Below are 72,089 nucleotides of genomic sequence, written 5' to 3'. Positions count from 1 at the left end.
AATATTTTTCATTTGAATACCCATGAAAAGAGTTGTTTGATTGCACAGATAGATGAGAGTTGGTTGTGGCATAGAAGGATGTGTCATGTTAATTTTGACTATATAATTAAGATTAGTTCTACTAAAGTTGATAGAGATTTGCTTACAATTGTGAAGCCTTCTAATCTGGTATGTAAAGAATGTCAGTTGGGTAAGCAAAAAATGATTTCTTTCAAGAGTAAGAAATATACATCTAGCGAATTATTAGATATTGTACATACTGATATATGTGGTCCTACAAGAACAAGAAGTGTGCAAGGTGACATATATTTTATGTTATTAATTGATGATTGTTTCAGGATGATGTGGGTGACTTTTCTTAGGGAGAAATATGAAGCACTAGAGAAATTCAAGATATTCAAATCTAAGGTGGAAATTGAAACTGGACTTGAGCTAAAATGCCTAAGATTTGACAGAGGAGGAGAATTCACATCCGATGAGTTTAATTCATTTTGTGAGAAGCATGAGATTAAAAGACAATTATTTGCTCCTAGGACCCCTCAACGGAATGGATTTGTTGAGAGAAAGAACATAACACTATTGGATGTTGCTAGGACTATGCTAATTGAAGGAGAAGTGACACAAACCTTTTGGAGAGAATTTGTTAGCACTGCTATTTACACATTCAATCAGGTGCATATAAAAGGTGATTCCGATAAGACTCCTTTTGAGCTATGGTTTGGTCATGTTCCTACAGTTAGATATTTCAGAGTTTTTGGAAGCAAATGTTATTTTAAGAGAGATGAGGATATTGGAAAGTTTGATGCAAGATGTGATGAAAGAATTTTCTTGGATTATTCTACTAAGAGCAAGGCCTACTGATGTTTCAATAAGAAGGTACAGAAAATTGTGGAAAGTGTGAATGTAAAGGTTGATGAATGCCATGGGAAGTATATCAGAGCATGCAAATATGAGATTGATTACCAGGATATTGTTTCTAAGCCTGTACAGATAGAGATTCTGAAGCAGATTACTCTAGTGAAGACAATTAATCCGGATAATGCTATTTCTAGTGAAGAAGTTCAAAAACCTGAGAATAAGAAGAACCAGAAGACTCTGAGGTATGTGAAATTGAATCATTCTGAGAATCAAATTATTGGTGATAAGAATAAAGATCTGATGTTTAGGAGAAGACTTGTTGTTGATGTGATATTCCTGATTTCAAAGATTGAACCTAAAGATGTATTTGATAATAAAAGCAACCAAAAATGAGGGGGCTGACCCATAGGTACAATTAAGAGAATAGTGGCAAGACCGTTGTCCACATAAAATCAGCAAAGTAGCAGCCTTTTACCTCTATCAAAAACAAAAACCATACTACGAGAGTTTATCAGCGATAAAAAACTACCAGTTAGAGTATAATTCATATGCCACGCAGGGCTATAAACAACAAAATATAAACATAAGCCTAAACTGGGCTTATCCAGCCAACAACTACATAGCATAGACAAAAAACTCCTCCACATGTAGAAAGTTATTTCTTTTTCCCTTGGCTCTTCTTAGGGAGCAGCTTTCTAGCCCATTCCTTAGTGAGGAACTTGAACGAGCTTTTGTAGTCGTTGTCCTCCTTGCCTTTCCCTTTGGTCATGCTATCCTGCAAAAGGCACAACATAGTAGCCGAGCATCTCATGACATTCAGCGTGAACTTGGACACATCGTGCATCTTGGACTCCGTCGCCTCCAGTCTGCTGGTGATCACTTGCACATTGTCAGAGAGGGCCTCTATCTTTTTCTCAAGCTCTGCCAAGTTGGGATCCTCTTCCTCCACGCTATTGGCCTCTTTAACAACTAGCATTTTTTCAATCCTAAAGGTCAAGGATGGGAAATTGGCTGGCTTCGGACTCTTAGAGGAGACGGGGCTTTCACAAATCTAGGTGGAGCTCACAGAATGAGGGGTCTGTTTGTGCTAGTTCAGGGGCATTTTAACAGTCAGAATGGAGTTGCCCGTGTCGTGCGAGGAGGAGGGGTCTCTCAGGGATTTATCCGAGGGTTTAGAGGCTAGTCTGCTAGAGTGGTGGGGGGTGTTGGCTTCTTCAATAATGTCCAAATCAGAGTCAATATCTTGGATTTTGACTCTTTTAGGGGTTCTGACCTCCTCTGGGGAGTGATTCTTGGTTTTCTTGTTGGAGGAGCCAAATTTCAGGCACCGAGGGCTTGAATCATTAATGGTCAGAGGTTGGGTCGAGGGGCTGACATTCTGCACAAAAATGGAACAGGGCAGGCAAAGGGCAAGGTGAAAGTTATATAGGCAGAGAATAAGGCCCTGATGCAGGATGGGAAATTCTTTCCCTTTCTTCTTAGCTTCAGATATATCTTTAATATTAGCATCCATTGAATGCAGTAAAAATAACGGAATGGAAATGAGGTCTTTGTTCCTCAAATGGTTCAGGAACGGGAGATGATAGTAGTAGAAAATGCCATACCTGCCCTCTAGCATAAAATACTTCATCACGATATAGCAGACCTCATCCCACGGGTGAGGAAGCTCCTCCCTATTGAGTCCTCTAGCCCTCTTGATAGGGTTCTCACATTGGCGGAAAAACTGGTTAAGGCTAGTAGAATCCGCAATGTGGCTCTGCTTTTTCCATTTTCTGCCCTCCATTGAAAGGCCCATCGCCTGAGCAATAACCTCTTTGTTGATTTCAAAAGAGATTCTCCCCCATGGTCACCCTTCTGTCCTCCCAGGAAGTCACGAATTGTTTGGAGAGTCTCTCATCATTGCCCTTCATACTTTCCATGAATTTGTCAATGCCACCTTCAGTGCACACAAACTAGGGATAACTTTAAGAAACCACCCCCCAGGCAATTGTGTAAAATCCTGGTGAATCAGACATTATTTTCGAGGGGAAATTTTCATATCGATGGTGAAAAAAAAATTTATAATGAGGAAAGAATTATTTTTTATTGGCGATTTTTTTTCAAGGGTATGCAAATTCCATAAATTTCTAGCGAATAATACCTTGTTCTATGGGGAAAACATTTATTGTGGGAGGTGAATAATGTTTGTTAAAAGGAACAAATATATAATTGTATGAGCGAAAAATTTTGCTCTAAAGGAAAAATTATTTAAATGTATTGGCGATTTTTATCCACTGCTTGAAAATTATTTAAATGTATTGGTGATTTTTTTCCACTGCTTAAAAATTATTTAATTTGTTTTGGTGAATATTTTGTTATTTATGGTACAATATATAATTCATTGGCGATTTCATGAATTCATTGCCAATTGCCATTAATAGACAAAGTACATCACATCACATCAGTACATCACATCACATAATACATTGAGTCCGGACTGTGCATGATGTATCAATAAGCACGACCTCTTTGACACATAAAGGGTGACACATACTTAAAATCTATCAATGATTTTAAACCGTTCGATGATCGTAGATCAATGGCTGAAGTTTTATTTCGGCCCAATTTTCTGAAGAGAACATAGCTCATCAGAAAGTGCACAGAATGGAATTGGATTCAATAGACACGTATCAAATGTCATGAATCATGATCGATAATTTCATTCATTTAATATATATCTATTCACTTACGGCAATCCACTCTGTCCCTATGACTTCCAATGTGATACTTGCCAATTTGGTACTGGTTCATAGCTGTTTCCATTTTCGCACAATAGTGCATTTATGGGAAAGATTTGCAGAGATACGAAAGATTTAAAAAAAATTATAGCAATTAATACTGTTAAAGAAGTAATTATTACAATCAAGAGCTTTAACAATTTATATACGATCTCTGCTTCTTTCATCTTCAATTAGCCTTTGCTCACAGTATTTTAGGTTTATAGGCTCACTGCTCAAGTTGTTTAATTTGTTGATCTATTTTCTCAAGATGGACACTCCCATCCACTTGAGAAGCACTTCTGTAGAGGATTAGAGGGCCTTTCTAGGCTCCGTTAGAGACCCAACCCTCCAATCAGTCTGCAAGGAGGTTGGGTCGTTCACCAATGAGGTTGTGCGGATGGTACTGGGCAGAGAATTTCTGCAAAATGAAAATAGGTACCATGTTAACATGGACCTTACATCCCCCTTCTTAGCTTCTCTTCTGGACCTGGGAGGAGACAAGGTGGATATGTCGATGTTGTTGAGGAAGGTTTTTAAGGAAGACTTCCTAGGAGATGACATTACTCTTGTCGTTCTTGTAGAAGTAGGGGTGGGGATCCCTTGGGTGAGTGATTTATCCAAGCTTCTCCTTCCTGACCAAACACTACCAGTGGCTAGGCAACCATTTCTCCTAAACTTGAATGCAGAGCAGCTGGCGCGTCACAGAAAATGGGCGCGGATTGGCAGGGACTTCCTTCGAAAATGGTTCCTCCTGGACGACTTTCCAAACTACATGTGGATTGAAAAATTCTCTCAACTTATGCTGTCTGAAGAATTCTACATGGAAGGAGGGCCAGATTCTTAGGGAAAAATTGTAAACAATTCCACTACCTGTAGTTTTTTTTTCCTATGTCCTTGAACCCTAACAGGCTGAGTGCCAATGGCTCACTCATTTTGGCTTTTAAGTTTTTGGGGGAATCAAGTCTCTGATGGAAAAATTGTAAATTTCAAAAGCATAAATATTAATGATAATTTTTCACATTCCAATTTGTTTCACTTTGCCTCTTACAGTCTTATGGATATAAAAATGCTTTCTATAATTTTATTTCATTTTTATTAATTAATTTCTTTCAAATGCTTTTTGTATATGAGCTACGTTATTTCAATTATTTGTTAAACAATGGAAATAAATTTAATACCATGATCTTTTTATGTAATGCTATAAAAAAAAATCAATTCGTTCCATTAATTATTTGTACATTGATTATGGTTGATTATAATTTTATAAATATATACTATTACTATATAGTCATTCAAAATACAAAATTTCAAAAGTTGTCAGATACAAAAGTTTATCGGTCAAGGTTTTTTCATTCAATTAATTGAAAAGTTTCAAGATACAAAATTTGTCCACGGCTTATAGCAAGTAGACAAAAAAAATAGTTCATTATCGATAGGCCACTCACTCAGTCTCACTATCCCCCTGGGTCGCCTCCTCCCAGTCCCTTCCCTCCTCGGAGGTTGATGCTTTAGCTTTCCCTTTTGTCGCTTCAGCTTTCATTTTTGGAATGCAGTTTAGGAACCCGAAGTCGAGGTCGCCCTCCAAGCTTGCCAGTAGTTTTATGGCCCTTCCTTCTTCATCCCTATATCTCAATGCCCTACCAACCTCCATCCTTGCCACCACATGCAAAGCATTCAGGACTTCGTCCACCCTTGTTAATTTAACAAAGAGTTTCATCGCTTCCCACCCCACTCGGGCTCTTTCACGACACTGGTATTTGATTTCATCCTATGGGCCATGAATAAAAGGAAGCAATTCCTCCTGGTCGTCCCCTTCCATAATTCGATTGCCAACTCCCAGCACCACCCACTCCAAGATTGAATCCAGGTTAATCAAAAACTCCCCATCAATCAATTTGACCAATGTGAGTTTTACCTTTTCCACCTCCGATTCGAATTCATAGGCCCACGCCATAATCAGAGAGTAAACCTCCATGCTAGTTCAATTCCAATGACTGATATGTGCCACCTCCTTTGCAAGCATCAGTCGAGTTGCTACCCACAACTTCTCCTCCTTAAACCTGAACAGTCCTTGCATTCGTTTATCAGATAATTTGCCCAGAAAGGGTACCAACTTCTTGTCTGTTCGAAGTGTGAAATTGGCCTCCATTGTCACCTGCATTTTCAAAATCACTTCCTGCAAAAAATGTCTTACAGAAGGTATGATTCTATGAACTACAGATTTCTTCTATAGTTGCTTCAAAGCAAAAAGTGGTACACAGATCAAAAGGTAAAAAAATCTACCTTCGTCTTAACTCTTATAGGTCGGGTAATGAATGTGCACGATAAGACATTAATGCCATGAGATCAGGAAAAAAAATTCCTGCCATCCTCCCCTTCCTCCTTTCGTGCGGCATGCCACAGACAACTCCTTGTGCAACAATTAATCGCCACCTTGGTATTTGTACTTTCCAAATTTGCTCGCCTTGATAGGTTGAGGACTGTAGTTGCACATTTTTTAAAATTAATAGACTAAATTTATGTTGAAATTTTATATATATTTTGAAACTATTTTTGAAAATTATATATCGTAAACATATTTTCAAAGAATTTTGTTAAACTTTAAATTAATATTTTAGATTTAATATTGAATGTTTTCTTTTTAATATTAAACTTTTACCTTTCAAATTGCATATCAAAATTTATATTTTTATTTAGTTATTTGTTTTATTCTAGAAACTAAGTTTCATGTTTTATACTATTTTTGAATTTAAAATTTTTACAAATAATATTAACATTATATTTAATAGTTATCTCAAACTATTGCACATCTTTAATTACAAATAATATTAAGATTATATTTAGTAGTTATCTCAAACTATTGCCCGGAATTGAACATTTTAAATTTAATTAAATAGAATTAAGTGAAAGTCTATAGTCTATAGACTATAAATCTCTTTTTTGGGCGGAATTTTAAAATGATTAAGTAGACTTTAAAAATAGACCCAAAAAGTAACACGAGCATGGTGACATGCCAAAAAAAATGGCAAAAGTTGTGGGACCCACTTCATCTTAAAACAGGTACCATCGACCGTTGGATGAACAAAGATCAACGGCTAGGGTGGATTTTGGCTTGAATGTGGGAAGTGAACACCTTTCTGAGAACTTCGCCCAGAATTGGACATTTTAAATTTAATTAAATATAATTAAGTCTAAAAATCTCTTTTTCGGGTGGAATTTTAAAATGATTAAATAGACTAAAAATCAAACCGGAAAAGTGACACGAGTATGGTGACGCGCCAAAAAAATGGTAGAAGTCGTGGGACCCACTACATCTTAAAACAGGTACCATTGACCGTTGGATGAACAAAGATCAACAGCTAGGGTGGATTTCAGCCCGAATGTGGGAAGTGAACACCTTTCTGAGAGGTTTGCCCAGAACTGGACATTTTAAAAGTAATTAAATATAATTTAGTCTATAAAGTTTTTTTTCAAGTGGAGGACCGGAGGTTTAAAATGATTAAATAGACTAAAAATCAAACCCAAAAAGTGACACGATTATGGTGATGTGCCAGAAAAATGGCAAAAGTCGTGGGACCCACTACATCTTAAAACATGTACCATCGACCGTCGGATGAACAAAGATCAATGACTTAGGGTGGATTTCGGGGCGAATGTGGGAAGTGAACAGATTTCTAAGAACTTTGCCTAGAAAAGTGACACGAGTATGGTGATGTGCCTGAAAACTGGCAGAAGTCATGGGGCCCACAACAACTGACAATAGGTACTGTAATCACATAAATTTGTCCAATTTAATTAAATGAATATTTCCTATTTATTTGATTAAAAATCCACTAGCCATCAGTTAATTAAATTAATATTTAATTAATTCATCTTCAAAACATTCTCCTATTAATTAAATAAATTATTCAATTTATTTTAATTAATTCATTATACCAAATTCACAATCAGTTAAATGAATAAATCATATTTATTTCATTTAATCCCCTATTCCTCTTTTAAATAAATTAAATAAAACATTTATTTAAATCATTTATCTCCCCCACTTGCATTTTCCTACAAATGCCACTTGCACACATTTATTGAAATAAATTAATTTATTTTAAATAAAAATCCTATTTTCCCTCACCCACCAAACCCACTTGCAAATCTAATCCCCTTCTAGAGTCTTCTAACCCCTTCCTAATTAGCCTAATCCATCCCCTAATTATTGTCACATTCCTAAGCAACTTGGAGTCACTTCTCAAAGACTTCAAAGTCTTTGAAAAGCATTTAATGCTTTGTGTGTTCAACAATTTAACCTCCAAAGTCTTCCAAGACCACTAATGGCTCTTACATGACCATTTATGGTTATTTCAACTTGCACCCATGTGTCTCCTCAAGCATTTATTGCTTTGACCATGGTTATCCCTTTTGCCTTTGCACAAGAATTTATCCATTGGATAAAAGTTTTATTCTTTGAATAAATAATTTATTCACTCAACCTAACCTTGACCTTAACCCCCAACTTAACTCTCAGGTCATGTCAATCATTTAATGCTTATTCCCTCTCCTCTCAACCTATCTCACATTGACACTTGTCATCCTGGGATTGGGTTGAAAGCCCTCACATGGATCTCAAATCATTCAAATCATTCAGTCCTGACCCTTGTTGAGATTACTCAATCTCAACCATCCATTGCTCCATTTTTCCTATAAATAGAGCCCATTTCTTCATAATCCAGATCCTGAAAACTTGTATGCATTTAAGCTATAGTGAATTTTAGAGAGCATTTAGCATAAACTACTAATATCTTGTCATTTTGGTTAAAATAAATCATTTTAGTATCAATAGCATAGTATTAGCTTTTTATTTGCATTTAGAGCAAATACTTCAATCTCAAACCTCCATAAGCATCCATAGTGCAAAAAGCTTCTGAGAGCTACACTATTTTGGAACTTGGAGAGGAGAGGAACAAAGGAGAAGGAGCCAAGAGTATGGTAGAAGGCATTTGGAGATATCTTCTTGCATTTACATTCGTAGTTAAATGTTTTACTTTGTTCTTGGTGTATCTTTTGATATGCCTGCTTAGGTTGATCTTTGGTTGAATAACACTAACCTTAACACTTGTTTCTTATTGTTTGTGTGTTATACTACCACAGGTTTTTATCCTAACACTTCCCCTTTTTTGTAGAGCATCAGGTACCATCGTCTGTTGGATGAGCAAAGATCAACGACTTAGGGTGGAATTCGGCCCGAATGTGGGAAGTGAACACATTTGGTAGAACTTTGCCTAGAATTGAAACATTTTAAATTTAATTAAATATAAGTAAGTCTATAAAGCACTTTTTTGGACAAAAGTTTAAAATTATTAAACAGACTTAAAAAACAGACCCGTAAAGTCACAATAGGGACCTTGGTCCCTCGTCCGTTGGATGAGCAAAGATCAACGACTTAGGGTGGATTTCAGCTCGAATGTGGGAAGTGAACACATTTGTGAGAACTTCGCCCAGAATTGAACGTATTACATTTAATGTCCTCGGAATTTATACTGAAATAGTGAATGTTTTGTTCTTCGGCATCGAATAGTTATTAATAATAATTAATAAAATTACAACGTGATTCTTAATGTCCTCGGAATTTATACTGAAGTAATGAATGTTTTGTCCTTCAGCATTGAATAGTTATTAATAGTCATTAATAAAATTACAACATGATTCTTGATATTTTGCCATTTAGGTTTTACTTTTCTATTTTTTAGAGTTTTCAAAATAAGAGACTCATAAATCATAATCGTCTTTCATTTATTGGACAAACTTGTAAATCGAGGGACATTCAGAAACAACTACTAGATTGAGGAATGAAAGTTGCAACAGAGACTATCTGTGCCAATCTAGTGAAATAGAAATTCCAATTTCCAGGTAAAATCTAGAACACCTACATCCCGCCTTTTTTGCTTTTGGTAATCCCGTGGTCCAATTTGAGGGTTAGCATTTTCAGGTTTTTATCTAGCATTATTTTGAATTATTAACAATAATAGTGATGGGGAAAATGGGAAGCAGTAGTTCAACAAGAAGCCAAGCGAAAAACAAAATGTACCTAACCGAACTGGTTAAAACACTAGGTTTCACTAATGAATACCATGATATTTATGACCCTACTATCCATGGTGAAAAGTGTATCATAGATATTAGATATACATTATCTAGTAAGGCGGCAGATGCATCCAGGGCAAAATTTACTATTTTCAACCCAATGTTACAACAAAAAACAAATAAAATCACAACGTGGGATGTTGGATTGGGAAGCATGGTGTTACCTGAAATATTCCCTTGCCCTGATTTTGTCATGGTCTGCACTGAAAATTATGATGAAGATAAAAAAGCAATTGTTAATAAAAATACAAAAAAGGAAATTCTAACCATAAATGAGGGAGAATTTGCTCATTTATTGAACCTAGGATTTGAAGCCCAAAATTCAAACGTCCAAATTGACCTTGAAAAGCTGGCAGGGAATTATGAGAGTCTTGATCCAAGTCACAGAGATTCATTTATCAAAGCTCTAATAAAGATTGGTATTGTGATGGATTAGAATCATAAGCCTCCTTATGATTCTAAAATTTTTGTTCCATGGGTTGGGTATACTATTTCCTTGCTGTCGTTTTCCCTGGGATTGGAAAATGATAGGGAAGTGGGTGCAAGCCTTCTTGAAATGATTTATAATATCCATTGTGCAGGTCAGCCAGTAAGATATAATTTTATTGAGCACATTGTAAAATCCCTACAAAAATAATTACTAATGATCAAAAAAGGTTCCTGTAAGACATTTAGGTTCTCATCCTACTTGTGTTATCTCCTTCTATCCAAGTATCATGCAATATTTGAGACCAACAAGCTTCAAATTGTAAGATATAAGATTGATGAGAAGACTAGGAAGAGAACAGGGTGTCCAATATATGATTGGACCCCAAAGATAAGGACGCATGATAACAGAAAGAACTACAACCATTTTGTAGACTTCTTTTTGGCACCAATGTATAATGAAATTACAAGCACTCCAATGCCTAGGTTGCCTGTGTCTTGTAGAGATTGCATTCAACTCGGAAGTCAAATAGAATTGGCTGACTGGTTCTTCATGGAAGAATTCATTGTGTTAAGGTTTTACGGATCGGTAGTAAAACCATACAGACTTCCAATACATGTGACAGAGAGGGTATTTGCATTCGAGTATGTACGGTAATTGGAGAGCATAGATAGACACTTCCATGGTCAGCAAAAGAAGAGCATATTTCTTTCCTTGCCTTTCTCCTATGGAGGGTTCACATTTGAGAGAAAAGCATTCATTATGGCACATGATTTCTTGACAGTTTTTAACTTTGGTGATGAGGGTCTCTGGCAGTATGATCCAATTGGTGTAGTTCAAGCAAGGCTTAAGAAAAATGGGAACTCTTCAGCATTATGTCAACATGAAAGTAAACCATTGCTAGAAAAGCTTAGAAACAAGGACCCTTGGGATGAGGTTAAAAAAGAGATGGAGAAAATTGCAGCTGACAATAACATTTCAACAGAAGAAATTTCATCACAAATTATGGTATTGCAAATGCAAACAGAGAGGACAACAGAGGAGGGCCAGGGCATCCAAAATAGGAGGTCCTACAATTTCTACCTAAAATTTGCTAATCCATCTAAAAAATCTATTCCCAAATCAATTCTGCATGAATGTAAAGAGAATTATTTCACTCAAACCAAAATAAATGATTTTTGGACTATGAGGAGGAATCTCGGTGAACCAAAGACAAGTGTAGAATTTGAGAGCATTGATGAGGATGCAGAGTTTAGCAAATTGTGGGATATGGAGCATGGCGAGACTAAAGGTGATGATGATGAGCATGAGGTTGTCGTTGAGCCCCCTCCAACAACTACTACAGTCCCAAAAATATCAGGTGGAGTCAGTGAGTCCATGAAAGAAAAATATAGCAAAGGGGCAAACCTTGTGGAAAAAATGGGTTTTGAAGGTGGTGGTCTAGGTGCCAGAGGAGATAGCATTTGGTATCCACTTCAGGTACAACTTCCATCATAGTCAAAATCAAAAGGTCCTTATAAACCAGTCATTGGACTTGATTCTTCAGATTCATCATGGATAGGTACTACTCATTACCCTCAGAGTCCACCTTCATTTGTTTCAAGTTCAAATCCACAACCACCACCACATCATGGTATTCCCATTGGTGGTGAATCAAGTGCCACTGCCACTGGCAGGGAATCTAGGGATAGTATTCCTATTATTGTTCAGTCAAGTGTCGTTGTGATTGGTGGGGTTGGCGTGGGGTCTACAACTGATACTAGTTGTCTTGGTGTTGGACAAGGGAAACAACAAAATAGCTCTCGCAAGAGGCCACTAGAGGTAGATACTCAATCTCATACTATTGAGAATCCTATATCAAGTGCCACTGATACTATAAATCAATCATTTGTAGCTTCAGATCACACACCTCAAAAGACTATGAAAACTACACATGAAAGTGTTAGTGGGAGTGGGATAGCATCAGGAACTGTTGTTGGTAATCCTGGTCAAGCATTAGTTAAAACCATAGGAATAAGTGGAACTGGAGCCTATGGTATTCCTATGTCACCTTTCAAACATTCAATTGCTTCAGCAAACCCACATTTTCAATTTCGTGGTTACTATGAAAAATATGAACACACAACAAAAGAAAATAAAGAAAAAAAGAAAGCATTTCATAGGGATTTTGTGTCTGAAGTTGTAAACGAACAGCCTGCAAGGAACAGGGTATTTCCAACATATGACCCACAGAAAGATATGATGGAGTTCATGGTTGTTATGCCCCCAGACACATCTAAAGATAAAAATCCACCACACAGTCAGATAGATCCCTCTCAATTTCAAGTTAGCACCCTCGAAATGGATTTTTCCAAAGTACATAATGTGGACAAAATTAGTGTGTCAAAAAGGACTAACGAAGTGGTCTACACTTCACTACTAAAGGTGGAGAGAGAAAAAAATGAACTGGAGAAACAAATAGAAAAGTTACAGGCAAACCTAGAAAACAAAAAATCAAGGAGGAAAGCAACAGATAGCAAGTGCAATGATTTACAGAAAAAGATTAAAAATTCAGGCTCTACAGTAGAAATTGCAGAGTAGGAGAAGAAGGACGCAGAATTGAAGGACCTGACTGAAAAACTGGCTAAAAGCAGTAAAAAAATTGTTAAGGAAAAAGCTAGTTTTCAAAAATTATACAAAAGTTATGAGTCTGCTGCTGCAGAAATGAGAAAGTTATAGGACCTATTGGGTCATGGGAAGGAAAAAGAAAAACATTTGCAAGAGGAAGTAGAGGATGAAAGAAAAAAATGTGCACAAATGAAAGAAGACCTGCACAATGCAAATGATAAAATAAAAACTTTGGAGGATAGATTGAAAGATAATATGAAAAATACAACAAAGTATATACAAGAAAACATTTGGTGGCGAATAATGCAGAGTAGTGAGAAGTTGTGTGAATGGTTTCAATTGACTGAAAGTATAGACAAATTTTTATAAAAATCAAAGGGCACTATGAGAAGAGCACACATGTTTATTCAAAAGAGGAAATGGCAAAAAAGATTCTAAAAGTAGTCTACAGTTCCAGTGACAGCTACTTGGCATCCAAGGGAATTAAGAGCCGCATTGATGCCACAGTTAAGACATCGTTTGTCATTCAAAAATGCCAGAAGCTAAGGGAAACATCAGAAGTTATGGACAGTTGTGGAAAAAAGATAATGAAGCTGCAAGAAATGAAAAATAATTTGATTAAACTTGGTTTTCCTAAGCCTATTGACACATCAAATAAATTCATTGGAGAAGAAACTTACAAAAAAATCATGGAGATAAAAATGAAGTCTGATTTAGACTTTCTTCCAAAGGACACAACTCCCAAAAGCTTTCTAGAATTCATCCAACCATTTACAACTCTAAATATGGTATTGGATGAAACAGTGATGTCAAGTAAATCTTATAAATATGAAATGTTGACGAAGTTGGAGTTGACTTTCCATACTTTACAGAATATTGGCCTTCCATCAGACAAAGAGTGGAGCACCCTACAAAAACTGGCACATAATTCTTAAGAATCATAGTATGTATTGCACAATTTTCTTCTTTTATTCTTAATTTCAAGTTTTTTATGTTTGCTATTTTGCTAATCTAGCCTATGAATCTATGATGCACTGGCTAATGCTATTTTGCTAATCCAGCCTATGAATCTATTTTATGAATAGGAAAAAAACAGCACTCGCTATTGCTATTTTGCTAATCCAGCCTATGAATCTATGATGCACAGTGCAAAACTTCAGCCAGTAAATTTGTATTCTCAAATTCTCCCTTGCTTTAACATTTATACATTTCTCTATTTCTGAATAGTAGGTTTTAGGCACTGCTATTATCTATGTTTAATTTGTCATGGCATGAATTAATATTTAATTTTGAACTCTGTTTTTTGAACAAGAGACATCAAACATGTAGCAGATGTTAAATTGCTAATACGGTCTGTGATGACCATATAAATATGTGTTGAGTTTGTGATTTTGATGTTCAGTCTTCACATGTTGCAAACTTGCAATTCGACCTGAAGTTGTTGCTCCCTTGTTTCTATAAAAGGGAATTCAAGGTCATTTACAATTTTGCAAAGGGTTCTACTTCTGAAACTTTGTATTCACTTTTGCATGGACATTGGAGAATCACACAGGAGTTGTTGTTGCTCTCTTGTTTTTATAAAAGGGAATTCAGGGTCATTTACAAAGGGTTCTGAAACTTTGTATTCACTTTTGCAATTGGTATGGAGAATCACACAGATTGGAATTTGGTGTATTACTATTGAATGAATTGTATCATATGGCTATATTTTGAAAGAATTAATGAAAATCTAAGTTCTCGACATGTGTATTACTATTGAACGAATTGTATCATATGGTTCTGAAATGTATCACATAGATTTGAGACTCAAACATGTATAAATAAATAATAAACATCTCTGTATCAATAAACACATTATGGTTTTTTTTTATTATGCTATTTTGAATCTGGAAATAGAAAGTTGAAAAATATAATTACAAATCAATATTAAATTCTAATTGCAAAAAGTAATATGCTTTTGTAATATGAATGATGAGATACAGTAATAAGATTAATAAATACCAATCTCTTACAGTTGACATTCATCAACATCAAATTCAGTGCTTTCTTGATTCCTGTCTATGGTTTCTTCACTCTGAGTCTGAGTCTGCATATCTTTGTCGAACTACATCTCAATGCTACCAGTAGCTCTAGTAGTCCCACTGACACTTTGGTTTGAAGTGTTGATCAAACCTCTTCTTTCACATTTGGACCTCCACATTTGCAGTGCCCTATCGTAAGGAAAAGTGTGGACATCATACCTAGATGTATAGAGCCTCAAGCAATTTTCCAAATTTTTGTCTATTTTGTTTCTTAGCTTTGATTTTAGGAACCCCAAAGCACTGAAAACTCTCTCATCTTCCACCGAACCCAATATCATGGTAAGACATAAATCAGCAAGCTTCACATATTCTGACATTGAATCACACAAGGATTTGTTCTGAGCTATATATTTCCAAACCCTTGTTACTGATCCCTCTTCGCAAGGGTTATCCATTTTGGCATATTGTTCTTTCATAGTGTATGCAAAATGAGTTGATTGCTCTCGAAGATGAGTTTCGTCTAATATTCCATTTATAGTTACTCCATTAAATTCTCTAGATATGCAAAATTGTTTTACCAAAGTCAATAGCTTACTTCGAAAATCAGATGCACTGTTGAGGCTCCAATAATGAGGAAACACAATAGACATGGCTTAGGTTGTCAGGAGGGAATCCACCTCTAATTTGTGAGGAAAGATCATATGCAATTTTCTTCATAGAAGTAGTTATAGTCTCAACAATCTTGTCGAAATATTCCTTTGTAACTCTTGCTAGTTTCTTCCTGGGGCACTTTCCTGGTTCCTCGGGGTCGACCATGGCATAGAAGTGCATTGGTATCTCAACTCCCCGTACATTGGCACATACCTCCCCGTCTGCACTGATTTGTAAAAAGTTATTAGGATTGTTCAAATCTGTGAGAGTCCACCACTTAACAAATTTTTCATCAGATAGTGTTGGTTGATTTCGATAGAGATTATCGAGGGTCAGGCATGTCATCTTACGCAGCGTAGCATATTCTACAATAAACAGAGCTCTTTTTTGGGCAGCCTTCATAATATTCCTCATTTCCTCTAGCATGGGCAGAAGAGTTGCTAAAGTTAAGAGTGTCTCTAAATTACTTAACCTACCAAGAAGTTCAGGAAATTTCGATTGATCTGATTTGTCGCGAGTTGTGTGAAATAGTCCAATCAAGGATGGATATTTTGAAAACACTTGATGCGTTGGACCATCCAAAGAGATCCATTTGGTATCATTATCCTTGAGAAGCTTGTTCCCATCAGTTAATCCATCAGCAAAGTTTTGAAATTCCATAAATCGCTTGGGACTTCGACAGAAGTGTGAGTAGAGCTCTCTGATTAAAATTTTGATTTTTTTAACCGAAGCAAACTTGCTCACAATTCCAAAAGATAGATTCATTATGTGAGCCATGCAGTGAATTGCAGTAATGTATGGAGCAAATGAAGTTTCAATCTTTGTACAAAGTCTGTTCGTGTGACCTTGCATTACTGAAGCTCCATCTGCTCCAACACAAACCAATTTTTTGGCTATTGTCATGTCATCCATACCTCCATATTCAATTAAACTTCTCTTTACTAGTTGAAATAAATTTTCCATTGTCGCACTCTCCTTCATTTTAGCAACAGATAGTAGATGAGGTTGGCGGGTATGATTCTCTACAGTATAAACATGCATGCATACCCATGAAGTATTGTCTACTGCGGTAACTTCGTCTAAAGAAAATGCAATGAAGTTTGACTCTCTTATTTTTTCCTATGCATCTTCTTTTTCAACCTCAGCAAGACAACTTGCCCATTCCCATCCACTGTTTACTGAACAGTGTCTATTAGGATAGTTAGGAACTTTCAAAAAGTGTAATAAACCACTAATTGATGGGAAATCTATCATAGCACGCCCTCTACTCAAAATATGAAAAACAACGCTTAACTGAACAACTTTTCCCAGTTGTTCTATTTGCATTGCTTTTCCAAAAACATCTTCAATAGAACCTTTAACTTTAGTAGGCTTCGTCTATAATTTCTCATGAAAATAATACTCTTCGGCATTCCTCACATGCTTACATCATCCTTTGTTTTCCATCTTATCATTGATTTTTTGACCCCGTCTATCATTTGTTTTTCATAAACTTTACCCATATGTTTTTCTATGGTGTCAAATTTTAGCTGCAACCTAATTTCCTTGTTATGTTTCCAAGTGCAAATCTTACACCTGCATTCTATTGGAGGCTCGCCTTCAATTGGATTATTGATTGGTTCAATGAATGGATACTTTGATGCCCAATTAATTTGAAAATTCCTCACTGACATATCTCACTCCCGATCCTTTTTTGATTGTGGTTCACCCTTTTTTGATATGGATTTTCTTTTCCCCTTCCGTCTATTATCATCAATGGCATTATCACCCAGGTCGATTATATCATTCTGGCTAACTTGGGTATCTACCAGATAATCTTCTTCAAGATCATCCTGATCTGAAATATCAGGTTCACTGTCATCTTCAACATGCGATGCAGGTGGTGAATTTTGTACTTGTACTTGTGATGATGTACCTTCCTGATTTTCACATCCAATGCCAAAGTACGAAGACAACGTTCTTCTTTTTGTTGGCCTCTCCTGGCCTTCCCCACATTCAGGTTTCCTACCCCTCTTCCTATTCAACATCTCCAACGAAATAAAGGCTGCCAAAAAAATATCAATTTGCTAAAGAAGCAATAATAGGCTATAATGTATAATATACCACTTCAAAAATATGATCGCTCACCTTTAGGCTTTAGGTCACTAGCAGTCGCCAATACAGTCAATGACTCAACAATAATGATTTTCCTTGGTCTAAAACTTCGCTATTGATCAGAATTCAAAGCCTAGAACCCACCAGATTGTGTTGAGATAGATCTAATCTTTGCATGTATTTATACCAATCCTTATATGGCGAATTCCGCGGGAATTTTATATGGTATTCAAATATTTGGCGAATCCTGTGTAACTATAACACGACTTATGTAATTTTCGAGGCAATTATAGGTCGTCCAAATACAACTTATGTAATTTTCAAGGCGATTATAGGTTGTCCAAATAATAGCCAAATAAAATATAGTTGGCAAAAGTTGGGGTGAATGGAGACACGCATTGGCAAGATGTCAGGCGAATTGGGTCCCCCTGGCTAACAAATCTTCACATGCCTATAGGCGAATCAAGGTCATCTATTAAGGCAACCTTGGAGAGTGTAGGTGAAACAATTAAATTTATTGTGTGTCCACCATATATTGTATTGGCGAAATCATCGCATAGAAACATTTATTTGCATAAAACATATGGCAATCGGGTCATGACTTTGACAGAAATTGATAATGTTCTGGCGACATGGCCACCCCCAAACAATACAAAATATTCACCATTTCTGATATGACCGATGTGAAAAATTCGCCATTGGCAAATATTTGCCACTAAAGTAAACTCTGACACAAACTAGGCCGTCGATTTAGCTTTGAGCTTGTCCACTTTATTGGGTTCCAGTCTGATCCTATCCCCCCCATTCTTGAATCCTCCAGTTTCACAACTTGAGAATGACAAAAAGCCAGAGTGCAGAGCCGAAGAAAACTCCAGACGGAATGGTTAAGATAAATGTGTCAGACTTGAAATAAATGGTCATAATAATCAGAGTGATTATTATCCCTTAAGATCCCGTAGATATCGAAGGCCAGAGATCTACTTGGAATGTGTGAGCCTTCACTAAGGCCAACGTGAGTTGACAGATCCCTAACGCCACCTTTACCGTCACTAGTTGGCTCCATCCAGGTAATAATTAGAGAGTAGTCATTCCCGATGTCTATACTTTCATCATAAATCAATCCCATGTGGTAGTGGTGACTCAGTCTACCTTTGATACGTGACCATCTAGGGTAGAAATTGGCAAGATCCCCACACCAATTTGAAAATTGTGAAAAGGTTTCCTTAATCATTGAGCAGATGGGACTGTCCTTTTCTCATTCCTTAATGGTGATTGGTAGCAGATTGGGGTCCCTCCAGCATTGTAAGCCATTCTGCAACCTTCCTTCAACCACCATGGAATCGATAGCTCTGTTTCCTTCTCTGAAGATGTATCATATAGTGAAGTCCTCCATTTTGACCAGAAAGCACCTAATGTCCCTTAGAATGGGTTCCACTCTCCATCCCACTGAAGTGTTCCCTTTGATAGAGTCAATAATGATTTGAGAGTCTCCTTCGATTTCTAGGTGTTTTATTCCTATGGAGTTAGCCATTTTCAAACCCTAAAGGAGGGTGATTCCTTCAACTTGAGTGACCGTATTATCCCTTAGGTTTCTAGCGTAGGCTACAACCATGTTCCCCAGATGATCCCTGATGACTCCACCACCTGCTTGACAGTTGCATTGAGCAGAACCATCAAAATTCAGTTTAAACCAGTGAAGCCTAGGGGTTGACCATTTAGTCATCCATCTCTTTTTCTTGGTGTTGTTGTTGAAGCGATCAAAGCCAGGGGGGAGCTTCCAGCAAACATCAATCTTCCATTTTGTAACTTCTAAATTTTCAAAAATCTTCTTAAAGCAAGTGTGAGCCATAGAGTCCGGGGGGGTCTCAGTGTCTCTAAAATTTTTGTTGTTTCTTTCTTTCTACAAGGCCTAGCAGATGTGCAGTTTTATTTGTTTCTAAAGTTGAATGATGAGGGGATGATGGCAGGGGGGGGTCCCAATCAAAACCAAAAAAAATTATATTCTTCTAGAAGACCCAACAGATACCGCATATCTGAAGAGTAATAGACCAAATATGAGCCGCAAAGGGACAGAGAACAAAAAGGTGGTCAATAGATTCCTCATCAGCTTTACACAAACTGCATCTATTGGGGAGATGGAATCCCCTCTTTTTTAAGTTATCAAGCATGAGGGTTTTACCATGCATGAGGGCCCACCAGAAGAAATTAATTTTAGGGATTAGCTGAGGGTTCCAAACTTTCTTCCAACATTCAGCATCCACAAGGTGCTTAAGGAGCTGATTGTAAGCAGATTTGATCAAGAAATAGCTCTATTGTGTCTCTTTCCAGATGAAGCTATCTTCATTCGAGGCCAGGGGGATTCTGGTTTTCAACAATATGAGTTGCAGATCCTGAGCCAGAGGGACCAAGTTATGTCTATTGTTGCAGATGAGAACAATGTCCTTCTAGCCACTTCCTGGAACTAAATAATCGACAACATAATCCCCCAGGATACCTTTAAGGTGATTCGTGATTTGATGGAAGTGTGCATTGACCAAAGGCCTATCCTCCATCCAAAAATCCTCCCAGAATCTCACCTTTTTACCATCTCCCAGCTGCCACTTCAGACCTTCTCTAACCATCACTTTGTTCTTCAGGATGTTGTTCCACAACTTGGAACCTTGGGGAAAGTCAGTTGTATTCAAATTATAAAAGAAATGCTCCTGGTCCAGGTACTTAGCTTTGATAATTTTGCACCAGTCCGCCTCACCTTTAGCCAGGGTCCATCCAATCTTGGCAATTAGTGCCTTATTGAGGGTATTAATCTTTCTTATGCCCAAACCTCCCAGTGATTTGGGTAAACACACAGTATCCCAATTGACCATAGCAAGGCATTTTTTTTTTGGATTTTCTCAAGTTTTTCGCCAATGGTCCCTGATATTTTAAACATGGAGAGGAAGTACACCAGAATTCCCTGTAGGGAGGCTGCGAGAAGCTAGAGCTTCCCCGCACTACTGAGGAATTTCCCTTTCCATCCTGCAAGTTTTTTCTGCATTGATTCCAAGATAGAGTTCCAGAAGGTGGGGGTGACTTCCTTGACCGTGAGGGGGAGACCCAGGTAGGTCCCCGAGAGAGTTACCACTTTGCATCCGAGGATGGAGAGAATTCTAAGTTGGAGGTCATTTGGAGTGTTGAAGAAGTAGAGATTACTCTTCTCATAGTTGATGCATTGTCCCGACGCCTTGGCATAGTCCACCAGTAGGATCTTCCATCCTTTAGCCTCTGTGATAGAAGTCCTACCAAAAAGGAAAGTGTCATCCATGAACTATTGAATATTAGAGGGGGGGAGTGTGGAGGCCGCTTTGAAACCTTGGAGCCTACCATTGGTGACCAGATGGGTCACATTTCTGTTTAAGACTTCAGCTATCATGATAAACAGATAAGGGGATAAAGGGTTGTCCTATCGGATACCTTTTCCAGCTTTGAAGCATCCCCTAGGAGTCCCATTAATCAGCACTAAGAATTGAACCATGGTAACACATTCTTGAATCATACTCACCATACATGTGGTAAAGATGTTGTTGAAGCATGCAAGAATGATAATTGGATAAAGGCTATGGAAGAGGAGCTGAATCAGATAGAAAAGAACAATACATGGGAGCTAGTTCCGAGACCTAAAGACAAGAATGTGATTGGTATGAAATGGGTGTTCAGAAATAAACTAAATGAAAGTTGGTGAAGTGGTAAGAAACAAAGAAAGGTTAGTATGTAAGGGTTGTTCTTAGATGGAAGGTATTGATTATTAGGAGATTTTTTCTCTAGTGGCTAGGATTGAAGCTGTTAGATTACTTCTTGCATATGATGCTTATAAGAATTTCAAAGTGTATCAAATGGATGTGAAGTCACCCTTTTTGAATGAAGATTTGGAAGAGGAAGTTTACATTGAGAAGACAGATGGATTTTCATTATCAAATGAAGGTGATATGGTATGCATATTGAAGAAGGCACTATATGAACTTAAGCAAGCCCCTAGAGCCTGGTATGCTAGATTAGATATGTATTTGATGAAGCTGAGATTCTGTTAAGGTATTATTGGCAGTAATTTATGTTTTAAGGTTGAGAATGACTATATTTTAAGGTTGAGAATGATAATATTTTAATTGTTGAGGTCTTTGTTGATGATATTATCTTTGGCGGTGATGATGACTTGAGAATGAGATTTGATGATGATATGCAGAAAGAATTTGTAATGTCCATGATGAGTGAGATAAAATTCTTCTTAGGATTGCAGATTACTTGGACCGGTAAAGGTATTTTCATTTCTCAATCTAAGTATGTTAAGGAATTGTTGAAGAAATTTGGGCTAAGTGACTCTAAACCTGTTGGAACTCCTATGGTGATTGGTTGTAAGTTATCTAAGCAAGATGAATCTCCTAAAGTTAATTAGACTTTGTATAGGTCTATGGTTGGTGCACTATTATATCTTACTCAAACTAGACCAGATATTATGCATGTTGTTTTTCTTTGTGCCAAATTTCAAGTTGAACCTAAAGAAACTCATGTTACTGTGGTAAAGACGATTTTCGTATACTTAAAGGGAACAGTTGATTATGGGTTGTGGTATCCAAAGAATGATGATTTTATGTTGTGCGCTTATATTGATGCTAATTGGGCAAGTGACATAGATGACCAAAAGAGAACTATCAGTGGATCATTCTTTATGGGGAAAAAGTTAGTTTTATGGGCTAGTAAGAAGCAAGACTCTATCTCTTTATCTACTGTTGAAGCTAAGTATATTGCTGCTACTAATAATTGCATGCAAGTAATTTGGATGAAACAAATGTTGAAAGACATTAGAGTTATATATGATGAGCCTACTATTATTTACTGTGGCAATTCAAGTGCTATTAATATTTCCAAGAATCCAGTATTGTACTCTAAAATAAAGCATATATAAATTAAGTATCATTTATTGATGGAAAAGGTCAGTGAGGATGAAGTAAAGTTGGAATATGCATCTACTAAGGATCAAATTGCAGATATTTTTACTAAGCCTTTGCCTGCAGATACATTTGTTTATTTGAGAGACAAGTTAGGGGTCTCTGCCCCTCCTGGTGAGAACTAGATGCATTAAGTTGCATCGATCCAATGGACTTCATAGTTTTATCTTCTTTTCTAGATTGATGTTCAAGTGTTGCTACTCAGGGGGAGTAGTCAGTGTGTTTCAAATTGGTGAGTATGTTCAGGTTGTGAGGATTTTCTGTGTCTTTGGCATTGTTGTCAAAGGGAGAGGGAGGCATGTGAAAAACTGCTATATCTTGTGTTGATCTTAGGGGGAGTTTGTTGGTATCAATTCATTGTTGATTCATCTCTTTGCATTGATTATTTTTCACATTCATATGTTGCCATCAATGCCAAATGGGGAGATTGTTGGATATTGTTGTTGTCATTGATGTCAACATATTCCTATGTTTTGGTGTTCATGTATTGTAGAGAGTTAATCTGCATGAGCACATCATTTGAGGATTTGTAATTTCTATAATTAAGTATCTCTAGTTGATTCATTTTTGATTTCATGATTATATTTGATGATTTGATCCGGCTATGGATTCTGGTTTGTGGATTAGTGTTTTAGTGTTATGTGTTGCAGTGTTTAGGTGTTTGATATGTTGTGCTCCGGTATGATCATATCTTGAGTTGCAGATTTGGGAAAATGTTTATAATGCTCATGTGTATCTTCATTTCAGATGGTTCATGATTTGATGTTGTGCAAGATATCTTTCTTTTCTGAGTTGTTGTTATTAAGTGTTCTTGAGTGTCAACATGTTGATTGATGATGATTTGCATAAGTGGTGTTGGTGCAGCTATTGTGGATGGTTCTAACATGCTTGTTGGTGTTTTCTAATTATGTCCTATTTGGTTTGGTGGTCTGTATTATCATTGTGTGAGTTATTGGATATCTTATGGGTCTGGTGTTATTCTTCATGTTATGCGACATTCTTGGAGGTGTAACATGTTGTAGTTGATCTTGGTGTAATTTCTGATGGTGTGGGGTGTTTAAATATTTTATTTGGGTCCATTCTATGTTATTATAACATTATATTGGTCTGGTGGTTATTCTATGTATCATGGGATGTAATTTTGTAATTGGGCATTAAGGGTTTGGTCGACCTTGCTATCAAGGTTGATGATTTGTATAAATTGGTGTAATTTGGTGTGTCGGTGATCTATAGTTGTTGAGTCTACATTATCAATGAGTGGTGTATGTGTGATCAAGTGAATTCATCTTTCGGTGTGGTGTATTGAGCAAGGTGTGTTGCAGAGAAGATATTTGAGCTTAACCGAAACTCTTAACAGGCATTAGCATATGCAATTTTTGCAATTCATCCTTGTCGGATTGTAGTTTGAATCTTTTTGTAAGGCAGTGAGCCTTCCCTTGAGGTTGTAGCCTTTTGGGCCTTTTGTATTTGACCAGTGAACTTTACGCAATGAACCTCAATACATGTGCATTCCCCATTGTAATATTTTCATATACTACTACAAAGTATCATCTTATTGTGGGTAGGTTCCCACCGTGGTTTTTCCCTTAACCAAGTTTTCCACGTCAAAATTTGTGGTGCTATGTATTGTGTTTATCTTTATTGTTGGTACAGATAATCAGATTTAAATTTATGCTTAATTGTTTAATCCGGTGAAAACTGATTCACCCCCCCACCCCCCCTTAGTTTTCTTTCCTTATTGTTGCCAACAAGGTGGGTAGAGAGAGGTCTAAGGTGGGAGGAATAGCGAGAAAGGTAGACTTGTAGAGAGAGGGAGAGAGTGTCCAAGGGGAAGAGTATAAGAGGGATGGAGGGAGATGTTTATGATATTAAATGTTATATCAAACATATTATATATATTAGTAATATATATAAATATTTATTGTATTAAATAAAATATATTATGTATATTAATATTAAATATTATATATCAGTATTATGTTATACATATTAATATAAGAGATTATAATATATTATATATTATAGACTAACAAATTAATTATCAAAATATATAGTTAAAATAATAAATGAATTATAATCAATAAACTAACAAAATATTAAAAAACATGCAAAGAAGTAATGGATATCTGTTACAAAGAACTATTCATTCTAAATGGATGTCCATTTTTTTTTGACAAAATATGCAACCTTGGGTTTTCCCTTAGGATTGTTTTGGGATTTGGTTTGGGCCTGTCAAACGTAGAAATTCAATAACAAAGACTTGTTTACATTTTTCCTTGGTTTTCCAGATTTTGCCCTTGTGGAGCTGATGACTTTACTTTTATCCAAATTTGATGAAATGAAAAGGGTTTATTAGGGAAGTTGTCAACTTTCCACCAATATAAGATCTACCTTATTTTGAATTTAATATTTAATTATTATTTATTTTCTACATGCATTATGAATAAAACCTTGATTGATAGGTTGATTGAAAAACATCTATAACTTTCTGGTGCAGGAGCACCTGATGGACTTTATGCCTCCATGAGGCAATTTTGTAAATTTGGCTTTCGTATTGTATTTTGATAATGTAGAAAGGTCTTTTAGACCTTTTTTTGACTTATTTGTATTGATTTTGAGTCTTAGGAGGTCATTTGTGGGTTATATGGAAAATATTGTAAAAAGTTGTCATGTTGTCATTCAATTTTGCATTTTTTGTTGTATGTGGAAGGTGAAGGGTCAAGTCATTTAAAATTCAGTTGTAATTGATCATTGTTGGTTGTTAAAGGCATTAATATGGCCTCCAACATGAATTCCATGAGTTTTTTAATGTTTTTTAAGGTTGTAATAAAGAAGGAATTTATTTTTGTAGCATCCTTACATTGTTTTTTTAAGTTTTCAGAATTCGCAAATTGAAACATGCTAATTTACGGCCCTTTGATGGTCTCATATTGAGAATTATAATATATGGATGGAAAGATATTTGTTTCTAGTTTCCAAATATTTTTGTCTCATTACATTTTATTGAGTTTTGTGTAAGATATGGCAATTTTGGTGAAGACTGTTCAATTTGACAGTTTTTGGTGAAGATAATAGTCTACCAAATTTGTGGTATATAAATTGTTAGTACAATAAAATCCCTCAAAATAATTGGAAAAGTTTAAAAAATTATTCTAGTTTAATATAAAGGTGCTTTGGTTCAATTTCATGAAGTCTTTCAAAAGTTATAAGCAATTTGGTGCAGGTTGCTTGGAACCCTACCTAGGGTTAGTAATTTTGGGAAAAGTATCATAATTTTTGTTTTAACCATTGGATTTGGCTATAACTTGGAGGAAATGTTTGTATTTAGGCTTTCTTAAATCTCACTTAAGAGATTAGCTTAATTATGTCTCTAGTGAAATTTATTAAGGACTTTTCTCAAGTGGCAGATTTTGTCCTAGTACATTGATATGGTTAAAGGGTTACAAAAATCAATCTATTGTGTTGATGTGAATCCTCCCTTTTGCATCAATTGGTATAAGAGTTCAGAAGGTCTAGAAAAGAGAGTTTGGTATTTTTTTGTTGTGTTTGTGCAAGTTGAGAAGAGAACTTGGTTGCCAAAAGACTAGGTAGAGAAAAGAAAGACCTAAGTGAAGCAAAGACAAAGTAGAAGCAAGGTTAAAGGGACTTGCTTGAAGAAATGGATTTTTTGAGGAGGTTATTGCAAGGTGAGGGTTCACAAGATGAGAATAAAAAGAAGAGACAAGAAGAAAAAGAGAGGAAGAGTAAAGATTAAATGATGAGGCAAAAAGAGTTTGAGGAAGAGATAAGAGAAATAAGGCAAGCTTTGGAGCAAATGAGAAAAGACATAGAAGAATTGGACAAAAGAATTGAGATGCAGCAACAAAGTTGGTACTTGATAATAAATAAGGGTATTATGGCCCATTAATAAGATTTTTCAAAGAATAAAACAATAAAATACAACAATCAATCATGAAGAAGAAGATTTATGGACAACATTTGCAGCCATTGAGAAAGAATGGAATAGCAAGGTTAGAGTTGGACAAGCCAAGCAAGCTAAGATGATGGTAGAGGAAGACATACCCATGAAGGAAGAAGTCATGAAAAACCATGAATATGTTGAAATAGAAGAGGTTTGTGATCCTAACAAGTCAAAAAGGTTGAAAGAAGAGAAACAGATGGGAAAAGTGATGACCAAAGGTAAAGAGATCATATCTACACCAAAAAAGGAGAAATAGTAAGGATGGAGTACACATAGTTCTTGTTGAGATTGTAAACAAGGGCAAACCAAAGTTCAAGATCAAATCCAAGGTAAAAGGGAAGACCATAGAAGGCATCAAGAAGGATAATTTGAAGATGGAGACCTATTACTTCATTCACTCCAAGAGGACTTGGAGATTTCATTTGGTCGGGAGTATGGTGTAGGAGCACTTGATGGACTTTATGCCTCCATGAAGTAATTTTGTAAATTAGGCTTTAGCATTGTGTTTTGATAATGTAACGAGGTATTTTAGACCATTTTGGACTTATTTGTATTGATTTTGAGTCTTAGGAGTTCATTTGTGGGTTATATGGAAAATATTATAAAAAATTGTCTTGTTGTCATGCAATTTTGCATTTTTGGTTGTATGTGGAAGGTGAAGGGTCAAGTCAGTTGTAAATCATTGTTGGTTGGAAAAGGAATAAATATGGCATCCAACACACATTACATGAGTTTTTAAAGGTTTTTGAGGGTTGGAGAAGGATGGAATAAAGAAGGAATTTATTTTTGTAGCATCCTTACATTATTTTTTTTAAGTTTTTGGAATTTGCAGTTTGAAACATGTTATTTTACGACCCTTTAATGGTCTCATATTGAAGACTATAATATATGGGTGGAAATATATTTCTTTCTAGTTTCCAAATATTTTTGTCTCATTAAATTTTATTGAGTTTTGTGTAAGATATTGTGATTTTGGTGAAGACTATCCAGTTTGATAGTTTTTGGTGAAGATAACAATCTACAAAATTTGTGATATGGAAATTGTTGGTACAATAAAAATAACTCAAACCAATTGGAAAAGTTTAAAAAATGATTCTAGTTTAATCTAAAGGTTTTTTGGTTCAATTTCATTAAGTCTTTCAAAAGTTATAAGCAATTTGGTATAGATTGCTTGGAACCTTACCTAGGGTTAGCAGTTTTGGGAAAAGTGTCATAACTTTTGTTTTAACCGTTGGATTTTTATACAACTTGAAGGAAATGTTTGTATTTAGTGTTTATTAAATCTCACCGAAGAGATTATATTAATTATGTCTCTAGTGAAATTTATTAAGGATTGTTCTCAAGAGGAAGATTTTGTCCTAGTGTGTTGATATGGTTAAAGAGTTACAAAAATCAATCTATTGTGTTGATGTGAATCTTCCCTCTTGCATCACTTTAAAACAATTTCACATTTTTTGAATCCAAAAGACACAACACATTATATGCTTTGCATACTATAGGATAAAAAATAAATTTAATAATTTTTTGGCCAAGTTATGGTGGTCAGACAAATGAGTTTTACATTTCTAATACGTTCTAGTAAAAAATTCATAACTAATTGTTTACTTGCAAGAAAATTACCAAAAAAATATGTGGCACATCCAAGCATGTGTCTTCTGCTTATATTAAAAAACTCATTAAAAAATATTATGTTTTTCTTGTACTTACATTGTTCAAATATACACTTGTTTTTTATTTTTTTCCTAAAAATTTATACTACTATATTGAAATTTCAAATTTTCACCAAAAATATTTACTTTTTTTTAAAAAATAACTAGTAGCTCACCAACTACATTCAATTTGGACCCCCATGATCTTTCACTGACCTAGTTATCATAGATTCCAAAGAGAAAATATTGACATTGAAAAGTAAAAGAAGAATTAAGCTTCTAAAATAGAAGAACGCTTTGTGAATTGCATTACCATTTGTAGCACTTTTTCTTGTTGTGGAAATAATTTCTTGATACTCTCCCTCTCCATACATTTCTTCATCCATGAAAAAATGTTTGGAAACTTATTCTCAAATATAATCTTAAAATCTCCAAGAATTTCGTATGTATGGAACCAACATATCAATGGTGCAAATGTAATATCTACCATTCCAAAAGTGTTTCCTCCAAAATAATCTTTTCCTTTGAGAGTTTCTTCTAATATTGCTAAACTTGCAATAACTTGTCCCTTTCCTTCTTCTTGTTCTACTCCTTTACTTTTGATTATGCACTTCCCTGCAACAAGAAGCTGAGCAAAATAATAATGAAAAACAAATAAATATTAGAACTACAAAGATTTAATAAAATATGATAAAATTAAATGCACAAATTTTCAATTGAAACATTATAAATTTATAAAAGAACAATATTATAGCACATTCCATTAAAAATATGTTATAAATGATTTAAGTTTTTAAATAATGCAGAATGTGCAATAGAGTAAACATAATTAGTACTATTTATATCAATAATTTTGGAGAATTTTAGAAAATTGAAACTGGTGGATTTGGTGTTATGGGACATGTTATAAGAGTATTGCAAAGATAAATCCTAAAATATATATGCCTTAAAAATTATTGGTAAAATTTCAACTCTATTTATAGATTGAAATTTTACCAATACAATTTTAAGGCATATATATTTTTTCTCCATAGGATAAATGTTATTTGTGAGTTCTGCATTTTTGTTTGTGGATTTATTTAATTTATTTCAAATAAAAATATGAATTCATAAATTACATAGTTTTAGAATCAACATTTTGAATCACACTTATTATTCTATTGTGAGGATGAAAAACATAAAAAAATATTGATTATATTATTCCATGTGATTAGAAATGTTCATGTTAAAATAAATACAAAGTTATATTTAGAATTTTTTCTTGACACACATCAAGATTATGCACCTCCATCAAACAATAAAATAAGTAAAATAATAACAAAAATAAGTAAATATTAAAACTTAGATTTAATTAAGTATTATAAATCAAATGCAATTTTTTTAATTAAAACGTTATAAATCTTTTTAAAAATAGAGTTATAACACATTCCATTAAAAACATATTACAAATGATTTAATTTTAATTAGTATGATGTGAAAGAGAGAAAATATAAATATACTATTTTATTTATAGAGTTAATTACTTATATTAATAAATTTAAATAAAGAATTCTAGAAAACTGAATCTTAAGGGGTAAGATGGATTTGGTGTTATGAAACATGTTGTTTATCTCTCTAAGTTTATTTCTTGAAAAACTAAAGAGTGTTATCAATATTTTTTAAGATAAGAGTAGGGTAAAGATAGAAAGGGAGTTGAAATTTTATCAACATAATTTTAAGTTTAATACATATATATGTATGTATGTTTTTATTAAAAAAGAAGCGTTAACAAGGGTGCTAACCTTTCACATAGTCAAAAGCCTATCAAAAAGCAAACAACAATTCATAGGCGACAAACAAACTAAGCAAGGGTACAAACCCCAAACAAACAAGGTTAGACCGGCCAACCAAACCTATCAAACCTGCAACAACCCAAAACCAAATTCAAGAGTGGAGAGAAACACCCAAAACTTGTCAAAGGGGGGTAGATTTCCCATTCCGCTTGTTACAATTTAAAGAAAATACATGTTTGTTGTGTATTGTTTGTTTGTGGATTTATTATATTTATTTCAAATAAAAAATGTGAATTAATGTGGATTTAGTTGTGTAATTTGGATCACACTAATGATCCATCATGAGGATGAATAAGAAAAAAAATATTGATGATGTATCATTAGATATGATTAGAAACGTTGATGTTAAATATAATACACAATTATATTTAGAACTTCTAATAAAAAAAAGAATATCTATTATATTAAGCATATTATTTATTATAATCATATAATTTATTAATTCTATAATAATTTTAAATATTCAAACTTAAAAAAAAATGAGTAAATTTTTTTCTAAAAGTCTAAATATTAAGATTAAAATTGCATTCAAAATAATTTTAATAAAATAAATACCCCTTAATTCTAAATATTAAACTAAAAAAAAATAAAAATTATCTTTTCTAAAAAATAGATTTTAATGAAATATCAAAGACGTTTTCGACCACATACCTTCTTATCTATAAAATCTACCCAAAATCGAACCATGGCTCAATCATATAGATCAAATGGTAAGAAAGCAGGACCATTATTCCATACCTCATCAATATATTCCACTATGATGGTAGACTCAACCACAGGCCTACCATTGTGAATAAGAATAGGTACTTTCTTAAGCACAAGATTCATTTCTAGCAACAAAGGGCTCTTATTATTCATGAAATCTTCTTCTTCCACATACTCATATTTTGATTCTATTTTAGTTTTTTTAAAGATGGTTATTTATATCATTTTATTAATGTTTAGACAACCCATACTTTGAGCAAGATGAGGGTTGTATTTAAAGGCTTGTTCATAGTAAAATGTTTAAATGTATTTGCATGTAATTTAAGTCTATTATTTTATCATTTTATTTTTGACACAGTATCATTATAGATATCTTAAATGCATTTAGAACAATTAATGGTTATCATTTTTAAATTATTTTGGTTATATAAGAAATAGTAGTTGATTTTATATGTATTTGAAAAATTATTTATTATTTTTTTTTGTTATTAAAAATTTGTTTTTATTTATTTAAGAATTATTTTTTAATTTTTTAATTTAAGAATTATTTTTTATGTTAGTATATAAGTATATTTTGATTGCATTTTAGTTTATCTAAGATGGTAGTTGTATACCATTTCATTAATGTCAAGACAGCTCATATTGTCACCAAGTTGAAGGTTGTAGTGAAAACAATGGAAATGGTGGTAGATTTATTTAAAGACTCGTTGATTGCAAATATAATTGCTAAATGTATTTGGATGTAATTTAGTTCTATCATTTTAGATTCTTAAATGCATTTAGAACAATCATTAGCATCATCTTTAACTTTATTTATTTAGGAGTTATTAGTTGACTTTATAATTGTTTATCAAATTATTTATTTTATTTATTTAATAATTATTTTTATTTATTTATTTAAGAGTTTTTTTTAATATTTTTTTCTTGATCAATCAAGCGTAAAAGTCTATTATATTAATATAATTATTTAAATACATAGGAAATAAAAATATAACAAGGAAGTCTGAGAATTGTAATTGACTAGAAACAAAAGCTTAAACATGCAATCTCCAAAATGTCTAGCTAGGACCATAGATGAGAAACCAAAGATGATCAGAGTCATGATAAAATAACTAGAAAAGCTATTTGATAACCAATAACAAAAACTCCAACCTCATGGGCGTAGAAGATGAAAGGATGGAGAATCAAATGGAGCCCGAAAATTGAAAGGAGTTACTAAGTGGGAGAAGGACCCACAGAGAGGTCGATGAGGTAAACCAGCATGGGAACTTCTTGACGAACTAGAAAAGGAGAAGGTGGAGGAAAGGTGAATTAAAGGATAATACGATTGAAGAGATTAGAAAATAAATTATAGTGATTCTTAAGTAAAATCTTTGTAGCTTGAGTTACCAATTGTAGCACTCTTTCTTGTTGTGGAAGCTTTTTTCTAGCTTGAGTTACCAATTGTAGCACTCTTTCTTGTTGTGGAAGCTTTTTTCTACACTCCTTCTCCATACATTTCTTTATCAAGATGAAAATGTTTGAAAATTTATCCTCAAACATAATCTTAAAATCTCCTAGAATTACATATGTACGACACCAACATATCATTCGATAAAGTACAATATCTCATATTCCAAAAAAGTTTTCTTCTAATATCCCTAAACTTTACTTTCTATAAACATTCTTCTTTAATCTCCTTTACTTTAGAATAACAACTATTGCAGAGCAGTGCATCAAAGTTCCTGCCAAGGAGTGCAAGAATGGTCTTTTTGTTTTGTAGATGACAAAGTTGTAATAGTTGTTCGTTTGTTTTGTTTTGGCGATGACAGAATTGTAAAAGTTGTTTGTTTGTTTTGTTTTGTTTTGGCGATGATAGAGTTGTAACAGTTGTTTGTTTGTTTTGTTTTGGCAATGACAGAGTTGTAACATTGCAGTTATGCATGATATCTTGGCATGTACTTTATACCAACTCCATATTTATTGAGATAAATTAGCATTTGGACTTAGTTATTGTTGATGTCATCATATCTATTATTATTGATGTTCAACATAAGTTTTTGTGTGTTGATGTGTGTCACTTGATGTTTGGAATGTAATCTGTTGAACAATTCTTTTCCAAGGTGGTGTTGTGTAAGTTGCATTGAGTCAACATTTTGTTCTACTTGATGTTCAGCATAAGTTCTATTCTAATCCGGTGAACAATTATTTTCCAAGTTGTTGTGTAAGTTGCATTGAGTCAGCATTTTGTACTTGGTTTAAGTTTTTGTGTGTTGATGTGTGTTACTTGATGTTTGTAATTAATCTGTCGAACAATTCTTTTCCAAGGTGTTGTTGCGTAAGTTGCATTGAGTGAACATTCTATTCTACTTGATGTTCAACATAATAAGTTCTTGTGTTGATATGTGTTACTCGATGCTTCACATGTAATCCATTGAACAATTCTTTTCCAAGGTGTTGAAGATGCATTGAGTCAACCTTCCATACTTGGTTTTTGTTGCAGTGCTTCCAAGGTGTTGTTTGTGTAAGTTGCATTGAGTCAACATTCTATACTTGGTTTTTGTTGTAGTGCTTTTATTTAAGAAGTTTGGTTTTTGTTGTAGTACTTTTATTTAAGAAGTTGTGGTGTAAGTTGCATTGAATCAACATTATATAAGTTGCATTGAGTCAACATTCTGTAAGTTCATTTAAGAAGCTGTGATTCCAAGACCATGTTGCATAAGAAATTAGTTTTGAGTGCTTACACATCTAAAACATCCAACACATATAGAAAAAAAATAAAACTGTATACATGTATTGTGTAAAGACTTTGCTACATAAGAGATTAATTTGAGTGCTGAGACATCTAAAACATGCAGCAAGAATAGAAAAAAAAATCTGTCTTTGATAATTAAAGCATGATAAGTACTGAACGTGCAATATAAAGGGTATTAATAGAAATTGTCTCATGGCAATTCTAGAGAACATGCCAAGTGAGAAGCAATTAAAATGTAAACAAATCCATGTTGTGCTTAGGAACTTGGTTGATATGCTAAAGAACTCTCGAACTACTTCTTGACATCTACAATATGGTAGCACACAATCTCCTTAATTTTCTGTAGTAGAAAAACATGAACAGTAGGGGTAAGTGGCAGTGAAGCTCCAGACCACCATCCAAGGCCATGATGAACATGCTCATGGATCTTTCTCTTACTATGCTCATTCTGAATGGCAAGAATTTTAATGATGCCATGGACTTGTAAGTAATTTTTGTGTGTTTAAACAGGGTAATGTTTTTGCAGTGGTTTTGAATGCCCTCAAAATAAGAAGGTAAATCGCAGAAAGCTTGTTTAGGGTTTGTACAGTCACAAGATTTGATTTTGGTATTTTGAGATGATGTTTGATTTTGGTATTTTGAGATGATGCCTGCTCTGGGTACTGGTGTTGAAGGCAATGTTGTACTTGTGTCATGTCCCCGCCTTGAAAGAAGAATCGATGCTCAGAAAATCGTCTTATAATAAGGCCTCACGATTTTCTGTAGGAGCTAATGTTTTAGGCATTAGACGTCTTGATAAAGCAAGAATGGGAAGTAACTATTAAATATTGCATATCGATCATCAAGTGTAATGAAGAAAAAACCTTGGCATTATTATCAGTCGCGTAATCTGGTAGAATCTGAAAGAAACAATCAATACGATATCGTGATTGATGTAGAGACTAACAGCAAACATATTGAATACCTTTAATCCACGAATTGATCCCATAATATCAAAGGATTTTCCGATCACTTCAGAACTGAGTATCACTGCCTATCTAGATCGACCAAGAAGGCTTAAGTTCGATCGAGGGAGATATCACAGTCCCTTCCAAATCATCGAATGTTTGTTATATATATTTCTTCATAAGTGCAGTGCTCACATGAGCCAACAGTCAACCAAGTGAGAGGCGGGTGAGAAACCATCTGATTGCAAGGTGAAGGACGCATACACGAAGAGGAATCATAGCAGAGACCGCATCAAAGGTTGCACAAACACAAAGCCAAAACAGGAGGAGTAATAGCAATTGTAATTCCGATCAGATTCATAACCAGTTCAAATCGCATGATCATAAGGAAATAAGTCAGGGATAGAGATCTTACCAACTAAAACTCTGAACCAGTATTCTTGTAGACAATAATACCATCAGAATTCAAATGATCTTACCACACTTTGCAAATCCACTGCATATTGAATTTCATATCAGTTACGAAGGTTTTATCATTTCATTCCATATTTATATAAATCTCACGAATTCAGTCCTTGACTTGAATATTACATTACGATAATTCCATTAGACATTTCTAATCAAGACCCTAAGAATCCTAAGTATACTCATCCCATTACATTAGATTGTGGAGATCAAGCAAATCTTATAAGGGGAATTACAACTTGCTGGTATTAAACCCGTAGGTAACACAATCTATTCTTCTCATTTTGAGAAACAGGGAAAAATTTGTGTATGTGTTTGTTAATAACAGACATCTTGAAAACATTACTTGAGATAAAATTCGCGATGGATAACTTCAGCATTCAATTGAGCAGAAATGCCATCATAAGCAATACCATTAACTCTGCATTCATAGATAGTATTAGGAACAACATCGCCTGTCCTATGTCCTGCTGTAGCCTGTAAAGTACCTTGGTATAACTACTCTTGAGAATTGCTTTTTTTATTCTGATTGAAAGTTTTGTTTGAAAATTGTTGAATTGATGGCTGATTTTGTCCAATAATCAACAATAACAGAATGCAAAAACACAAATGATCTACCATACATGAGCACAATATACATAGCCCACAATGGAAATACTGAACTATTCCTTCTACTTTTCTGGGAAAAACATGTTGCCCTAACAAGGTCCTTGATCTTCCATGTATATTTCTTAACCTACTAGACAGACGATGAGTCAAGGCTAATGAATCCAATATCCCTATACAAAATATTCCAAAAAGGAGGAACTAAAAGAGAGGTTCTTGTAAAGTTGTTCAGATTAGCAAAAACAATTTCAGCACAATCCATAGAGTTCATCATTGACCATTCCATTCATGCATATTTTTTCATCGGTCCCTTTCTAGTTTATGTATGCATTAATACTCTATCCTGCTTGACTCAGAAAATACAATGAAACTCATCGAGGATAATTTATTATTGAGTTGCTACAATTCCCTTTCTTTCAGACAAACCTTCAAATTCAGCTTCCCCCTGAAGTGCATTGCACAATGAAAACCACTTGGGGACTCTCCAATTTGAATGTTACATATGTACAATTTGAACACCAGTCATTTGCTTGGTAATCAGAAAATAGGCAGGCATGCGGCTCTTGATGAGAGCATCGCAAGATTAGATAGGAAAGAATGGTGAATGACATTAAGTCTCAGCCTCCAACAAACCGAAAAAAATACATGCTTCTAAGAGAACATAGCATTTTATGTTGATATGCAAGCATTGCAGGGCAACTGTGCTGATTTTTACTCCAACAAAGGGGTTTTAGTACCAGCACCTTTCGAGCTCAATTCGTCCCAATTTGAACTGTGTTTACATATGTTGGTTTTTTCTGTTTTTCATTTATTGGGTATATAAGTATTGACGATAAATTGTTGCTATGCCTGCAATTGTCTTTTATTGGGTATGTAAATATTGATGATAAATTGTTTTCATGCCTGCAATTGTCTTTTATTGGGTATATAAGTATTGACAATAAATTGCTTTCATGCCTGCAATTGTCTCGACATGCCACATCCAGTCCCTTCATAGAATAGAGGAAAGTAGAATTGATACTGTTTTTAAGAAATGTAAAAAGAGAGATCTAGTGAATAATGGTGTGATATCAAGATGGAACTATTGTCTTGATGTTAAATTGGTTTCAAGCCTGTGTAGGTTACTCTTGATGAGACTGGATGAATACCCCATGTGAATGATACAATGGATACCTCTTGGATGTGTTTCAAATTTTCAGTGCTATTATAAGCTTGATAGCTATGCATTAATTAGGACAGAGAGCTGTGAGGAGTACAAATCTAATTTTCAAATTATAAGTATACTCTTGAGGAGACTGGATGAATACCCCATGTGAATGATACAATGGATACCTCTTGGATGTGTTTCAAATTTTCAGTGCTATTATAAGCTTGATAGCTATGCATTAATTAGGACAGAGAGCTGTGAGGAGTACAAATCTAATTTGCCCAACGTAAAAGGGAGAAAATCCTCAATTTAATTGTTCTTTCTCATATCTTATGTTGATAGGATTGTATTATTGTCATTTGCAGGAAAAAGAAGCCTGGTGGATGGAAAAACAGTATCTGTATATTGGCGAGAGTTTTCTGACTATTCTAATTGATTCTCTGCCATTTGTTGAACCCTATTTATGATTTCAAATAATATCATGGTACTTACTACAATGGCTTCTGTGTGCTCTAGGTAATGTGATGAGACACTATAACTGGTGGGTGAGGTTTATGCTTGCGTTGTGTTAGCACTTATTAGAGCAGATAATCGGTTTTTATAGTTGGCGGAGTGTTCAAGGTAGTTGTGTACCTTGTCTATGTTTTCCACACTATGCATAGACAGCTAACATAACATTTAGGCGGGTTTATGTTGAAATAGGGGGAAGCCACACTGGGGATCCAGATGGACTTGGAAGGCGGGGGTGTTAGCATAGGGGAGAATACTAGTGATAGTTGAAGAATTTGGCTTTACGCCTGCAAATTGTATTTGCTTGTAGATTTCTTAAGCCTTGTATACACCATATTTTGTACATGTCGTGCAATCATTGCATTCTATGAGACTATATTCTTAAGGGCATTTCGTCAAACAGTTCACATGCGTTGTCTATGCCTAGTCCTACACATCTGATCGGTAAAATACAAGAGCCAGTAAAATAGCACACGGGCTTTGTGAAGATTCTTCCAACAAATTGCTATCATGAGAAAGGTTGCATTTGTGTAGGCAAGGGGAGGCAAGGAATGAGATGGGTTAAGTTCACCATGGATGCAGTGAAAACAATTTTTTTTGTAACCCTATCAACCAAACAAGCCATTCAAACAGAAGCCTAGAGGTTGTGACTGAGTAGTAAACTGCCATGATGTAAATATTGTTTCTGTCCTCTTATTTATATGACAAATACATTTTAATTTGTATTTTTCTAGCTTCCACCCATATCTGCCTGAACCATTCCAATCTGAAGAATTAGAAGCACAGTCAAACAAATAGCTAAATGCTTTTTTTGCAGAGTTTCTTCAGGTTTACGGCAAGTGGGCATTTGAGGACACAGTTTGGGCGAAGACAAAAGCAAAGAAAAACGGTAATAAAGTAGATTATCAAGAAAGAACAAAAGGCATACCAGAGGTCCATAACCAATAAGTGGATTGAAGTGCAGAGAGGGATTGCTGGCAGACAACTCTCATGACCTCTCTGCACTTCAATCCACTTTTTGGTTATAATGCATGGTTATGGACCTCCCTCCCAAGAACCGTGTTAAACCTCCCCTGCTTCAAACTTATTTACGAAGATGCTTATATGTGGCACCGACTACAGTTGGCATACTCTTCAACGCTCACATCTAATTTGCATGCAAAATAACAGAACCCAATTGCCAACTGTTCATTTTAGCCATGCTTGCTCTACATCCTCCTGCACAAATGGTGATCACCAAAACCGAGTACTTGAGACCACTGTTTTGTCAGCGCTCACTTTGGAAGTCATATGTTCTCTCACGTTGGTAAGAGCGAATGCGTCTGCCAGCAATCCACAACGCCTATCTGACTGCCAAAATATTTTGTATCACAATTTGGAGTCAAAAATGTGCAGCTTGCATATAACACATCTTCAAAAATAAATTTATGCAAACAATCCCGCCAGTTTGATTGGCTATGCAAAAATTCATTAATCGCCGTTTAAATGTTACTACCTCAGCTATAGTTCCATGGCAGGAACTAAGAACTAATAAGAGCCTTCCTGAAACAATAAGCTGGAAAAAATTATTTATTATTAAAATGTACGTAATTTTAAAAGGACATTTAGATAAGAAAATGTAATATTTTTTCAATGAATAAGTATTATCAATTTATAAAAGTAGAATGTTATGGTCTAATTGAATAGATGAAGGCACTGCCAATATGTTTTATAGGAAGAGGTAGAGAAAAGAACAAAATAGGATGAAATTTTATATGATTGAGAGATTCCCATCTGTTTTTATATAAAATCTACCCAGAATCGTGTCAGGGCTCGGTCATATGGATCAAATGGTAAGAAAGCTGGACCATTGCTTGATACCTCATCAATATGTTGCAAACCCATCCACAGGCCTCCCATTGTGAATAAGAACAGGTATCTTCTTTTGCACAGAATTCATTTCCAGCAGTAGGGGGCTTTCACATACTCATATTTTATGCCCTTTTCTTCAATCCCAAGCAATCTCCAGCTGTTTATCCTTCAATCTTGAGTGAAGTAGGTTTTGCAGGAGAACAACTATGAAGTAGTTTTGATTGAATTAGGATGGAAAGGGAAAAATATGATGCAAATCCATTTCTAGGCTTCCTGTGCATACTGACGATTCTAATTATGACCCCTTAATTCCCGTCTTGGAAGACAATTTAGTTAATTGTATTCCCCGCAAAATCCGGCATGACTACAGCAAATTTCTAAATCTCTATCTCTCCTTGGAAGAGATTGAAGAGGCTATGCATAGTTTGGCCTCAAAGAAGAGTCCAGGTTTGGATGGCCTTCTAGTTGAGTTCTACGGCATGCTTTGGTCCCATATCAGGGAAGATTTCTACAATGTTTACTTGGAGGGTATTAAAACTGGGTCTTTAGAAACTATTATTAATCAAGCTCTTGTCAAACTAATCCTCAAAGGGAACAAGGAGTCTTGGGGAATGGTTGGCACCCCATCAAATTGCCCAATATTTCATATAAGATCATAATTAAATATTTAGCCAAATAATCAAACTCACCACACAAGAAATAGTTAGACCTAAGAAAATTGGTTTCATAGGGGTAGATTTAGTTTAAACAACTTGATTCTAGCTTGTCAATGAACTCAACAAATGGCTCAAGTATGGCTCAAGTTGCCTTAATAATCAAAAATGATTTTGATAAGGTCTAATATTGTATAAGATGGTCATTCATTCTCATAATGCTTCAATGTTTGGGATTCAGTCCCAACTTTTATGATCATGTTCAAATGTTATTCATAATAGCATGATATTCATTCAAAATATTGTTGAAGACATCAATAATTTGTTTGATATCCTTGATTATAATTGCACTATCTTGAGATCCAAGTTATCTATGCATAAAACTGAACTTTGGATGACAAGTCCCTACCCTCATCTGCCATGGATTCCAAAAGAATGGAAAGAGATCAAACATGGAACCATTTCTAGGTATCTTGGCATTCCCTTTGGAATAGGAGTTTCCTTGAAGGATATGAGTAGGTGGTTTTTTAACAGATTCGAATCCAAATAGTTGTCTTGGACAAATCGATTTCTCTATGGTTAGGCGTATACAATTGGCTAATAAAATTCTTTTGGCTACTCATATCTACACCTCCTCTAGTTGGCTTCCCTATAATGCCTAATATAATCATCTAACCCAACTCATTTGTAAATTTATTTGGTCCAAAAGGGTAAATAAAAAAGGAACGCCTCCTACTTCGTGGTATCATTGTATCCTCCTTAAGGAGAAGGGTGGCTTGGGTATCAATGATCATTTTATTCAATGAATTTGTCTTTCAGCTAAATGGATTAATGCTCCTTGGAAAATTTTGATTAGGTATCATATACAAACAACAATTACTAATAAAGATTGGAGCTTTGTTCAATGTAATAAACTAATAATAAGATTCTTTTAGCACAATACTGTAAGCTCCATGGATCAGCCCCTCTCAATTGCATATGGAAAGCTTGGCAATTGGTGTTGGTTTCACCAATTATTCAGCCATGGGCTTAGTTTTATAACCTCTCCAACTTGGTAGAATCATATAACTCAAGAATATAAACCTGTTATTGACAATAAGTCCCAAGTTCAAAGCTAAGTGCTTATTCAAGAGAGGTATCCAAGTGTTCAAGCACTTATGGGATCCTACTAGCAAATCATGGCAACAACTTAAGCTCTGCTTTGATTTAAGTTACAAAGACAAGGCCATCACATTGTGAATTCAAAAAATTGTCCCCCTTAGTCTCATTATTCTCATGACTTTCAGCTATCATTCAAGCTTTGGAGGTGACCTATAGGAAGCAGCATCAGAGCTTTTCCTCTCAAAATCCTCTAGAAGTAGCTTTTGCCTGTGTTGTCCTTTGCATGCTGACTTAACTCTATTTGAAAATTCAACCTCAACAAATCTTTATTGGAATAAACTCATCATTCAAATTTGAAAGTCCAAAACTGACTTACAATCACAGGGAATTCGCCTTAAATTCCTCTATCCACCTCCTTCCTATCCATTTTGTGGTAACATTGAAACATTCAAGCAATATTTTTGGATTTTCCCTCATGCTAAGTTGTTATGGACTTCCCTTACAGCGGCCATACCTCCTCTTTTCCATTTCCCTTGGTCATGAAAATCTGCTCTTCTCGAGTCTCCTGCCACTCACAACATGATAACTAGCTCCTTCTGGCTTATTAAAAAAATCTGTGAAAATTTGTCACCAGGTTAATTTATTTCATTCCTTCTCTCTCCTAGAGATCGAGATCCTAACTATTAGTTCCAACCTGTATATCCAAGTGTTCAACATAGAACCCTATCTGAAAGAGAAGAGCATTACCAGTGATGATTACCAGTGATGATCTTTACCAGCAGGCAATATGACTTCTGCACAGCTTCAAGTTAAGATCTTGCCTAGTTTTCCATACTGTAGTCTGCTGTCTACCATGTATGCCTCTACACTCTACAGTTAAAGCTCGTATTACATGACTACACTCCGATGGATGAGATGGCCTGCACCAGGTGTTTGATCTCCATCTATTTATGCTTTCTGAGGGCAAAAAGTATTATGATGATTATGACAGGCACTGTTTTGTGGATATATTAACATCTTGTTAAAGTTCCTAGACAAGGATCTATAGATTTGGCCTTCTGAGGTGGCCACTTCCTATGCTGAATCCATGATTTCCTGGGAGGTTTTTCTCCTTACTGTAAAGGTGGCATGTTGGTGTGATTGTCTTACACAATGGTGGGGAGGTGATCTACATCTGCAGTGGCTAAAATTCTTCCATTCTGCCATTGCTGCTTGGATTTGCTGTCTCTGCAAACCACCTTGTATGATGTTACAGGCGTATTGAAAAGGAGTTTGCAGAGGATGTTGTACCTGCAATATTTTTGCTTCCAATTTTTGTGTTTCTTCACTTGGTACCTGCACACTCTGTTGGGGATGCCTTGTTTTGAAGAAACCTTAAAGTATAAAAGAAGTCATCACAGCTTTTTGCTGGCTTGAGCATAACTGTTGGTCTTATTTATCTTCCCATGTATCTCTTAAGTTTTTTCTATTTGTTGTATACAATTGTTTATGCTGATTTTCTATGTAATATTTGATTACTCCATTCAATTGGAAAAAAGAAAGTCGAAACATTGTGCACTGCTGCTGATTCATGACCTTATGATTACTAAATATATCTTTTGCCATCCAAAAATCTGGGGCTCACCATGTACAACTTAGCATTAGTTAGACAAATTTGAAACTTGTGGGATCCTTAAACATGGAGAGAATCAATAATCATAAAGTTCTAATGCTATTTATTTCTTTTGATGAAGTTTCAACCTATTGTGGGTCTGCTACTGATGACTTAGAAACTCCAGCTAATGATGCAAAGGAAAGACTTACAAAAATTCATAATTTTTGAAATATGTGCGAACCCTCGATGTCATAGTTGCATCAATAGATTCTAACTACTCTGAGGCTTCTCTAAAAAAACATAGGCAGTCATATATCAAAGTTCATGGAGCAAGCTAAATGAATAGCAAAGCTCTACAAATATTTTTTAAAATTATTCAATATTTTAACATATATGATAAACCAAAGGAGCTGGAGAACACAACTCAATGCTTTAAAAGCCAAATTCTAGTGAAATAAAGTTTAATTACGCTTCTCCAATTAGAATCTTTCTAAAATGAGTTATCAATTGTAGCACTCTCTCTTCCTTGGGAAGTTTCTTCTTTAGGCTCTCCCTCTCCCTACATTTCTTCATCCAAGTACAAATGCCTGGAAATTTATCTTCAGACATAATTTTAAAATCTCCATAAACTTCATATGTATGGAACCAACATATTATTGGGGCAAACGCAATATCTACCATTCCAAAAGTGTTCCCTCCAAAATAATCTTTTCCTTGAAGAATTTCTTCTAGTATCACTAAACTTTCCATCAATTGTCGCTTCCCTTCTTCTTGTTCTTCTCCTTTGCTTCGGAATATAAGACTTCCTGGAACAATAACCTGGAAAAAAATAATAATTAATAATAAACAAATATTAAGGTACTACTTTCTATTAAAATTTTGTTTCACATACCTTGTTTGCTATAAAATCTATCCAGAAACGAGCTATGGCTCGTTCATATGGATCAGATGATAAGAAAGCTAGGCCATTACTCCACACCTCATCAATATATTGCAGTATAATGGTAGACTCAGCCACAGGCCTGCCATTGTGAATAAGAACAGGTACCTTTTTATGCACAGGATTCATTTCCAGCAACAAGGGACTTTTAGTCTTAGACATCAAATCTTGTTCCACATATTCATATTCTATGCCCTTTTCTTCAAGGGCAATCAACACTCCTATTACAAAGGGGCTGGCCCAGGCCCCAAGAAGCTTAACCTCATTTTCACTTGACATCTCCAGCTGTTTCTCCTTCAATCTTGACAGAAGTATTTTTTGCAGGAGAACAACATATGTGTGTTGTAGTTATAGTAGCTTTGTCTTTTTTTCTTGGTTGAACAGAAAACTTGGTCAATACATTTAGTTGGAAACAGATGCTTGCATTGTTCACAAGTGAACAAATTTGTCAAATCATAAACATTTAAAATTGTGTAAACTGGAAGTGTCTAGACAATTAAATATCTTTGAAACAGTTCTGAGATAGAAATAATGTAAGTTTTGTAATTAAAAAATGATTGCTACCATAGACAATTAAAAAAAATTTAATTATCGGTGGTACTCTATATATATATATATCTTAAATGCATTTAGAACTTATTTATTTAAGGGTCAGTTGTTGACTTTATAATATATATATATATAATTTTTAATTGAGGAGTTAGTTGTTGACTTTATAATTATTTAAAAATTATCATTTATTATTTATTTTGTCTATTAAAAAAATATTTTTATTTATTTAATAAAAATTTTATTTTACTTATTTTTTTAATGCAAATTTTAGTATATTTAAATTTTTCTAGGATGGTTATGGTATGTTATTTTATTAATGTCAAGACAATTCATACTTTAAATTGAGAGTTGCAATGAAAACAATGCTAAGGATTATAGATTTATTCAAAGGTTAAATCTATCTAGAACAATCGCTCACATCATCTTCAAATTATTTTATTTATTTAAGAGTTATTTATTGATTATATAATTATTTATTATTTATTTTGTTTACTAAAAAAATATTTTTATTTATTTAATACTTATTTTATTTTATAATTCAAGATATATTTTTTATGTTAGTTTTTCTAAGATGGTTACATTATATTATTCTATTAATGTCACATAATCCAAATTTTCAGCAAGTTGAGGATTGTAGTGAAAACAATGACAAGTGCTATAATTTTTTTCAAAGACTCTTGATTTCAAGTAGGATTGCTACATGTTTTTGGATGTAATTTAGTCCTATCATTTTATGTTTTACCATTTTATTGAGAAGTTAATAAATATGGAATAACTAGTGCCAAAAAATATTAAAAGAAATTAATGTATAACATATTTTAGTGAACAATTGAATAATTTTGAAACCTACAATTATTTTTATTCAAGTGGCATTTACTCTTAGCCCATTCATCAAATACATAGCATTATTGGAATATCTAATCCTACTCACCTACATTTAAACTCTTATTGTAAATTTCCTTCATATTTGGATTTTAAAAATATTTTGCTATTAATTGTAAATCTTATCTCCTCCTAGAAGGACAACACATCCATATGGTTTTAAACCATTTATTTATCTTGTTCAAGGTGTTAGAGAATTAAATTGTCACGAGTGGGACAAAAACTCAATGGTACAAAAAAACTCAATGTTAGAGCACCATAGTGGCAAATCGGTAGTCCTAGGCTTATCCCCCAACTCATTCATGAAAAAGGTTCAACATGCCAACAAAGCTAGACCAACTATATGAGCCTCTAAAGTCATAACTAAATTATAGATGTTTTGGTCATAAGTAGGCCTGGAATAGCTCAATGCTAGAGAACCCAAGTAAAAAATAGATCATCATATCTTTGAGGAAAGTTATCCCCTTATCTTATGTATGAAATTTCTAGATAAACACAATCCAAAGGCCTATGGATATCAATCATTGTAATTTATTTAAGAATTGTGATGTTTGGGCATTTACATAGATTGAGAGAAATATATTTTATGATCCCTATTTTTCAACAAAAATTTCATCTAACTGTGTGATCTCTTTTTTGAGGTGTTCATACTTTAGACCCAAGGAATCTATTATTTTTCTTAGGTGTGACTATGGTTCTTGCACCAAAGTCTATAATGGAATCATGCATTAGTTTATTGCGTATAATTAATATCATGTAGAATGGCTTGGGTATTTTCTTACTTACCACTATGCCAACATTATGAATGGCCCATGGATTGATTAACTCGTGTGGTTCTTTTTTATTTAGCTATCCTCTATCTAGCATTAGAGGCTATGCCAATAGCCTTAGTTGGATATTCTTATCATTTTAGAGCTTCTTAAAGCATAATCATTTTTCTTGGAGATTTCCAAACATCACACAATAAACAGTATTTATCATTTTATTCAATTAATTGACCACATTGAGTGATCCTTAAATTTGAGTTCTCATAGCATACATAGGATTAGTTTGGCAGCCTAGCCACTTGGCTACCTATCTTGGTACACCAACATATTGTATAGGATAGATTTTGTAACTAGGAAAATGGAATAAAGCATCAAAGCAATAGATTGGACAACCACAAACCTAAATTGCAATGAAATCAAATCCTAATACACTCAATAAAAGAATGAAGATAAATCATTCAAAATAACACAAACCATATGTAGATGTTCCCTTTGTTGACCTCCATTGTTCTTCTTTCTCCTTCAAATTGTGTGTGGATCTCACCTACAAAGCAAGTGTGATGCGAGAAAGATAATGATGAAATGATAGCAAATTGAACAGCATAAGGATATTCGAAGTGTGGCTGCTGAAAATGAAGAAATGCAACCAATTTATAGGCAAAATGACAATTGATTAGATGGCTAATATTGAAAAGATTTTTAGTTAGATGGGTGGACCTGATTGAGTGCACAACAGAGCTGCCATTCAGGGAAGGATGAAGATAGAAGAAAGAAAATGAGAATAAATAAAAAAATCCTTAATTATCTTCTCATAAATACCAAATTAGCAAGTTGAAGAGATAAGGGAGATAGAAATTACAAAGTGGAAGAGATAATTGGAAATAAAAATTAGAAAGAGGAAGAGCTAAGTGGGGTCATAAATAAATAAATTTTTAATTTATTTATTTCACCCACACATGGTAAATAAATTAAAAATTTATTTAATTAGAATAATTTGGAGAAGGGGATTAAATAATTAAAAATAATTATGGAGGAATAATTAGCTTAGAGTAAAAGGATTAAATAATTAAATGAATTATTTAATCAAAGAGGAATAGTTAAGATTAGTCAATTAAGACCAAGAATATTAATACTAATTAAATAACTTAAAATAATTTAATCATTTTAGATGAAAAAGATAAGTGAATAGTGTCGTCAAAGACTTAGGACAAATTTTCAGTGTCTATAGGTTTCTACCTTTGTTCACTAAGACATAAGATTTGGGTAGTTGGTATTTACTACATCATAGGTTGAAGTTATGCCTCTACTATTAGGCTTTCCACCATCCTCATTTTAGATCTCATGAAGTAATATGATTGTACTTTTTGAGTTTTAGGATCATTGTGATTGTTTGCAAAATTTGCTTCTTAATCTTGTACCCATGAGAATAATACTTTCTTAGAGATGATTTGTTCCTCTTGCTCTAGAGACATTCATTCCATTTAAGCTATTAAAGATATATATTGCACTCTAAAAAAATTGCTATGATAACTCTGTAATGGTGAAAAATTAGGGTTTTTACAATTAGATATATGAAAACCGTTAATTTTAGGCTTAGGGACCACTACATTAAAAGAGGGGTGAACCTAATAGATCTAGCCACAAATCAGCAAGGATAAGGTTGAGAATTTTTCTTAGATTCACTAGATTAGGATTTGACTCCCTCTTTTTGAGTTTAATTGTAATAATGCTAAAATTAGGGTAAATATGTTGGAATTGAAGAAAAAATGCATAAATAGTGAGCTACTGTCATTGGTTTGAGCCACAAACCTGGATATGAGAAATATAAGAGTGTTCAAAACTGCTCCCTAAAGGAGCTCTTAAAATGTATGGACCATAATGCCCGTCACTCTGGTCCTTCACACTTTTCGTCGTCCAAAGGGGAACTCATTCGTTTTTGTAAATAAAGCCAATCCTCAAAATTGTAGCTTTGTACCTGTTCCTTGACATAATAGAGAAGGGAAAATGGTTGGGAATAGAGGTTTGCCTTAGGTCAAACCCCAGTTTTGGAATTAAGCATGAAATATAAATGAAATGTAATTGAATTGTAGTAATGAAAGTGATCTCCTTTTGAGGGAGATGTTGAATAATGTCTGAAACACTAATGATATACCTCTTAATGGAGTTTTGTTTGTCTCCACAAGGAATTAGGGTTTCATGAAGTCTTTGTAAACATAGAAAATGAATGTCAACTCCAATGCTTGAATTTTGACCTTACTTTTACTCCAATGCTTGAAAGAAGACTGATTGCTTGCTCACTTGAATTTGAATTCTTGATTGATTGAATGTCAGATTGAATTCATGTGTGTGGATTTCAAAATGAGAGGGGTAGACCTCCTTTTATACTTGCCCATTGAAAAAAAGCTTAATTTTCCAACATGAGTTGACACGAGATCTAGGTTCCCGCCCAAATGATGTTACCGTTGAGGGGCCCCAAAATGGACCCTGATTGGGAGGACCTGGTCCCTAAGGACCAAGGCACTAGCGCCCTGGTCCTAACCAATCAAGGACCAAGAACACAAGGGGGAGAAAGTGTGCATTCTAAAAATTATGAGTTATTTGCATGGTGTGAGCAGAATTAGGGTTCCTATCAGGCCTTGAGACATGAACGACAAGGTGTGGGCCCAAATGAGGACAAAACTATAAGGGAGTAAAACTTTGGTTGCTACAAACTCAAGTAATTTCACACCAATTCATGTAGTAGCTTACCTATGTTGATTTTCTTTTTTTTTTTATAAAATAAAAGCCAAATTTTTGTTAAAAAAAATTCGAACAACTCCCATTAAAAAAATTTGCCTTGATCTGCGTGCCTGAGGTCGTACAACCTCGGGCCTAAAAAATTGTGCCTCTAAGTACACCTTCACCAAAATATATCAAATTTTATATCAAAATTCGTGGAATCAACCTCCTGAATCCAACCATGATGTCCTTTTGGCACCAAAATATACCAAAAAATCAGCTACCCCCAAAAATGGAAAAAAGAAACAACACAAACCCTCGAATACACAGATCTGAAGAACAAGGCCCAAAATCTCTCATGAAGAGTACATAGGCATGCAGATCTAGAGCTCTGATACCATATAAGAGTTGAGGAAAAATCAACTCTACAACCCCCAAGGATCACCTGCATGCAAACCTGTCATAGAAGGAGAGAAGCAAAAAAGCTATGGAGGCTAAAATTCAAAGATCCAGAAAAGAGGAGTCATATTGATTGTGCAACAAGAATGCAATTCAATAATTACAATTGTTATAAAATTAGAAAGAGAGAATCCTTATAAAAGGATACTCGAAACCCTAAAGAACTATAAGATTCCTAAGTTTAGCTTAAGTATAGAGTATAATAGACTAATAATTAAATAAATAATTATTAGCTAATAAAAGATAACTCTAACATATAGTTATCAAGAATAGGTAAGCTACTACATGAATTGGTGTGAAATTACTTGAGTTTGTAGCAACCAAAGTTTTACTCCCTTATAGTTTTGTCCTCATTTGGGCCCACACCTTGTCGTTCATGTCTCAAGGCCTGATAGGAACCCTAATTCTGCTCACACCATGCAAATAACTCATAATTTTTAGAATGCACACTTTCTCCCCCTTGTGTTCTTGGTCCTTGATTGGTTAGGCCAGGGCGCTAGTGCCTTGGTCCTTAGGGACCAGGTCCTCCCAATCAGGGTCCATTTTGGGGCCCCTCAACGGTAACATCATTTGGGCGGGAACCTAGATCTCGTGTCAACTCATGTTGGAAAATTAAGCTTTTTTTCAATGGGCAAGTATAAAAGGAGGTCTACCCCTCTCATTTTGAAATCCACACACATGAATTCAATCTGACATTCAATCAATCAAGAATTCAAATTCAAGTGAGCAAGCAATCAGTCTTCTTTCAAGCATTGGAGTAAAAGTAAGGTCAAAATTCAAGCATTGGAGTTGACATTCATTTTCTATGTTTACAAAGACTTCATGAAACCCTAATTCCTTGTGGAGACAAACAAAACTCCATTAAGAGGTATATCATTAGTGTTTCAGACATTATTCAACATCTCCCTCAAAAGGAGATCACTTTCATTACTACAATTCAATTACATTTCATTTATATTTCATGCTTAATTCCAAAACTGGGGTTTGACCTAAGGCAAACCTCTATTCCCAACCATTTTCCCTTCTCTATTATGTCAAGGAACAGGTACAAAGCTACAATTTTGAGGATTGGCTTTATTTACAAAAACGAATGAGTTCCCCTTTGGACGACGAAAAGTGTGAAGGACCAGAGTGACGGGCATTATGGTCCATACATTTTAAGAGCTCCTTTAGGGAGCAGTTTTGAACACTCTTATATTTCTCATATCCAGGTTTGTGGCTCAAACCAATGACAGTAGCTCACTATTTATGCATTTTTTCTTCAATTCCAACATATTTACCCTAATTTTAGCATTATTACAATTAAACTCAAAAAGAGGGAGTCAAATCCTAATCTAGTGAATCTAAGAAAAATTCTCAACCTTATCCTTGCTGATTTGTGGCTAGATCTATTAGGTTCACCCCTCTTTTAATGTAGTGGTCCCTAAGCCTAAAATTAACGGTTTTCATATATCTAATTGTAAAAACCCTAATTTTTCACCATTACAGAGTTATCATAGCAATTTTTTTAGAGTGCAATATATATCTTTAATAGCTTAAATGGAATGAATGTCTCTAGAGCAAGAGGAACAAATCATCTCTAAGAAAGTATTATTCTCATGGGTACAAGATTAAGAAGCAAATTTTGCAAACAATCACAATGATCCTAAAACTCAAAAAGTACAATCATATTACTTCATGAGATCTAAAATGAGGATGGTGGAAAGCCTAATAGTAGAGGCATAACTTCAACCTATGATGTAGTAAATACCAACTACCCAAATCTTATGTCTTAGTGAACAAAGGTAGAAACCTATAGACACTGAAAATTTGTCCTAAGTCTTTGACGACACTATTCACTTATCTTTTTCATCTAAAATGATTAAATTATTTTAAGTTATTTAATTAGTATTAATATTCTTGGTCTTAATTGACTAATCTTAACTATTCCTCTTTGATTAAATAATTCATTTAATTATTTAATCCTTTTACTCTAAGCTAATTATTCCTCCATAATTATTTTTAATTATTTAATCCCCTTCTCCAAATTATTCTAATTAAATAAATTTTTAATTTATTTACCATGTGTGGGTGAAATAAATAAATTAAAAATTTATTTATTTATGACCCCACTTAGCTCTTCCTCTTTCTAATTTTTATTTCCAATTATCTCTTCCACTTTGTAATTTCTATCTCCCTTATCTCTTCAACTTGCTAATTTGGTATTTATGAGAAGATAATTAAGGATTTTTTTATTTATTCTCATTTTCTTTCTTCTATCTTCATCCTTCCCTGAATGGCAGCTCTGTTGTGCACTCAATCAGGTCCACCCATCTAACTAAAAATCTTTTCAATATTAGCCATCTAATCAATTGTCATTTTGCCTATAAATTGGTTGCATTTCTTCATTTTCAGCAGCCACACTTCGAATATCCTTATGCTGTTCAATTTGCTATCATTTCATCATTATCTTTCTCGCATCACACTTGCTTTGTAGGTGAGATCCACACACAATTTGAAGGAGAAAGAAGAACAATGGAGGTCAACAAAGGGAACATCTACATATGGTTTGTGTTATTTTGAATGATTTATCTTCATTCTTTTATTGAGTGTATTAGGATTTGATTTCATTGCAATTTAGGTTTGTGGTTGTCCAATCTATTGCTTTGATGCTTTATTCCATTTTCCTAGTTACAAAATCTATCCTATACAATATGTTGGTGTACCAAGATAGGTAGCCAAGTGGCTAGGCTGCCAAACTAATCCTATGTATGCTATGAGAACTCAAATTTAAGGATCACTCAATGTGGTCAATTAATTGAATAAAATGATAAATACTGTTTATTGTGTGATGTTTGGAAATCTCCAAGAAAAATGATTATGCTTTAAGAAGCTCTAAAATGATAAGAATATCCAACTAAGGCTATTGGCATAGCCTCTAATGCTAGATAGAGGATAGCTAAATAAAAAAGAACCACACGAGTTAATCAATCCATGGGCCATTCATAATGTTGGCATAGTGGTAAGTAAGAAAATACCCAAGCCATTCTACATGATATTAATTATACGCAATAAACTAATGCATGATTCCATTATAGACTTTGGTGCAAGAACCATAGTCACACCTAAGAAAAATAATAGATTCCTTGGGTCTAAAGTATGAACACCTCAAAAAAGAGATCACACAGTTAGATGAAATTTTTGTTGAAAAATAGGGATCATAAAATATATTTCTCTCAATCTATGTAAATGCCCAAACATCACAATTCTTAAATAAATTACAATGATTGATATCCATAGGCCTTTGGATTGTGTTTATCTAGAAATTTCATACATAAGATAAGGGGATAACTTTCCTCAAAGATATGATGATCTATTTTTTACTTGGGTTCTCTAGCATTGAGCTATTCCAGGCCTACTTATGACCAAAACATCTATAATTTAGTTATGACTTTAGAGGCTCATATAGTTGGTCTAGCTTTGTTGGCATGTTGAACCTTTTTCATGAATGAGTTGGGGGATAAGCCTAGGACTACCGATTTGCCACTATGGTGCTCTAACATTGAGTTTTTTTGTACCATTGAGTTTTTGTCCCACTCGTGACAATTTAATTCTCTAACACCTTGAACAAGATAAATAAATGGTTTAAAACCATATGGATGTGTTGTCCTTCTAGGAGGAGATAAGATTTACAATTAATAGCAAAATATTTTTAAAATCCAAATATGAAGGAAATTTACAATAAGAGTTTAAATGTAGGTGAGTAGGATTAGATATTCCAATAATGCTATGTATTTGATGAATGGGCTAAGAGTAAATGCCACTTGAATAAAAATAATTGTAGGTTTCAAAATTATTCAATTGTTCACTAAAATATGTTATACATTAATTTCTTTTAATATTTTTTGGCACTAGTTATTCCATATTTATTAACTTCTCAATAAAATGGTAAAACATAAAATGATAGGACTAAATTACATCCAAAAACATGTAGCAATCCTACTTGAAATCAAGAGTCTTTGAAAAAAATTATAGCACTTGTCATTGTTTTCACTACAATCCTCAACTTGCTGAAAATTTGGATTATGTGACATTAATAGAATAATATAATGTAACCATCTTAGAAAAACTAACATAAAAAATATATCTTGAATTATAAAATAAAATAAGTATTAAATAAATAAAAATATTTTTTTAGTAAACAAAATAAATAATAAATAATTATATAATCAATAAATAACTCTTAAATAAATAAAATAATTTGAAGATGATGTGAGCGATTGTTCTAGATAGATTTAACCTTTGAATAAATCTATAATCCTTAGCATTGTTTTCATTGCAACTCTCAATTTAAAGTATGAATTGTCTTGACATTAATAAAATAACATACCATAACCATCCTAGAAAAATTTAAATATACTAAAATTTGCATTAAAAAAATAAGTAAAATAAAATTTTTATTAAATAAATAAAAATATTTTTTTAATAGACAAAATAAATAATAAATGATAATTTTTAAATAATTATAAAGTCAACAACTAACTCCTCAATTAAAAATTATATATTATAAAGTCAACAACTGACCCTTAAATAAATAAGTTCTAGATGCATTTAAGATATATATATATATAGAGTACCACCTATAATTAAATTTTTTTTAATTGTCTATGGTAGCAATCATTTTTTAATTACAAAACTTACATAATTTCTATCTCAGAACTGTTTCATTTTTGCTTCTCTCCTTCTATGACAGGTTTGCATGCAGGTGATCCTTGGGGGTTGTAGAGTTGATTTTTCCTCAACTCTTATATGGTATCAGAGCTCTAGATCTGCATGCCTATGTACTCTTCATGAGAGATTTTGGGCCTTGTTCTTCAGATCTGTGTATTCGAGGGTTTGTGTTGTTTCTTTTTTCCATTTTTGGGGGTAGCTGATTTTTTGGTATATTTTGGTGCCAAAAGGACATCATGGTTGGATTCAGGAGGTTGATTCCACGAATTTTGATATAAAATTTGATATATTTTGGTGAAGGTGTACTTAGAGGCACAATTTTTTAGGCCCGAGGTTGTACGACCTCAGGCACGCAGATCAAGGCAAATTTTTTTAATGGGAGTTGTTCGAATTTTTTTTAACAAAAATTTGGCTTTTATTTTATAAAAAAAAAAAGAAAATCAACAAAAAGGCAAGAGGCAACATATTTTTTAAAGAGGGGAGTGCATTTTTTTAAAAAGGGGGGCGATTAATTTAGGGTACCTGCTTATGCAAGCTCGTGGGTCCCGTACCCGCTGTAGGTGGTGTAGGCCTTGTCCCCTGCCTCATCGGCATTTGCAGACTAGTCACCACCCCTCTCGGTTGTCTCCCTCCCACCTTGGTCCCTTCGCCCGACCCAGGTGACCTCCGCCCGGATCTGCCTCGGGATCTACACTCCGCCCTGGGATCCGCATCCTTCGCAACCGACTTTTGTTTCTGATCACTGCCCTCCTTTTCGACCACTACCTCCTTTTTCCGATAGCCAGCTTAGTTTCCCGGGTGACACCCCTATTTTTCACACCGGATTTTTTTGCAAGTGACCAGATTTTTTCAGTGGATTTGACCGAATTTTCCCAAACAAACTGTATTTTTTGGCGATCAAATTTAGGCCCGTCAACTGCTGACATCAACACTGTGTAGGCAGTCTTCAAGCCCCTTTTAGGCCCATCTAGAGCACCTTCAGTCTTTTGGCCATATCTTGGGCACACGGAGGCATTTTTCGACAAATCTTATATCGTTGGAAAGATCTTTCCGAGCTCTATCTAGATCTAGAGGTTTGAATTTTTTATTTTTCTTTTTTGATGGTGTTTTTTTCTGTCAAAACCAAAGGTTCATTTGTGCACTCCGGTAGACATAACTTGAGCATCCGAACTCCATTTTTTGAAAACTTTATATTGTTGGAAATTTTGTTCTATGCACTTTCCATTCATATGAGTTTTATTTCCAGCTTTTGCTCCAAGTATATTTAATTCAATTTTTTCTTTTTAGCACTTTGGTGAATATCTTGGATGTTTCAAGTTCTGGGATCTCTTTCTTTGACTAGGATGTCTCATCTTTGGCTATTTTGTCTCTATTTCCAGCCTTTTGTCTCTTCTGATCATTGTAGACATTTTTTTGTGAGCATTTTATTTATGCGAACACACTAAGATAAAGTACCACTATACATTGTATACTTGGGATCTTGCACATCTTGTGTCTTATTGTACATGCACTACATTATAAAGTGCCATGGGGGGTTGATGTTTGCCTTTTTTTTCCATCTACCTTTGTCACGTGAGTGTTCCTTCCATGACATTTGCCTCATGATGTGTGTCAAGTGAGTGTTCCTTCCACGACACTATATACTTTCTTTGCACCTTTGATGTTTTTGGTTCTTCGTCATGCAGTTCTTGTTAGCATTCAGTTTTAGTGTACCTGTCATCTCTCCCTTGTCAACATTATGGGGGGGTTTGCCCTATTGTTCTAATGCTTCCTTGGTTCGATTGATCATCTCTTCAAGCTTTGGTGTTTTATGCCATATGTATCTTCGAGTTTTGTTGTTTGCCTTTGTTTGCCATCTATTTCGAGTATGTGTCATTTGAGGACACTCATGCAAATTATAGTCTTCTCTACTTGGTCATGTTCTATTTCAGTGGAGGTTCTTTAGATCAGTAGTTACTCTTCGACAGTGTTTGCAACTTCTTCATGCTTCAGTGGTGTTCTTCATGATCATCCTTTGTTCATGTTTAAAGGGACATTCCCTTGTTTGGAGGCTTCTTTAGACCTTCACTAGTCTTCATCTCTTTTTGGAGTAGAGTTTTTTTCCCATGTGGTTTTCTCTATTTCTCTGCCTTACAAAGACTCTTTTGTACTTGGGTACCTCATCAAGCCTAGTTGTTGGGACCCATTGTTACTTTCATTTTTACATGCATTTTTAGTCCTTAGTTGTTTTTTAGCTACTCCCTAAGTTCATCTTAAGGGGGGGTGTTAGAGTTATCTTTTATTAGCTAATAATTATTTATTTAATTAATAGTCTATTATACTATATACTTAAGTGAAACTTAGGAATCTTATAATTCTTTAGGGTTTTCACCTTTAGGGTTTCAAGTATCCTTTTATAAGGATTCTCTCTTTGTAATTTTATAACAATTATAATTATTGAATTGCATTCTTGTTGCACAATCAATATGACTCCTCTTTTCTGGATCTTTGAATTCTAACCTCCATAGTTTTTTCACTTCTCTCTTTCTGTGACCGGTTTGCATGCAGGTGATCCTTGGGAGTTGTAGAGTTGATTTTTCCTCAACTCCTTTACTATCTTTTTCAAATTCCCTATTGGACAAAATTTAGAGGAATATGCCTCATTGCAAGGAAAAAATATGTTTGGTTCTTCTTAAAAAATATTTTGCATTGGTAAAAAGGCTATTATAGGAATCAAATGAATATTTCATAAAGAGATGAGTACATGTGAGTCTTTGATTTGTAGGTTGTGCAAAACTATACCCCAAGTTTTGCTAATTACAAAACCTACTAGGCTAGAATGGAGGATATTTTCCTTAATTTCATACTCATTTGTGGATCACTTTGTTCGTTTTCACCTCATGCCCTTGATAACGATTGATTGTGCTCAAGCCATGACCAAATCTAGGACCTCAACACTAATCCATGCTCATTGACCTAGATTATGGCTCAAAATGACAAGTCTATGGTGCCTAGCACCCGAGTCCTCCTAGACTATGGCTCCTAGCATCCTAGACCTCCTAGTCTATGGTGTCTAGTGCCATGGTCTAGTCAAATTGGGCCTAAATTTGAACCTCCTTTGGTTGGGAAAATGTTAAATGAAAAAGTTCTCCCTGATGTCGACCTTCTTCAAATTTTCAACATGTTTCATGAGTTGTGTATAAATAAAAATCTCACTCCCTCACTTGAACATTTCCTAAATTTTAATTCACATCAATCACACTCCAATCAAGAAAGGAAATCAAGCATCTTCAAGGCAGTGAAGGAGAAATTTGAAGTCAAGCATTTATGTTAGCACCCATGATCAATTTTATGTGTTTTGTCCATGAGTGAAGACATGCATGAACTAATATCAAGAAACATCAACGTTTCATGAGGCTTCAAGGCAAGAAGATCATAGCAAAGGTATAAATTGTGAATTCTGCATTTCCTTAAGGATTTTAGCCTCTGCCCTACAAGGGTAATCTCTCTTTCTAATCTTCATTATTGTAGTCGAAGTTAATTCTTACCTGATGTTTGACTTATGGAAACCTCTATAAAGATCAACACTTTTCCTCTCTTTTTTATCTATAGATTCTAGATATGAACACAAAGAGTAGCAAATTCATAGAGTGTAGACAAAGATACACAGTCCTAGTTTTATGAACATGTAGAAACCTTTGGGCTATGAGCTACCACTCCAGTGAGTGACACTTTTTTGCTAAAATTTTCGGAGAATGATCTACTGATCACATTGATATGGAATATGCACATCACAACTAATGAAAATACCTCTTATTTAGGGTGCCTTACTCCATAGACCGAAACTTTTAAGTCTAGATTTCATACACAAGTTCTTTTTGCATCCCATTTCTAGATCTAAGCTTACTTTTTGATTTCTAGTTTTGCATCTTTTTATTCATGTTGTTTTTTGTCAAATTCCCAGTTCTTGCATCATTTCTTGTCTTCATCATATCCAATCATATCATCTATCAAAAGAGAACAATCAATCTTAGTTCAGGCCTAATTGGTTTCTCTTCAATGAAAGTTGATGGGATTGGGAATGATTCCTAATTTTCATGTTTAGACTAGCGAACACCCATTTCCACCACCATTTCAATCTTATAAAAACCTAACTTTTATCATCTGGGTATTAGAATTAATTATATATTTGAAAACTAGGAATGATTTATCCTAAATTTCATATTTTAACACCATGTTAATATTCTATATAAGTGTTTCAAAATGTTTACTCCAACTATTAAAAAAAAATAGGAAAAATACTTCTACTTTTTTTTTACCAAAAAGTGAACCCAACTTCTTCGATTTACCCAATTTCTAAAGTTATATATCAAAATGACTAACTTAAAGAGGTGATCATAATAAGGTCCTAGATGAATAAAACTACCCAAAACTCACATTTTTATTGATAATTCTCTATATATGTATTTTCTAGAAAAGATGACCAAATTCCTTTTAGTTTGATGAAAATTTATCCTAAAAGTTACGAAGTAAAAAAATGTGAAGGATTTGAGCACTATATTGTGAGTAACACAATCTAATCAAAATATGATCATATAAATTTTAATAGCACTACTTTTAATACCATTGATTTATAAGAATAAAACTACCTTGATTTATGCTTATTTGCTTATATTTACTAGTTTTTGACACAACTAAGAAGAATAGGGAAACCTTTAGGTGAGGGTTGGTTTGGTTTAAATTCTTTTAAGTGGACGGTATTTTTTTATAATGAGGTTTCTACTAAACCTAGAAGTTCTTTCAATATACCAAAAGGTATATGGAATCTCAAGTCCATTTATAAATGTTGTTTGAGGCTTAGTTATTGGAGTCTAATCACCCCTCACTTATGAATGACAACTCTAAAAATATTTTAATAATTAGAAAAATGATTAAAAAATTCTTAGTATCCTACTACTTTTATTACCTTCTAATTTTCAAAATCGATTAAGGACAAGGTGAGAACATACAAGGTTGTTTGAGTGAGCTGATCATTTTAAATTTTTGTGACAAAACATGGCTTTAAAAAGAGCTTACATACCACTTACAAGAAAACTAGAATTAAAATGATGAAAATGCATTGAAAATAAGAGCAAGACAATGCTTGTGTATTAAGTTTTGTCCAAAGTATTCAAGATGCCTCTCTCTTGTTTAAATAAAACTATATACAACTAACAAGTAAAGACAATTTCTACTATTCCATGCATGCATCATAGTTATTTTATTCTAACTAACATGCATGCTTGCTTCTAAAACATATGCAAGAAAGATGTTATTTAATTATACAAAAGTCTTGAATAAATATTTTATTCAATAATACAAAATACATCTATGAGAAAAAAATCTTTAAATTTCAATTTAATACTTGATATTATAAAAAATGATTTGTGCATCACAATTGATTTTATATAATTGTATGTTTGTTTATGATGTTATAAAATAGGAAGCATGCTCCATCCAATCTCATTTATTCATCAACCAAACTTATTATATACATGAATGTTACAATAAGTCATTCAACAACCTTATGATACAATATTATTTTCTTTAGATTAAGTTTAAATAACATGCTATTATTAAACCTATTCAATGTTGGCCTCCTAAATATAATTATGTAATCAAACTATTATACACCACACATATAAATAGACTATGATGTATTATCTAAAATACTAACACATATGGTAAAATAAAAGACAATACAACTCAAGACATTAGAAAATATATTATAGTGAAACAAATTTAACTAAGACTTCAGCCCTGGTGGGCTCATTTGGAGCCATTCAACTTCACTAGTAGACCAAGGGCCCATTGACATCTTTGTAACTTAAGTTACCACTTGTAGTACTCTTTCTTGTTGCTGAAGCTTTTCTCTACACTCCCTCTCCATACAATTCTTTGTCTAGATGATATGTTTGAAAATTTATCCTCAAACATAATCCTAAATTCTCCTGGAATTTCATATGTTCAAAACAAACATATCATCCAAAAAAATATAATATCTCATATTCCAAACATGTTTCCTCTCATATAAACTTTTCCTTTGAGAATTTCTTCTAATATCCCTAAACATTTTATTAATATCTTCTTTGATATCCTTTACAATAATATGAGCCTTCCTGAAACAATAAGCTGGAAAAAATTATTTATTATTAAAATGTACATAATTTTTAAAAGGAGCCTTTATTCTTCGTACAAAACAACACTTAACAAAAACATGAAATCTGTAAATTACAACCATCCTTTTAATTTGTCTTTTCAATGTTGTTTTACAACAAAAAATCGATTGAAAAACAATTGTGCTATGCTAATTTATATTTTTACAATTGTACCATTTTGTATGGAGAATAGCCATTGCCATTTAAAAAAGAAAATGTAATTTTTTTTCAATGAATAAGTATTATCAATTTATAGAAGTAGAATGTTATGGTCTAACTGAATAGATAAAGGAGTTGTCAATATGTTTTATAACATAGGTAGAGCAAAGACAAAAATAGGATGAAATTTTATGAATATGATTGAGAGATACCTAGGGGAAAGGACCTAGTAGTTGAGCATGTACCAATTGTTGTGAGGGTTGTTGATACCTTTTGTTCCAAAAATTGAACAAATAAAACCTATTGTTTGAAACAAAAAATATCAATTTTTGTTAGGAAATGTACCAACAATTGTTAGGAAATGTACCAATAGTTGTTAAGAAATGTACTAATATTGTAAAAAGTAACCAATTAGGTGATGCCATATCAGCTGCACAACTATTGGGGTCTTTTATGCACGCCTATTGGTCTCACTTTTTTGGGGGGCTGTTTTGGACACTTTGGCAAAAAGCATGCTGATGTGGCATCATATTTGATGATGTGGCCCTGAAACCTTAGTTATAAGCAGGGGACTTGCCAAGTAAGCTACTGTAAAAAAATTAAGGTGATTTGAAATTTCCAAGTAGGATTTTGAGAAGCACGAAGTTAGGGTGCACAACTATTGGGTCCTTTCCCCTATCCGTTTTTCTATAAAATCTACCCAGAATCATGTCAGGGCTTGGTCATATGGATCAAATGGTAAGAAAGCTGGACCATTACTTGATATCTCATCAATATATTGCAGTATAATGGAAGAATCAATCACAGGTCTGGCATTGTGATTAAGAACATGTATCTTCTTTTGCACAGAATTCATTTCCAGCAAGAGGGAGCTCTTATTAGACATCCAATCTTCTTCCACATACTCATAATTTATGCCATTTTCTTCAATCCCAAGCAATCTCTAGCTACTTATCCCTCAATTCTTGAGTGAAGTAAGTTTTGCAGGAGAACAACTAAATAGTTTTGATTGAATTAGGATGGAAAGGAGAACAACTAAATAGTTTTGATTGAATTAGGATGGAAAGGAAAAAAAGTGATGCAAATCTATTTCTAAGCTTCTTGAGCACACTGATGATTCTAATTATGGCCCCCTAATGCCCATCTTGGAAGACAATTTAGTTGATTGCATTCCCCACAAATCCAATTTTGATTACAGTAAATTTCTTGATCACTATCTCTCCTTGGAAGAGATTGAAGAGGCTATGCATAGTTTGGCCTTAGAGAAGAGGTCAGGTTTGGATGACCTTCTAGTTGAGTTCTACGACATGCTTTGGTCCCATATCAGGGAAGATTTCTACAATGTTTACTTGGAGGGTATTGAAACTAGGTCCTTAGGAACTATTATCTTGTCAAACTAATCCTCAAAGGGAACACGGAGTCTTGGTGAATGGTTGGCGTCACATTAAATTTCTCAATACTTCATATAAGATCATAACTAAATCTTTAGCCAAAAATAATCAAACTCATCACACAAGAAATAGTTAGACCTAAGAAAATTGGTTTCCTAGGAGATAGATTTAGTTTAAACAACTTGATTCTAGTTTAGAAATCATCTCAATGGACTCAACAAATGGCTCAAGATGTTTTAGTACTAAAAAATGATTATGATAAGACCTAATATTGTATAAGATGGTCATTCATTCTCATAATTCTTCAATGGTTGGGATTCAGTCCCAATTTTTATGCTCATGTTTAAATGTTGTTCATAATAGCATGATATTTATTCAAAGTATTATTGAAGACATCGACATCAATAATTTGCTTGATATCCTTTATTATAATTGTAATATCTTGAGATCTAAGTTATCTATACATAAAACTAAACTTTAGATGACAAGTCCAACCCTCATCTGCCATGGATTCCAAAAGAATGGAAAGAGATCAAACATGGAATGATTTCAATTTATCTTAGCATTCCCTTTGGAATAGGAGTTTCCTTAACAGATATGTGTAGGTGGCCTTTTAACAAATTCAAATCCAAATAGATGGCTTGGACAAATCAATTTCTCTATGGTTGGGCATATATAAGTGGCTAATAAAATTCTTTTGGCTACTCATATCTACACCTCCTTTAGTTGGCCTCCTTATAAAAGCCTAATATAATCATCTTACCCAGCTCATTTGTAAATTCATTTAATCCAAATGGGTAAATAAGAAAGGAATTCCTCCCACTTTATGGTAACATTGTATCCTCCCTAATGAGATGGGTGGCTTGGCTATCATCGATCTTTTTTTTAATGAATTTGTCCCAACTAAATGGATTGGCGGGGTGTTGGAAGGCAATGCTCCTTGGAAAATTTGATTTGGTACCATATATAAATGACAACTACCAATAAAGATTAGAGCTTTGTTCAATGTGATAATAATTAGATCCATCTAGCACAATACTGTAAATTCATGGATCAACCCCTCTCCATTCCATAGGGAAAGGAAAGCTTGACAATTGGTCTCACAAAAGTTATCTTGGTTTTACCAATCATTCAACCATGGGCTTAGTTTTGTAGCCTCTCCAACTTAGTAGAATCATATAATTCAAGAATATAACCAATTGTTGAAAATGAGTCCTAAGTTCAAAGCTAAGTGCTTATTCAAGAAAGGTATCCAAGGGTTCAAAGACTTCTAGCTTCACATCGAAATCATCGCAACAACTTAAACTCTGCTTTGATCTAAGTTACAAGGACAAGGCCATCGCATTGTAAATTTAAAAATTTGTGCCCCCTAGTCTCATTATTCTCATGACTTCTAGCTATCACTCAAGCTTTGTCAAGGATTGGAGGTGACCTGATGGAAGCAGCATCAAAGCTTTTCCTCTCAAAATCTTCTATAAGTAGCTTGTGCCTGTCTTGTCTTGTCCTTTTCATGCTGACTTAACTCTATTTGGAAATTTAACATGAACAAATCTTTATTGAAATAAACTCATAATCCAAATTTGAAAGTCCAAAGCTGACTCACAATCCCAAATCACCTCTTGGAAACTTCTCCATGTGAATCTCCTTGTGAGAATCTACCTTAAATTCCTCTATCCACCTCCTTCCTATCTATTTTGTGGTAATATCGAAACATTCAAGCAATATTTTTGGTTTTTCCCTCATGTTAAGTTGTTATGAACTCCCCTTACAGGAACCATACCTGCTCTTTTCCATTTCCCTTGGTCATGAAAATCTGTTCTTCTCGAGTCCCCTGCCACTCACAACATGATAACTAGCTCCTTTTGGCTTATCAAAAAAATCTGTGAAAATTTGTCGCCAGGCTAATTTATCTCACTCCTCCTTCCTCCTAGAGATCGAGAACCTAATTATTAGTTCCAACCTGTATATCCAAGTGTTCAGCATAGAATCCTATCTGAAAGAGAAGAGCATTACCAGTGATGATCTTTACCAACAGACAATATGTCTTATGCACAGCTTCAAGTTAAGATCTTGCCTAGTTTTCCACACTTTAGTCTGTTGTCTAACATGTATGCCTCTATAGTTAAAGCTAGTATTACATGACTACACTCCGATGGATGAGATGGCCTGCACCAGGTGTTTGATCTCCATCTATTTATGCTTTCTGAGGGCAAAAAGTATTATGATGATTATGATAGGCACTGTTTTGTGGAATTATTACCATCTTGTTAAAGTTCCTAGACAAGGATCTACAGATTTGGCCCTTCTGAGGTGGCCACTTCCTATGCTTAATCCATGATTTCTTGGGAGGTTTTTCTCCTTACTGTAAAGGTGGCCTGTTGGTGTGATTATCTTACACAATGTTGGGGAGGTGATCTACATCTGCAATGGTTAAAATTCTTCCATTCTGCCATTGCTGCTTGGATTTACTGTCTCTGCAAACCACCTTGTATCAATGATGTTACAGGCAGATTGAAAAGGAGTTTGCAGAGGATGTTGTACCTACAATATTTTTGCTTCCAGATTTTGTGTTTCTTCACTTGGTACCTACACACTCTGTTGGGGATACTTTGTTTTGAAGAAACATTAAAGTATAAAAGAAGTCAGCACATCTTTTTGCTGGCTTGAGCATAACTGTTGGTCTTATTTATCTTCCCATGTATCTCTTAAGTTTTTTTCTATTTGTTGCATACAATTGTTTATGCTGTTTTTCTATGTAATATTTGATTGCTTCTTTCAATTGAAAAAAAGAAAGTTGAAACATTGTGCACTGCTGATTCATGACCATATGATTACTAAAATATATCTTTTTGCCATCCAAAAAATCTGGGCTCACCATGTACAACTTAGCATTAGTTAAACCAATAATACAGTATCTCAGGGTTTTTAGAACTAACAACTTTGAAGCTTGTACAACTTAGAATCAATAATTACAAAATTCTGTTGCTGTTTATTTGTTTTGATGAAGCTTCAACCTATGGTGGGTCTTCTACTGATGACTTAGAAACTCATGCAATGGAAGGATTGCAAAAAAATGATAATTTTTAATATATATGCAAATAATTTTTAATATATGTGCAAACCCTCAATCTCATACCTCATACTTGCATCAACAGATTCTAACTGCTCTCAGGCTTCTCTTAAAAACATAGGCAGTGGTATATCAAAATTCATTTTTCCATTGCAAGCTAAATGAATGGCAAAGCTTTACAATTGTTTTTAAAACTTATGCAATATGGAAAATTAAAGGAGAACACAACTCAGTGCATTAAAAAAACAAATTTTAGAGAAGAAAGTTTAATTATGCTTCTCCAACTAGAATCTTTCTAACAAATTTTAGAGAAGAAAGTTTAATTAGGCTTCTCCAACTAGAATCTTTCTAACATGAATTGCCAATTGTAGCACTCTCTATTGTTCTGGAAGTTTCTTCTTTAAACTCTTCCTCTCTATACAAATGCTTGGAAATTTATCTTTAGACATAATCTTAAAATTCCTCAAGAGAAATTTAAATTGCTACGAGATTCATAAGAAATGTTTTCTATATACAAATGACATGCTAGTAGATAGTTGCAAGTGTTTTTTTTAGGGTCTTGTAAAATCATATGACAAAATATTTCCATGGTCTATTCTCTATCCAAGAAGGCATGGGAAAGGGGATTTTCCTATAAGATTGGATTGTATTCCACCAAAGGTTGAGTCTAGGAGAAAGAAAAAAGCTATCTAAGTATGGCATATATAATGCGAATGACTCCTTCTCCATCAATATAAGAAAAGATTAAAAAAAATCCATTAATAAGTTGTGTAGAAGAGGCGAGACAAGTATCCATGACTTAAGCAAGGCTTTATACATGGATATAACCCAAATATTTCATACAAAATCATATACGAAATAGGAATAAGAGAACAATTTGGTCTAATAGAGTGATAAAATCTAAAATTTTCAAAAAATCTACGAGTAATGGAGAGGCAAGTAGAAGCATCATAAAAAACAGTTTACATAGCCTACAGAAAGAACTCACCAAACCCCAATGCTTTGAGCTTAAGCAAAATCAAAGGCCACTTGATATTATTATAATGCTTTCCAAATCTTAACTTGAGAAAAATAATGTGTTTCTTAGATGCTTCAGTTCAATCCATTCCCTCCTAAACATTAATGATATTGTAAAGAATATAGAGACTTTTGGTGAAACCCATATGCTAAAGACATGCAACTAAAAGTAAAAGGTGGAATATGTAAATAATAAGAGACTTCAAAAGGATATTATATGATAGTTGACAAGGTGATTGGTTACCAAGTGGTGATGAAATCGCTCTATGTCAATAACTTTGGGAATGAGCTTGAAGTTGCTATAATCAATCACAGACCTCAAATAAAATTTTATATTATTAAAATCTTTTTCAACTTATAACTTGAGAAAAATAATATTTTTTTTTAGATGCTTCAATTGATTCCATTCCCGCCTAAACATTAATGATGTTATAAAGAATATAGAGACTTTTGGTGAAACCCATATGCTAAAGGCACACAATTGAAGTAAAAGGTGGAATATGTGAATAATAAGAGCCTTCAAAAGGATCTTATATGATATTTGACAAGATGATTGGTTACCAAGTGGTGATGAAATCACTCTATGTCAATAACTTTGGGAATGAACGTGAAGTTGCTAGAATCGATCACAAACTCAAAAAGCACTTTTGAAGGGATTCCTTTTCAACTTGAAAAATGTAAAGGCCCATAAAATTCGAAGTGGATTTGTATAATTTACAAGGAACTTCATTGTGTCCAAGTGTCTTATAACTATCCATGTGCATTGTTGTGCAAAGGTGTCTCAACCTTGAATTCCTAATGTTCATTTTGATGCATTTTGTGTAAACTTGATATTTCATCTTCTAGTGTTTATGTCCTCCTAGAATCCTTTTTTGACAATGAATGAATTTTGTCTATAATGATTTTTTGGCCTCACATGAAGAGGTTGGTGTCTCACTTTGATGTAGCACAGTTTGGGCATGCATCGATATATTGTGGTATGTATAAGTTCATCACTATGGAAGTTGCATTTGATATACTCTAAGATAAATTTAAGATCATGCAAGAAGGATGCTAAAAGGATCGTAATTATCATTATGATAGGTGTTAACACTTGTCATGGAGCATCTTTGGATGTTTGAAGGAAGAAAACTTGGGGTGCCCAAGTTTGGGTGGTTAAATATGACATGAATGATAATAAAATGAATATGTTAAAACTATATAGGATGATGTTTTACCAACAAGAGCATTGGAATAGGATGGAGGATCGCATTACCCATGTTGAGGAAGGCTATAACAAGATCTAGAACACCCTCAAAACTATAATGGCAAGCAGTCACAAAATTGTCAAACAGTCTTCGGTTGTTATGAACACTATGGTGAATAGTTTGGAGCAGCAGGATAGGGTTGTTGTCATTATTGGGGATGATGTTGAGGCAGCTCAGGGTGGAGAAGGACCCATGGGAATATGAAGAAAAAAGCATCTATTCAGAATGTGGATTACAAAGCTATGAAGACTGATGCTAATACAATGAATGTCCTTGAGGCTGAGGTCGCTGAGACCCTCAAAAGCCTTATGTAACTGGGTTTGTGTTGTTTTCTGGTTGTTGGTTTTGTCTGTGTCTGGGTTAGGTTTCCTTGTTGTCTTTTTTTGCCCGGCTGGGCTTTTGTTGTCTCTTTGGTTGTTGTTTCTAATGCTTTTCCATGCAGCCCGTTTTGTTTTGGAAGTTAATCTCTGATTCTATTCCTCTTAGAATCATTTTGTAAAGGGTTTCGGGGTCCCTTCAAAACCCATTTTTGCCTTAATCCAAAACAAGAGCATTGTAATTTTTTGTCTTGGTTTTGAGGCTATTCTACCTATAGTATTGTTAATGAGTTTCTTAAATAATTCTTGGTTTCTAGTGTGTTCTTCACCTATTTATTTGGGTGTTTGGGTTGAGACATATATGAGGAGATTTCATTGTAGGGTTATGCTATCAAATTTACTCTAGAAGATAAAGATGTTAGATCTCCATATTAAGACTTTGCAAAATGCTTTTTTAATAGATTAATACATTGGTTTAGTGTTTTGGAGTGTGGGGTCTTATACTTGAGAAATTTTTCCCCACATATATTGGTGTCTTTTCTCTTCTTTCCTTCTTCACTATTGTTCTTGAATGTGTCAATTTACATGTTGTTATACTACCAAACTTTTCTTAGATCTAAAATGTACTTTACTTTCCCTAATAGGTTGATGGTAAAAATTATTTTTGTCTTGATTCAACTCTACGGGCATAGTTATGTGCACTTCTATCAAGCATGTTGATTTTGAAAATTACACAACATTGAAAAGTGCATATTGAGTTCTTTTTCCTTATATTTGATACTAGAGGTACAATGGTTCCATTTTTTGTATGTACATGCATGTGAGTTGTATTTTCTTGCACTTTTATGCATGTGATGATTTTATGTTGTTTGAGGTTCTTGGTATTTCTTCTTTTGTGATTTCTTAGTGTAAAAAGTTTAAGCAAATCTAAAGAAAAGAACTAGTTGACTATTAATCATTATATGAGTGGGAATCTTATAGTTCATCTTATATTTTAAAGTACAACAAGAATTTGAAGGATGAAGTAGTATGGGTTTAGTATTTTAGTTGCATGTAACACATGACATCTTATTTATGGTGTGGCCATTATATTCTTTCATTTTGTGGTTGCATGTAGTAGAGTGCTTGAGTTGGGTGCATAGTTTTAGCTCCCTAGAAACATGAGAGAGAATTAGTTTTCTATGCTATAGTTTGGGTACTTGATTTTAGTCCTTGGCTTTGGAAAGCATTGGTTTGTTAGCCTCAAATGTATCTAGGATATGGTGTTTGATATTAGATGACATATAAGCTTTTTGAATAGCCTAGTTCCTATGTATGCATATACACGGTTGTGGTTGTGGAGATGGCTTGTTTGGAGGCCTAGAGTTATTAGACAACCCCATATAGCATGGTATATGTTTGTTTATGATATTAGAAAATAGGAAGCATGCTCCACCCAATTGCATTTATTCATCACCCAAACTTATTCTATGTGAATGTTCCACAAGTCACTCAACATCCTTATGATAAAATATTCTTTTCTTTAGATTAAGTTTAAATAACACCATTTTTAAAACCCATTCAATGTTGCCCCCCTGCGAATAATTATGTAATTAACTATGTTATATTATCTAAAATCTCAATACAGGGGCTTCGGCCTTAGCTCACCCGGTCATGGATCGCAACTTAAGGCGTGGGTATGCTCCCCATGGTCTTGAGTTCGAGTCCCCGACTGTGTTAACTCTGTGTGTGTTGCTACCTTGTGAGTGGGTCATACACACTGGGGGATTAGTCTTGCTTCAGCAAGGACACCTCCAGATTCCACGATAGTGAATATAAAAATTAAAAAAAAAAAAATCTCAATACATATGGTGAACTAAAAGTTAACATAACTCAATGTATTACAACAATAAATGTTAGTGAAACATAGTTTAACTAAGTTTCCTTAAGTATAATCTTCCTAGCTTGAGTTACCACTTGTAGCACTCTTTCTTGTTCAGGAAGTATTTTCTTTACACTCTCACGCTCCATACATTTCTTCCTCCACATAAAAATACTTAGAAATTTATCCTCAAACATAATCTTAAAATCTCCAAAAATTTCATAGGTATGAAACCAACATATCATTGGAGCAAATGCAATATCTGCAATTCCAAAAGCATTTCCTCTCCCATATAATCTTTTCCTCTAAGAGCTTCTTCCAACATCGCTAAACTTTCTATAAATTGTCGCTTTCCTTCTTCTTGTTCTTCTCCTTTACTTCGAAACAGGATGAGTCTTCCTGGAACAATGAGCTGAAAAAAATAATACTAGATAATAAATATATAAAAAAAATTGACAGGAGGATAAAATTTTATGAATATGATTCCGAGATACTTACCTTTTTTTCTATAAAATCTACCCAAAATCATGCTAGGGCTCGTTCATATGGATCAGATGGTAAGAAAGCTGGACCATTGCTCCATAACTCATCAATATATTCCACTATAATGGCAGACTCAGCCACAGGCCTGCCATTGTGAATAAGAACAGGTATCTTCTTATGCACAGGATTCATTTCCAGCAACAGTGGGCTGTGATTAGACAGCCAATCTTCTTCTATATACTCATATTTTATGCCCTTTTCTTCAAGCCCAATTAACACTCTGAGGGCAAAGGGGCTGAACCAGAGGCCAAGAACCTTAACTTCATCTTCACTGGCCATTTCTTCAGCTGTTTCTTCTTCAATCTTGGCTAAAGTAATTTTTGCAGGAGAACCAACATATCTCTGTTGTAGTTATAAGTTTTCTCTAGTTCACAGGAAAAAAACATGGTCAATACATTTAATTGCTAATGTAATTGCTTGTGTTGTGATGGCCAACATACAAATTTGATTGGTTTCTATGCCCTACACTATTCAAATTATCAAAGTAGTAGTTGGCAGACACAAAGTAAAATACAAAGAAAATGTGAATTGATGGGGTGAGCTATCCTTTTCCTTGATAACACATGCACAAAAAGAAGATGTGCATTCATGGGTTGAATTTTAGCCTACCAAGTTTTCTAATAGTTTTGTAACCTAGCATCATCAATTCGTTGATCCAATTTCTTGTAGTAATTATAATATTTTTTTATTTTAGAGTCACATGGTAAAAAAGTAATTGGATGGGTCGAATTAGTAATGTAAAATGTCAAATAATTTATATTTGACTTAAATGTTTATTTTGTAATTTTATTCTTTTTCATTTTTTGCATCATATTGTATTGAAGCTTTACCAATCTTTTCTTCTTTTGTTGATGGTTCCCCCAATGTATCTCTTTCTAACATTATAAAGAAGGTTGCATCCTTGTCTCTAGAATATCCTTCAATGGGGTCATTATTTGTCTATCAAGATCCTTGTACATTTGTAGTAATTGTGTATTTAATAGTAACACATGCTTTCATAGAGAGAAGTTTCCTTGTAATAATAGATGGTAGCTACTCAAAATCATTTTGTAGGTTTGAAATGCTCTTATTTTACTTTGAATTATTTGTTTGAATATTTATGGGCCATTTCTATCCTATTTTTTGTTTTTTTTGGTTAGGAAGATATCTAATCATGTATTTCTTGAGGTTGACCTTGTTGCTATTGTTGTGCATCCCTTTTTCATATTTCATCATCTAGAGAGGGATTTCTTAGCGGAAGAGGAAATTAGGATCAGATGTCCTTGGTGATTAAATAATCATCTTCTTTAAAGGGGAGAAGGTTTTCTATTAGGAGATAGTGAAGGTTTCCTTAATGCATACTATCAAAAGATGAAGATAAGGATTTTGCAAGTGATGGGGTCCAATGTGGTACATGGAATAGGAAATTTTCAAGAGAGAAGAAACTATTTCTTCCACCATTCAAGAAATTGAAAGCCCTTGAGAATTGTTGTCTTGTAGATGATTAGGAGGAGAATGTGAATGAAGAGCAAAGTAGGGAGGAGAACCAAAAAGACGTGTCTCTAGATCATCCCCTATTATTATTTAATTATTCAATTCTTCTATCAAAATCCCACGACTTCCTTTCATATGATTTCATTGTTCTCTTCAACACTCTATCAATCCTTTGTTCTAAATTTTGACTTGTCTTTGCTCCTAATCTATTCATGATAATGACTTAGATGTAATTTTTTCTATCTATAACTAGGATAAAAAATATTTGTATAATTTTTAATCATGTCATGTCCATATTATAAAAAGTAAGCTCTCACAATGTCTTCTCTCCTCGCCCAATGAAATTTGAACTTGTTTCCTATTGTGCCCTCTGTTGTTTCGATGGGTGTTGGTTTGTTTGCTTCTGTCGTGCCCTTATCCTCTCCTACACAAGTGGGTGCCCCCTCTATCTATCGTGGGGATCGATGATGGTTGTCCTCCACCACATGATGCTAGCATTGTGGTTGCCTTGCCTAGTGATGTTGTTGTTGCTCTCGCTGGTGATGGTGGCCTTGTTGTAACTATAGGTGCTGAGGTCCCTCCTAGACCTCCTCCTACTAATAGCCTTCATCAGCAGTAAGGGGCACCTCATCATGAGATGAATCAACTGAAACAGAATCTGAAGCATTAATTGTCAAGTGGTCTAGGAGGAAACACTATCATTAGGAACTTTCGAAGAAGAATCAAGCGGGGAAGACCCTATAGAGTCACTTCCAGACTGATGTTGCAGAGTGGCAACAGGCTGTTGCAGTAGAGCAGCAACAATAGAACAAATGCCAAGAGCAAAGTGAAGGTGAGGAGTAGGATCAACAAGTGTAGGAACCAAGGGGGAAGGGTCCGCCACAACAATAATATATAAAGTTTTTTAAATTTGGATACGTATGTCAAAAGTTATTCAAAAAATGGTGCACCTATGTCTCTGAGAACTATGGAGACACTAGTAAAAGAAATTCAATAATAATATGTTATTGTTGTTCAAATTGAAAAAAAATTATATGGTTAGAAAGCTCAGAAGATGGGTGAAAATATGGTGGCAATCTTAGAAATGCCCACTTTATGAAGTGTAAACCTGATGATGACAAAGTCGATAAACCAAGTTGATAAAATAAAACACATCAAAAATGAGAGAAATGGAGGGAAATCAAACTTCCAATCCGTAGCTTTGTCATCCAGGCCTATTTCCAAGCCTAAAAGTCAAAAGCATGTATGGGGTACTTATGGTTTAAAAAGCACGTACGGGGTATTTATAGTGTAAGAAGTGTGTACGCGCGTGTTTCCCATTAAACAATGTGTATGCGCTATCTTTACTATAAACAACATGTATGCGCTATTGTATGATATTATATTCTATGTATAATATGTGTATAATATGACATTGTATATATAATATGTTTATACATATAATATATTAAACATATATATACACATGTAAGTGTATTGTCTCTCACTCTCAAACGCATACAAGGTCTCTCTCTCTCTCTC

The 72,089-nt window shown here is 34.2% G+C and overlaps 1 pseudogene; it reads right to left on the bottom strand.

Annotated features, from left to right (window-relative positions):
• Positions 1-42,646: 42,646 nt before the first annotated feature.
• On the bottom strand, positions 42,647-69,374 carry LOC131033132 (uncharacterized; annotated as a pseudogene).
• Positions 69,375-72,089: the final 2,715 nt, after the last annotated feature.

This window comes from Cryptomeria japonica, chromosome 4 (assembly GCF_030272615.1).
Source record: "Cryptomeria japonica chromosome 4, Sugi_1.0, whole genome shotgun sequence".
Taxonomy (NCBI): Eukaryota; Viridiplantae; Streptophyta; class Pinopsida; order Cupressales; family Cupressaceae; genus Cryptomeria; species Cryptomeria japonica.
Note: the sequence above shows the minus strand (reverse complement) of the source record. Positions and strands in the feature narration are given on the sequence as shown.